The sequence below is a fragment of the Lycium ferocissimum genome, chromosome 3, assembly GCF_029784015.1.
Source record: "Lycium ferocissimum isolate CSIRO_LF1 chromosome 3, AGI_CSIRO_Lferr_CH_V1, whole genome shotgun sequence".
NCBI classification, from domain to species: Eukaryota; Viridiplantae; Streptophyta; class Magnoliopsida; order Solanales; family Solanaceae; genus Lycium; species Lycium ferocissimum.
The window spans coordinates 27,174,843-27,246,931 of NC_081344.1; the positions used below are offsets into that span (position 1 = coordinate 27,174,843).

General features: G+C 36.2%; 2 protein-coding genes across 2 annotated transcripts; both read right to left on the reverse strand.

Moving 5' to 3' along the window:
• Positions 1 to 12,305: 12,305 nt before the first annotated feature.
• On the reverse strand, positions 12,306 to 30,319 carry LOC132050131 (PH, RCC1 and FYVE domains-containing protein 1-like). Its single transcript, XM_059441195.1, has 8 exons — positions 29,846 to 30,319; positions 27,972 to 28,058; positions 27,008 to 27,109; positions 26,617 to 26,679; positions 26,306 to 26,497; positions 15,141 to 17,153; positions 13,235 to 13,488; positions 12,306 to 12,584 (listed from the first exon to the last, which is right to left on the reverse strand). Exons 1-8 carry the CDS (start codon positions 29,894 to 29,896, stop codon positions 12,464 to 12,466), a joined length of 2,883 nt encoding a protein of 960 aa, XP_059297178.1. The 5' UTR covers positions 29,897 to 30,319; the 3' UTR covers positions 12,306 to 12,463.
• Positions 30,320 to 38,940: 8,621 nt separating this feature from the next.
• LOC132050132 (autophagy protein 5) lies at positions 38,941 to 53,333 on the reverse strand. Its single transcript, XM_059441196.1, has 8 exons — positions 53,104 to 53,333; positions 50,047 to 50,171; positions 49,340 to 49,406; positions 47,165 to 47,254; positions 46,431 to 46,518; positions 41,357 to 41,500; positions 40,085 to 40,213; positions 38,941 to 39,510 (listed from the first exon to the last, which is right to left on the reverse strand). Exons 1-8 carry the CDS (start codon positions 53,206 to 53,208, stop codon positions 39,164 to 39,166), a joined length of 1,095 nt encoding a protein of 364 aa, XP_059297179.1. The 5' UTR covers positions 53,209 to 53,333; the 3' UTR covers positions 38,941 to 39,163.
• Between the last annotated feature and the right edge of the window lie 18,756 nt (positions 53,334 to 72,089).

Below are 72,089 nucleotides of genomic sequence, written 5' to 3' on the forward strand. Positions count from 1 at the left end.
GGGTTGGAAAGAATGCCTTTTTGCTAGTTATATGGAAAATTGTTCAAGAAATGTAGGCATCATGACTCTGGAGTCTTATGGCACTTGGATAGAACTAATAGTCGAGGCAATGTGCTGTTATGTTCATAATGCTCTTTCTTTTTTTTTTTTTTTTTTTTTTTTTTTTTTTTTTTGTTATTTATTGTTTTAGTTGAATTATTTGGTTATACGTATATGTTGTTGTGAACAAATGTTTTTTGTCCGTTGGTATGTCTTTTATTGGAAAAGTGTGGGTATAAGAAACTTTACTAAATGGGGCATGAGCTTTTTAAAAGGAGTTCTTGAAATATTTTCTTCATGTGTGTAGAAAGAGGGATTGTTTGTTTCAATTTTTATATAGAGGTAAGGATATGGGATTAGGAGGGCTGTTTGTCCAAAGAAATACGTCTGATATATTTTGTTAAAAAGAAAAAAAAAAAAAAACTTTCCTTGCTGGAAAATTCTCCTCATATTGTTTGAAACATAGCTAAAAAGAGCTTCAAAGGGAAACCACTAAGGACATTCATGCTAAATCTATCTGTGCTTCTTCTTTCATCTAAAAAAAGGGGTGATAATGTAGCTAAATTGCTATGTTCTGTACCTTTAAAAGGCTTAACCTTAATTCCATCACTTCCTTCTGTAATTTGAGCAAAATAATTCATTACACGTTAAGTGATTCAGTTTGATAACTATCTTTGCCTGCAAGGTCTTCTTGAAAGTGACATGGCTTTACCCTTTTGGCCGAGATGATTCGCAAATTAATCAAGTGACTGTTCTGTTCATGTGTCTCAACTAGCATATAAAAGAATGTAAAGGTTTGTTTGTCCATATGCCCTTTGGAAAGGAATCTGGATATACACATGGTTCCTGTAATTATTTTGTTATTTCTGCACACCCACAAGTTGAAGATGGTATGAGTTTGCAAACATGTTAAAGTTGTAAAAACTCCTATGCTATTGATCCAGCCCATAACAGTCTTGAGAGTCCAAAAAATGTTTATTAAACTGCTGGAAACTTGGCTAAAAATTATGTTTTTTTATTGAAAACTGTACGTTTATTTTTGCCAACATGTTGTTGTGAAAATTTCGTAGTGTTCCAGCCATATCTTGAGAATATAAAGCAGTGTCCTCCCTTGAAGTTTTGGTTAATGGTTTCACCTAACAGAAGTTATTGTATTTTGAATACAATCTCGTCTAGAGTCTTTTTTTTTTTTTAAAGTTGTAGCCTGAGTTATGAAGTCAAGATACTAATCACCATAGTTGTCCTACTGCATAGCATGTTTTATTATGACCAACTCTAACTCTTCCCATATTTAGTGAATTAGCTGAAGATGTGCTTGTTTAATATTATTGTACCTTATTTGGTGTTGTTTATCATTTTTTTTAATCAAGATATTCTAATCCTTTCCTTTCCCTTTTTTTTTTTTTTTTTCATGAACACATGGGAAATGCATTTGGAGTTGTGATATGACACCATCTCTGCCCAGAACCAAAGAAAAATAGTAGCTGCATTGAGGTGCTCATGTCTAACAGCCTTCGTTCGTGTCAAGCATCCCCGTCTTTCTTCCTCTCTTTAAATTTCGTGTCTTTGTGTTAACATGTATATACATGTTGTTTATATTATTGACTAACATTTTTTTTTGGATTATATTTGTAGCGTATTTGTTTCTTGTTTGTGTACGAACCTGCGGAGAAATAGTTAAGTATAGAAATTTAATTGCTTATTTTCCTCACCCCCAGTCAGATATTCACTTTAGTAATATTTCGATTTTAGGCGTATTTAAAATTTTCAGCTTTTTGTTTATGCATCTTTAGGCTATAAAATGTTTTCTAAATGAGGGACATGAACTGAAATTTCCATTTTGAGTTGATTCTTCCTCAAACTAACATCTCTTTGTCTTGCAAAGCTAAGGTGTGAGGTGAATTCTGGAAGTAGAAAACACAAGCTAAGAAAAGTGATAAAAAGCGCCAGTTTTTTTTTTTTTTTTTTTGAATAGTAAAAATAAGAATTTTAGTGGCCCAAAACATCTTGCTATTTTCAGAATTTGTTCTTTTTTGCACTAACGTCAAGCAAGCTTTATCTTCCAAGTTGAAAACAAGAAAAATCATATTAGGCGTATATATAGTGGCCAAGCTATTTTACAAAAACTACAAGGTACATACTTTATTTTCATACACATATATACTCTCTTATTTTCATTATGTGTGCGCTTACATATATTGCAGTACTTATAATCATATCATCAATCATTATTTTTGAAAGAATAAATTTTTATACCATTTTTACATATGATAAACATACTCGATATATATGTTATTTTCTCATAAAATATATATATATTTTCATACTCTACATTACATATACTGTCTTTATACACAATAACCATATTTATACATAATCTTCAAAAAATACATACGTACTCTTTTTGTAAACAATATACATCCCTAATACATATAATTTTACAACTCGTATTAATTTACTTTCCTCTACAATGAGTATACCTAAATACTATTATTTTTTTAAACATATACCATACATATACTACCTAATTTCCATTAATTCCCTTGGTCGTCTTTACATTATATGCATCTATATAGTACTATTATGTCATCAATAACTATTTTTTTAGTTACCCATATATACATATCACATATATACGTTACTTTCTTATTAAAAATATATATATATCTTCTTATTCTATATTATACATACTATTCTTATATAAAATAAATATCATACATATTTTTCTCACGCATACATTGGCATTAACTACTTCCTTTATAAATATAGTTATAATTACTTTAAAACCCCCTTATTATACAAATAGTCTTGAGAGAGTAATTTCTTTTTCACAATTCTTTGAATAGGTAATAATAAACAAATAAATAATCTCCTCTAGTGTTAATTAAGCTAGGTTTAAAGACTGTCTTCGGATAGGCTCTGAGAGATGCTTAACACCTTCCCCTCGGGGTAAATAAAACCGTTACCTAGAATCTCTCAGGTTTTAAAGACTAAAAAATGGAGTTTACTTTTTCTACAAATGGGTTCCTAATATTTCCTAAAATTAGGTGGCGACTCTAAAAATTTGCAAAACCAGAGGAAACATAGTCATAAGTTGTGAACTAGTTTTAATCCGTTAAAAATAGGGCATAACAGGCACCACCTTGGGGGACTCGCGGAGTCCATGCACTAACAACAATTCCGGAACTAACATCGGATATCGGCCATGCAATAACGATTTCGGAATTGATCATCGGACATTGGCCATCTCACGTCACTCAAGTAAAAAGAGTTTTATCAAGTATCAATTTCACTCAATCAACGATTCCGGGATGAACATCGGACATCGGCCATCTCACATCACTCAAGTAAAACTGAGCCTAGCTCATCAAGTGTTTCATCAAATATCATCAATATCCCACAATGTATCATGAAAATGAGAGTGCATGCAATGCATGGATCACATCAATAATCATGCTCACTATCACAAGTACCAACAAGGGGTACGCCAACAATATATTCGAATCACAAATACCAACAGTGGGCATATCAATAATATAACTGAATCACAAGTACCAACAGTGGGTATGTCAATAATATAACCGAATCACAAGTACCAACAGTGGGTATGCTAACAATATATCCGAGCACATCTACCAACAATGGGCATGCCAACTATATCATAATCAGGATGATAAAACAGAATCCCACATCTACCAATGATTCATGGAATCAAGCCGGCACAATAGAACAATCAAATCACACATAACGGGGTGGCTAGCCCTAACACACAACAGGGCCCAACCTAAGGCAATATCCAACCCGACTTCATACCCGAAGGTTCACATGATGTCTCCAACGATATAATCTAAATATATGCTTCGTTATACGAAGTCTCACCGAAGGTAAGCCATAACCTACCTGGATAGCCGAACCGTAACACCAACAACTCACTCCTTTGTCTTGCCTTTTCGCTGAACCTCAGAACCAAAGTAGTCTAAGCATAATCGAATTCTAGATTAGAAATCATGACGAATGATACTAATATTACTACTATTCAAATTAGGTCAATTCTATCCCGAGAAATTGGGGAAACGGGCCCACAAGGGCAAAACGGAAAATTCGGAAGCAAAATGCCAAATTAAGTACTAGGTGATCATAACCCAACCACTAATTGCTGATTTTAACTTAAAGATTAGAGTAATTCTGATTTTGGCATTTTCCCCCCAAATTGGGTATAAACCCTAAATCTTTGATTCTGAAATTCAACACTAGAAAGGAAAGATATATGATAAACAAGCTTAGATTCATCAAAATCTATCATAGACACCATCAATTTATCATTACTAAGCCTACAGAAAGTGTCCATCAAAACCCTCTTCCAACTTCCATTACTAAGGGATTATTAAAGGGAAAGGGGGAATCTAGGATGATTATGATTAAAGAAAGAGTAAAGGGACAAGTAAGATTTACCTCCAAGAATGTCTCCAAAATATCTCCAAGAACTGTTCCCCAAGGCTCTGATTTCGAAATGGGAAATAATGAGGGTCTAAAGACTTTTAACACTTTATTAATTTTTACAAATGCCCGTCACAGCTTTAGCGGTACTGGGACCGCCCCAGTGGCGCCGCTTCAGCCATGACATGACCGCTTCAGCTGTCAAGCCTAAAACGCTTGGGCCACTATAGCGGCAGGGTTACCGCTCCAGTGGTGCTGGTGCCTCCAAAGCAGGCACCAGACACCATAAAACTTCCCAAGTTTCACAATTTGATCCGATTTTCCGACTAGTTTTCGAGGTCATCTGCTCACATACCATACATATAGACACACATAAAAAAACTCTATGGACGCGTCTATGGCCTCGGAATTTCCAACGGAGATCTCGTTGACCTAGTCAACCCCCGATGCCTTAATTCCAATTTCCCAACCCAAGTCCCTAAATGCATCCGAGTGCATTGGGAACCGAACCAAATACACACTCGAGTTCTAAACGACCCTCCGAACCTCTCTGAATCGGCGGAATTCCGAAAAAGGTTCATTTACCCAAAGGTCAACTTTGGGTCAACCATTTTTCACTTTAAGCCTACATTCACAAAGGCTGCCGGAACCCGGTCTAGACATCTCGGGAAGCGTGCCAACGGTCCCCTCGGGTCAAAATTGAGCTAATCAATGCTCAGGAAAGGGCGAAAATGCCGAAAAGACTATAATGACTAAACAGGTCATTATAGGTAATGTTTAGTTGTCAATTTTTGAAAAATCAGACATTCATTTCTTTTCGTGATTTGTCTGGACACACTAACGTTTGTTTTTACTTTCTTTTGATACATTTGTAGCGTGATTCCAATGAGAACAAAGAGGAACCATCAAAGTCTGAAATGTTTATTGCAACTCATAGCAAAAAAGGGAAGGAAGTACAAACAGATACTCAAGTTGCAATAGTAAGTAATCGCTATTTGCTTAGGAACTGAGCTGTTTATGAGACACTTTTTTTTTTTCCTTATAGAAAAATCTATCTGAATGCACATTATTCATATTCATCTTGAATTAAGGTCTTTGAGTTGTAAAAGAATATTATAAGTCACCTGAGTAAGGTTTTAAGGCTCACGACTCGATAAAAGGGATTACTACACCAGAAACAACAAAAAAAAAATGCATTATTTTTTCTCCTGATTGTGCCTATATGGTTTGCAATTATGTGGTCCATGTAAAGCATATAGAAGATTCGTGAAGGCCAGGAGAGTACTGATGACCTGCCTCATATCCATTTCAGTTGCCTTTTTTTTTTTTTTTTTTTTTTGAAGATCAATGAGCTATGGAATTAGTAAAGAGCTCTATACCCACCTGCTCAAGTGGTGCGAAGGCTTGTCCAGAAAGTTGTGTTTCGAGGAACTGTCAAGCCACAATTAGCTAAGATTCTAGCCAGAATTAATTTTTATCCTAGATGTAGTTTCAGTTGAGAGTTATAATGTGGTTGTCATTATCGTAAATTTGGTGGAATTGGGTGAATTATTGGATAGTTGCCTATGTTTTGTGTTTGTGACTCTTGAATATTTTATTTACTTGCTATTGCATCTTATTTTGGTGATAAGTTTGAACTGATATAGCTGATAGGTTTTATTTTAAATAACATGTTAGCCTTTCAAAATAGCATGACAAGTGGGAATTAATTGACTTAAATGATTTTACAGAGTAGCCATTTGAGGATACACACATAAATGTAGCTGATAGGTTTTATTTTAAATAACATGTTCTTTGAAAAATTTAGATTTGTACAACTAATATCTGTGTATCTGCAGAGAAGAAGAAGATCAGATACACATATATTATTCTCACACATATTTCTTTATGATAGTCTGAACTTCAAAATCGTTAAAACTCTAGGGAAACAGCGGATGAAGCATTTAGGGCAGTATTTGGAAAGGAGCAACTTGGTCGAATAAGATGCTATGGTAGATCAGTGACAACAAGTTCTCTGAAAAAAGACGAGGAAATCAACAAGCTCCAACAAAAGCATAACAATTAAGTCTCTAGTATGAAAGAAGAAATGAAAGAAATAAGAGAAGAAATGCAAGAATTGAGGCAATTGCAACATTGCTTTAGTCTATTGGTGCAAAACAATCCTGGACTAAATGTTCAAGATATACCCGAGTTTGTCGGATCTAACAAACCTTCTCCAGTTGATGCTACTAGTTCACAGGCTGTAAGGGACCATAATCTTCCACATTCTTTTGCATCAACTCATGATCCAATTCTTGAAAAGGTATTTATACTCCACATCCCACCAAACTTAAATGATTTTCACTATGAATCTAGTGATGCAGATTTTATAGTTCTTGTTTTAGCAACAGAGATACAAATTTAACGTAATGATTAGTTGAGCTAACAGCATCTTGATCACTGTTTGATAGTAGCCATTTTTCTTATCTTTGTTTATAGTTGTCTACTTTGTTTTATTATCAGGAAGAATGAATTCCAGAAAAAATAGTCATTCTTTCTGCTAGTGGCAGTGATAGTCTTAGATCCACTTAGGGAAAATAGTGGGTGTTTTAGTGAATTACAAAGATAATTTAGTCAAGCTGAAATTTTTGTACTCTTTTATGCATCCATGTCCGACAACTTGAGACTGCACTGAGCAAAGGTCCATGGAATCAGGTCTCAGTTCCAGCTTATTTGATCTTTTCAACCAAACTAATTATATTGGATAGGAAAAATAGAGATAGGCCTTTTTATTTAAGTCCATATAGGATGGAATTAGACATAAGTTGTGTTTGACATGAATGGATATGTGAATTGTTCTTTCTGAAAGAAGACACATAAGACATCTACGATACCGTGTACTATTTAAGGGTTGTGCTATTGTATCTAAAATTCGATAAGCAAATTTTAACTGTAAGAATATTTTACTGTCGTTCGGAGTGATGACTATCTGATATTCATGTTCTGCATTTCCTCTTTTAATTTGAACCAACTTCTAAAAACACTATGTTTCACCCTTCACCCCCAAAATAGACATGTGATTATTGGAAGTATCTATTGATGATAGATAATATAGTTGTCCGAAGGCAATTGCCGCATTGATTTTTGGTAGGAAAGTAATGTACAAATATTGCAATGAACTCAAAGGATAACATTTCTTTTGAGTGCTAAGTTTTCTTTAGAATATTAGTTTTAAGGTTCTATCTATAGTTGGAACTTTAGAAGCATTTATATTAGTATGTGTACATCTCTTTAGTTAATTTTCTTTCTTTAGTTATGTATCAATTTAAGATTTTCTTTTTTATGTGTAGGAAAATGGGGGTGATGCAATTGGCAATGGTGGCGATGCAATTGGCAATGGTGGCAGAAAGTCAATTTGATCTATTCATGCGAATGGCGAAGACTTTTGGATAATTAGGATGTCTATTATTCATGATGCTATATGAATACGGTCAGTTTAATTTGTAAAGTTTATTGGTAGGGCATTTTGATACATCGTTTTATTAGCATGTGTATTACATGACTAAGTCGAAGTCCATTGCAAGTTTATATATATGAACTTGAATTAGTTTTTGGTATTTATTAGCTAATTTTGTTCATTATATCAAGAATTATATGAAAATAATGCATATCTTGAAATAACAATGATTACATGATATATCCAAAATGTAATCTTTTAACTAGAAAATTTTTGCTTGTAAAATATTTAAAAATATATTTTATAATCTAGCCAAATGATCATCCTTTAAAAGTGTGGCCATATGGGTTGTACGTGTGGCATGTCTATAGGCAAAGGCTACATTTTATAAGTGTTCCTTTAGAAGCCACGTTTATAAAGTGTGGCCTATAAAACAACAAAGGCCACACTTTCGCAGTGTAGGCGTAAGGTGTGAAAGCGTTGCGAGATGGGGTTGTAACAAGCGTGGCCTTTGTTACTTAATAGGCCACGCTTTTAAGCGTGATTGGTAAGGCAACATTCGAAAAGCGTGACTATAGGTCAAAGGTTATGTTTATTTTGGCCACCCCCTAAAAATCATTGCCTAAAGTTGAGAAGTGTGGCTTTTGATCAAACGCCACACTTTTTGACAGTTTAGGCCACCCTTTTATGGGGTGGTCGTAGACCTAAAATGTTGTAGTGTATATACATTTTCTATACAAGAAAGATACAGTTTATATACACTTGCTATACAAAAATGATGCATTTTATATACCGAATATGTATGATATATTGTCTAGACGTATGATACACTTTCTATACAAGAATGATATAGTTTATACATAAATTATATAACAGCTATACATTTTCTGTACTTATGTATGGAATATGTATAATATGTGAATCATTAGTGTAGAATCAATGTATAATGTACATAGTAATGTATAATATATGTATGATTAGTGAGTATACGTTGATGATGCATTTATTATACACAAATTATACAACAATGATACAAACCTATGATACATTTTCTATATATATACGGTAGGGATACATATTCTATACACCAATAATACATTTTTTATACGCATGATATATTTTCGATACATATTTGATCTTTAGTGGCAACTAAAGTTGCCATAATAAGTCCTTTTTTTGCAACGAACAACGACTAAAGTCGCCACAAAAGGTCCTTTTGATGATGCATTTATTATACACAAATTATACAACAATGATACAAACCTATGATACATTTTTATATATATACGGTAGGGATACATATTCTATACACCAATAATACATTTTTTATACGCATGATATATTTTCGATACATATTTGATCTTTAGTGGCAACTAAAGTTGCCATAATAAGTCCTTTTTTTGCAACGAACAACGACTAAAGTCGCCACAAAAGGTCCTTTTTTTTGGTAGTAAATGGACTGGGTGGGCTACAAATTAGGTTTATGGAAACTTGGGCCATCGGGTGGGATTAGTTTCACCCGGTCGGCCATTTCTATCCTTTTTCCTAAATAGTAATGATGTCATCTAATAAAAATAACTATGCCCAAAGATAATCTAAAATGGATATGATAATAAGTTTGAAGAACTCATTTGGTATTGGAAGAGTACTCTGTCGATCAAATTTTCCTTAGTAATTCTTAAATTACCATTAAATTTCTCTTGATCTTATTTTTTGTAAAAAAAAAAAAAAAAAAAAAAGTTATTCTGAAATGAAGTTAAATTTAATGATTTAACACCACTATACAATAGAAAATAAAATTTAAAACTATTTAACAGTTAATAGATTAACATCTTGGAAAATAAAAGAAAAAGAACCTTTAAATTTTATTCAATTTGCTTATTAAGTGGGATAGAAAAGAGGAAAAGATGCTTACCAAGTGATCAACTCCTCAATCCCACCCATAATTATTAAATATTGATAATCATATCCTTCTTTTCTTGCAAACAAATTAATTTGTCAGAAATCATGTAATCCTTAATTACTTAAGTAAGGGAATTTTCATTTAAGATTAATGCATGAATGCGTTCATGACAAACTAAATCAATTCTTAAACTTTGTTTCAATGAATTCAATTTATTTTGAATTTCATGTAAATCTCGACTTTAATCGCATATTTGTTTTAGCATAAACCGTTGTCACATGAAATTATAAGTAGTTAATCAATGAATAGCAAAACATGCTATTCCAACCTGTAACTAGAAATTATATGCTCACAAATTCATAAAATATTAAAATATCCTTTTCAATTTTTAATTATACTCAGTTTGAAATCATTTTGCATACTTTAAATTATGTTACTAAACATCAAGTTATCTCTGTCTCTTTGATATTTGTTTATCCCTAGCAAACTTGCTTTCTTATAACTATTCTTTAGTAAATTATCTAACTATGTGATCAAAAAACTTAGCTAATGAATAATACATGATTTAAAAGTGATCATTTTAAAAGAGTTGTGCCTAAGAAACGTACACAAATTATTATTTTTCCAATTGAAACCATCATGAAGTGCATTATTATCTTGATCTTGGGCCCGGGCTCAGCATGGGCTTCACTAGACTAGTATATATATATATATATAGACACACACACACACATGCATATACGTACATAATATACTTAATCCATGTAATACTAAAATTTTGTGATAAATTTATAAAAGGATTATTCTACTTATAATATGAATTTAAATAGAAATCTATACATACCTAGGTTAAAAAAAATTATATAATATAAAAAGATATTACATAGATGGAGGATTGAAAATGTCAAGGGTAAAATAGATAATGCATAGGATAAAGGGGGGGGGGGGGGGGGAGAATGTCTATTATTCATAGTTGAGGGGGAGTTTAATTTTTAAAGCAAAGTTGGGAGGTGAAAATCATATAGATTCTTACAATTTTCTATAAAGTTCTTTTGCCTTAAAAAGAAGTTTCTCTCATCAAGCACTTTCGCTTGGAAGTATGAAAGCGCCACCAAATATCATTGAAGGCGAAGCTACATTCATTTTTTTTTTAATCTACGTATTTGTAATTTGTTTTGATTGGATAACATTGAGTTTTGTTGAAAGCACATGTAAAGAGATTGAACATCAATTTTGGAGGCATATGGAAATAACTTGAGGTGGATTTTGGCTGAATTTTAGATTAAAATTTTGCATGTGATATACACAATATACATTGTGATATACATATTTTGAAGTGGCATTTTCTAGGTCTGGTTTTATACTTGAAATAAGTCAAAACGATTTTATACTTGAAATAAGTCAAAACGATTTTATACTTGAAATAAGTCAAAATAACTTCTAATCTTCCTCAAATTTGTATATAGTCTCGTCTAGGTGTTTCCAACCAATTCTAACCACCTGCACTCACACCCGTTCCATCCAACTAAGAAAAAGATGAAAAAGAAAGTTGAAATCTGTTTTTTTTGTTCTCTGATCTAAGATAAAAATGACTATGTTACTTTTTGGAAGGGAATACATATTTCAACTGTAAAACTTGGATGATAATCTTCAAAATATCCTAGTATCTCATCTGTTTTCACTAGATATCTCTATAGAATGTCATTTTTTTTAGCATCAGTTCTTAAACATTCTTGGAAAAGAATATGCCAATAGTTGTTGGGTATTGTATATGGGTGTCAATATCACATTGATTACCTAGCGATATGAACTTATTTGACCGCAAAGAGTTTAAGAAGAAAAAAAAAGACTTAAAATTTATTGTCCTAAATATGTCATGTCATTTATATGATCATAAAAGCTTCTCATTAAAGTTAAAGGAGAAGTTTAAGTCAAATTAGTTTCAAACATAGAGAGAACTCAATTCTTTTTTGAACGACCTAAAGAGGAAATGGAGTAAACCGAGAGGTATTAATCAATAGTTATTCATGTCAAGGATTTCTTTTTATTCTATTCGGGCAATTTGCACGATTTCCCTTCATACAAACTGGTCTTTAATTTTTGGCCCTCAATTCGCTGGTCTTGAATTTTTGCCCTCGCTTAAAAAGGTGACCGAAATATCCCGAGATTCTGGGTTCGAAACCCAGTAGAGTCAAAAATAATAATATTTTCGCAAAGCATAGGTTTCTACGAACCTATGCCGGAGATGACAGACTTTGCCTTGTAAGGCAAACTTTTAGCTATGCCTTAAGGCAAACTCTACTGCATGAGGCAGACTTTTTGTAAAAGTCTTGCCTTGCGAATTATTTTTTTTTTTTTTTTTTTTTGACAGAGCGGGAGTTCAAACCCAAAAACTCAGGATATTTTCGGCCACCTTTTTAAGTGAAGGGCAAAATTTAAAGACCAGCAATTTGAGGGACAAAAATTAAAGACCACCCCAAACGAAGGGTAAGCCACGCAAAAATATGATTCGATTATATGGACAAAGGTAAAATTGGTTCGTTCGTACACATCTAAATCTTTGTCTGATGGACTAATGACTTAATGAACGTGAACCACTCATCAAACTGGTATAACTTACATTTAAATTTAGAAGAAAAGAGTAACTCCTAAATCTTGGTTATATCTTGGCTCATATTCGTATATCCTTCAACATCATATTTTCGATACACCCAAAGCTGGTTCTCTTCCCACCATTTGTTTGCTTCCTTCTTAGTGAACTCTTGCCAACTGCATAATGCAACACAAATAAGCAGTAATAATCAAAATTGTAAAACTAAAGGTGTCAAATTTAGCCCATAAAAAATATAACCTAATAAGTGCAACAAACCATGACTTCCGGAAGGGATGCATTTATTATATAAAAGGTCAACGCGGGCTTGTTCGTTGAGCTCGAATATTGGGAAGCCTACGTAGTTCAAAATTGAGCTAGGCTAATAGAGTTTGTTCTAAAAACTTAGCCTCTAAAAACTTGGGGCACTTTTGGGAAGCCTATGCTGTTCAAAATTTACCCATTAGAGAACATTATCAAAATACAAGATATATTTTACAGGTTAGGTTGGTTAGGTACAGTCATATCATGACAAACGAAAGTAAAGCTTTGGTCAGTTTGATTTGGTAATTAAATTCTTTTGGAAAAGAACAAATTAACAAATAAAAAAAGGACTTTGAGTTGGACGTTATAACACATTGTTTTATCCAAATTAACGCGCTTATCTTGAGCCAAACAAACTTCAGCCAGGTTATGTTCCAACCTGTTTTAACCCGCTAAAATTTAGCCCAATTGACACCCTTAAATTAGCACATTGCTAAGTACTTTATTTCATATGCATGAGATCTATGAATTAGGCTAATGCAAAAGAGTTTGTTGTGAAATTTACCTGAACTTGACTCGCTTGATTTTCTTATTCCCAGTAGGCGATATTGTGAAAGTGATTAAGACACCAGGCTGGCACTCTTCCACCCATTCAACTTCCAAATCATCAGCATAGTTTTGTTTTTTGTTATATAAGGATCTTTTGTTTTTGGAAAATACAATTGGAGAAGCCAATAGGCTATCAACTTTTCTATCTTCCACAGCCTCATTCTTAGTTTCTCTTCTAGCAAAATAAAGACTCTCTGACATTGTCTGAAGCTGCAATAACCAAAACAAGATAGTAATAGACTAAAGGCTTTGCATTCTGAGCTACTAAAAGCTGATTTATCAATCCTAAAATGACAATATAAAGTTGGCGTTGAACCTGTACTTATCAAAAAGACCATCTTATTTATGTATAAAACTATATGCAAGTGTGATCTCCAGTTAGTATCATGCAGTATAGGATGCAGGAGGTACCCTACTGTAAACTATTCCAATAAAACAACAACATACCCAGTGAAATCTCACAAAGTGGGGTCTGTGAAGGTAGAGTGGACGCAGAACTTACCCCTATCTTGGGTCGTAGAGAGGCCGTTTCCAGTAGACCCTCGGTGTAGATTGCTTCCAACAAGTAAAAGAAACTTTTTTTGGTATTTTTCCCTATCCCAGTGAGCACATCAAATCTTCACTTATTTTTAGAGACAAATTATTCAACCCAGTGCATGGTTCGAAACTAAATAATGGATCCACCCCTCTACCCTTCTCCACTTAAATATCAGGCTTTAGTCAATGGCAAAGTTAGAACCCGTGACGTGCACATAATCCACACATTACAAGTTGTGCTCTTACCACTAGACCCCAGGGCTCAAGCTCATTCTTTTCTTTTCCCCTTTTGATCAGTAACTCCATGTAATCAGATTGTTTTCTCTCCTGATCCAGGATGAACCACCAAAGAAGGTGATCAAAGTATATGTAGTATGATTCTTGAGTTATCATAAGTGGATCTTCACAAATAAGAGTTATATGAGAAGGAAAAAAGTTAAACAGCCAATTTTCAAGGATACGATGAATCTGGAGTTTGAAGGGAATGTAATTCTTTTTCCTGTTTCTTTTTAGTGGAGATGAGTACAGACATGGAGATTTTGGCCAACTGTCACAAATTAATGATTAAGGAAATCAGCAGGCATAGCCTTCATTACGACAACTTTTCGGCAGAATAATTAAACTAAAAACATCTAGTCTTTACTGAAAGAGTTTCATAAAAACCTTTCACAAATTAGGATTAGGAAAAGGTTTTTAAGTTTTCCAAAGATGCTTAATCTAAGAGATAGAAGATGTACAATATTTTTATTCAAATGGAAATTGGTAAGTTAAACATTGGATGTTTGTTTACCTCACAAATTACACCGAATAGATGTGTTTACCATAGTTACCCAAAAAAAGGTTTTTGCTATAGTATCACCTTTCAAGACGGATCATTTCAGCATCTAAAAATCAAATAAATTCCACGTCTACATGGTGTCACACCGTATTGAATTGCCAACGGTTTACGCTGACCCTGAGCAATGGTCACACTTTATTTGCTTCCAAGAAAAAACAGAGGATTGAAAATCATTACTAGCTATGTATGTTTGGTTATGTGAATACAGAAGCATACTGAGCAAGTAAAGAGAAAGCCACTGAAACCACTTCGGAAGCACATTCTTTTTCCAAACTGCCTAACCTTCAGCTTTTTCTCAAATTTATACATAGTTAATAAAGTTCAAGCTAAAAGTAATTTTCACATAAAGAATAAGCTTTGTGTTGACTTGTTTCCACACAAGGAGACAACTTGCACAGGCATGCTCATAAACATGACACAGAACTGCATCAACAATTAAGGTCGCCTTAGGCAAGTATTTAAGAAAACCAGCTATTGGGAAATGTACCTGAGTTCTTAGCCTGGAAACTTCTTCAAGGAGGAACTTATTTGATTCTGACAACTTTTCCTGCATAATTAGCGCAGATGAAGACACAACTTTTGGTTCTGGAGGAACCTTCAAATGAGTTGGGTAAGCTAAAGCCTTTGAATTTTGAGTTCTCGTGTGGTGTCCTCTTCCTCTTCTGAGAAATTCAGGACAAGGAACTTGTCCCCATCTTGGAAAACCATCCAACAAAGATTCAATCAGATCTAACCAATGCTTACTTTCCTCTACATTGTAACATTGACTGTTGTCACTAGAATATCTTCTTGTTGACATCATTCGACTTGATATACTATTTGACTCTTCCCCCTCTTCCTTCTGAGTTATCAATAACGGTCTAGGGCTATGCTTTTCCTGTCTGCTCGATTGAGCAAGCCTTTGCAATTGGCAGAAACAGGGATCACATACCCAAAAAGCTTTAGTTTTGTCCAGGCCCAAGGATGCATTTGTGGTTTTCTTGTTGCAGCATGCACGGCAAAATAAAAGACCACAATTGTAACAATTCTGCTTCTTCCTTCTAATCCCAAAAGCCATGCCACATCCTCTGCAAACTGATTGATCAGTACTTGATATGGATTTATGCAAACATATTGCAGCAGTGGAATTTGATCCGCACACAATTTGTTCCACTTGCCTGTCTCTTAGAGCCTCAACCAAGGTTGGGCAATCTCTTTCTTCTGTATCACCTAATCCTAACTGTCCATTTGAACCTTTACCCCACGTGTAGACATTTCCCTTAGATGTAAGCACAGCGACATGATATGATCCTGAAGAGATCCATGTAACAAACTCGTCTTTAAGTTTCCCTTGCACCGCGACTACTGATTCACCTTTGGCTTGTGGATTACCCAGCTGCCCGTGCTTCGAGCTTCCCATTGTATAAACCTCTCCTGTTCTAGACAGGGCAATGGTTAAGGTGTTTGCACAGGCAACTTGAATGAAATCATGATCCACAAGTTTAGCTACACATGTTGGTAAAAGCTTTCTCTCATTATCGGAGCTGCCAAGCTTTCCATAATCCCCATCACCCCATATAAAAAGCTTCACACCGAGATTGTTGAATTTAAGGTGATGAGTAGATATTTCGACTAATGCAGCCATATGCCACGGTCCACATGCAACAGATTTCACCCGCAAACCTCTAAGGGACTCAACTTCTTTGGGGTGAGCCACACTTTGAAGATTTCCGTGACCAAGAACACCAAAAGTTCCATTTCCATAAGTAAACAATTGTCCAGATGTTGAAACAATTCCTGTGTGCCATTCCCCACAAGCAACGTAAGATATTTTCACACCATCCAAAGAACCGCAAACTCTATTTGGCAGCCAATTATAACTTCTCATCTTTGTTTCAGCACCAAAATTGTCACCCCATGTATACAGTTCACCAGAAGTTGTCAAGGCACATGTATGGTATTCACCACAACTGACAGATTTTACATGAACCCTGTTAAGGGAGTCGACGATTTTTGGGCGTGGAGTGTCCATAACAAGTTTATGTCCAAGCCTTCCGTTCTTTCCTTCACCCCAGCAAAACACTTCACCTTGTTTGGTGACTAAGGCAGCATGACTCCTTCCTATTGATATCGTTTGTACATCAAGCATCGTAGTTGACTCCAGAAGTTTCGGTAATAATGCATCCACCTTAACTTCCCCATACCCCAAATATCCTCCTTCTCCACCTTCTCCCCAAATAAAAACATCCCTTAAAACATATTTTCCTAGTAGTCTTGACTTGTGAGTGGACGATAACGATGGAGTAAACATATCATTTTGGATAATGCCATCACACAATGCTCTTTTCTGGCTTAGATATTTTGGTTCCAAAGATGAAGAATTTGTGATAACATTATCCATTCCGTCGTGCACACTTGATAGGCTTGATTGCGGAAGAAAGATGTCATAGGGACGTGATAAGCCATCACAAGACCACTTCTCTGAAAATGATTGAGCGGGACTCCCTGATAAGCTGCGAACCTTAAAAAAATAAATTTATATCATTTTTAGAGTTATGGAAAAGCACCTATACATTTTGTCATTTCTGTTAGACAGCAAATACAGTTCAGATCACATTATAACAAGATACAGCCAGCCAAAAAGGAAAATGACAATTGTAGAGAAACAAAGAAGGAAAGGCATGTTGCTTTTACAGATACTTGAACTATAAAGTCAAAAAAGAAAAAGAGATAAGCATCCAGTTTCAAGGTATAAGTATCTGTAAATCAACAGAAACATTTTGAGAAAAAATAGAATACCAGTTTCAAGGTACATGTCTCCTACTCAACAAAAACATTTGGACAAAATAGAAAATACAAGACACAAACCCGTTATGCAGAAAAGGCCCTTAATAAAAATGTTATAACCATGAGTTTATGGTTTTAGCTTTACACATTACTTTCTATAATTCTCACGCCGGAAGAGAATACAAGTTGAAAATTGTCAACTGGCAGCTACTTAGTGGAATTAATAGACAACAGACATCCTTAATATATGACTTTTTCTTAGTCATGAATTAGGAGATTAATATAAGGATGTATGTGGTTTTGTTCGCACACTTGCGGAAATGGAAAAAAGAAAATTTACTCCCTCTGTTTCAATTTATGTGAACCTATTTCCTTTTTAGTCAGTGCCAAAATGAATGACCTCTTTCCTAATTTGGAAACAAATTCACTTTATGAAATGATTTACAGCCACACAAATATTCAAGACTTATTTTGAACCACAAGTTTCAAAAGTCTTCACTCTTTCTTAAATGTCATGCCCAGTCAAATGGGTTCACATAAATTGAAACGGAGGGAGTATAAGATACATGTAATAGACTAAGTATATGTTAGAAGACTACTGAAGCTGAAACAAGAGTGGATCGAACAAACCTTGGAAGCAAAGGTTTTCTCATAAAATAAAAATGAAAAATGTGCCACACATCAAAAAGGTCGTGAAGGTTAACGAGGTAGAGGATGATTGATGAGTTATGTTATGTTGTCGTTTTGATGATTTGACAAACATGTTAAGGACCAGGTCCTTGATCAAGTCCCTGGGCACTGTACGAAACACGACAACTAGAAAAGCTGTGTGCACTGTTCTGACTAGCACAACTGCAGTGGCAAGCTGGAGGTCAAACCTGTAGCTAAAGGTCTCTATCCATGGTCACATGCTTCTCACATGTTCCTCACTTGGCCCCCTATACATACAACATGTTGGTATGGTTTAACCTAACACTTGAAAATCTAAAAAGGCTATTTTTCTCTCAAGTGCAGCCGCCACTCCTCTCAAGGTGCTCTCAAGAACAAAGCCTCAACAAGCCAAAGGACCAGATCCCTGAATTGAAGATGCTTTATGTCCTTAGGCTGTTAAGTCTTTGTTCCTTTGTTCTATAAATTGTAAACCTACTCTTCTCTTTTAAGAAGCTGTTTGTAGGTGCTTGAATTCTCAAGGGCTGCTTGCAAGAAGTTTATCTTCACAAGCTTTTGAGTGATACACTAGGCTAGAGTTAGTCTAGGTGTATTGTTTTGAATTCTCAGAAGTTGTTTGTGGGCTGTTTGCCTACTTAACCTTTGAGTGGTAGACTTGTCCAGGGATAGGCAAGGTGTATTAGTTTGCTTGGCTAGAGGTAGTCAAGAGAGAGTTGCTTACAATAGGGTCATTGTCAAGGAGAGGATTAAGAGTTCAATTCCTAGGTTGCGATAGGTTGTAATCTAAACATTGCTCGGTTAGTGAAGTTGGAAATCGTCTTTTGGGGTATGTCGTGATTTTTAATCCCTTGAGCAAGGAGTTTTCCACGTAAAATATCACACACTTATTTACTTTCCAGCATTATCGTGAAAGTCCCTTGATTCGGACTAAGTCCGGACCGTTTTGGTGAACTTCGGATCGTGAACTCAGAAAGTGTGAACTCATAGGTTCTATCAATTGGTATCAGAGCGGGTTCTTTCTAAAAGGGTAATACCTAGAAAGGATCCTCATCATGGCTAGTTCACCAAACATGAAGAAAGGAGAATCTTTCACAAGACCACCAAGGTTCAATGGAGAATTCTATGAATGGTGGAAGGCAATAATGCGGGATTTTATTTTGATCGAGGACCCTGAGTTGTGGTATATTATTTGTGACGGCACTCATGCTTCTGCCGAAGATTGTGAGGTTAAAGAAAAGGCAGATCCAAAAGAAAATGAAGAAAACAAGAAGCAAAGAAGGAAGAAGAAGAAGAAGAAATGTGTCAGATCACAAAAGAAAAGTGACTCAAGTGGAGATGAGTTTGAAATGATGCAGATCCTTTGAAGGCTTGTCAAAGTTAAGAAGCAGCAGCAGAAATGTCAAAGAAGAAAAAGAGAAGTACCAGGTACCTGGGGACAAGCTCAACTCAAAAACGAAAGCTGACACCTTGGTTGAGGAAGCTTTAGCTGTCTAGGAAGACTCCTCAGATGAATCTGAAGATGGTAGGGATGCAAGGAGAAACAGAGAAGATGTTGAAAGCAAACCAAGATGACCGAGACTTGGTCCTCGAACAAAGAAGAGCCTGTTACCTGCCTGGGCGAGGAGACATCTAGTTCATCCATTCTATCATTACTTGGGACCCAAGCTAGTTTGGGTTCCTAAGTTCTTGTAAGTAATTGGATGAGAGGGCTGGAGTGAGAAAGGAGCAGTCAACAAGGTGTTGGTGAATGTGACTGCTCTGAGCGCAAAATTGAAGAAATGGTTAATCTTATCTCACTCAAGGCCTTGAAAGGTGGGAGGATGTCGAGTGACAACATGAAGAGATAATGCACTCTTCATGTGAGCAAAAGTTGGCAAGACACTCTCTCATGGATTTGAATGTGCGTACCATCTTTGAAGGGTTGAACTGCAAGTGTACTAAGTTGGGGTCAGCTACGAGGAGGTCAATATAGCCAATCTTGTCCTGTCAACAGATGGATACTTGGTCCCTATCAATGATGTGAATGAGAAGGATGCAAGTTCTGGAGGATCGGGTCCATATGATATCAACAACAAATGACAACAAGTGGTGTGCTAAAGATAAGACAAGGGTAATTTGTGCGTGCTCTGTCTCTAGAACTCCTCACTTTCTTTTTGGGAAAAGAAAGACAAGACCCATGAAGATCTGTCAAGACAATGCTGATGATAGGTGGTATTTTCATTAGGCTTGTGCTTAATGATTGTGTGTTTGAGATCTTGTTCCTGAGGATTCACTGTGAGTTGGTTAGTGCAAAAAGGTGTTGAATTGTCTAAAGAGATCTGAGTGCAAATCCTTCTGTCTCAATGATCGTGAGAAAGACTTAAAAAGAGCTCAACTCTAAGGGTATGAAAAACTCCTCCTTGGACTTTTTAATAAAGTCCTCTGAAAAGGAACGAAGATCACAAAAGCAGAGGAGGACAGAGCGTAAGGCTGAGATAATAATTCAAGCAGAGGATAGCAAAGGAAGAAGGTACAGCCAAGTGTCCAAAGAATGCAAAAGAACCTGGTCCCTTCAGTATATAGGACCTAAGGTTCCTAAGCTATCACTTCAGCTTGATAAGGTTGCTCACTTCTCAAGGCAAGCACGTTGAACATCAAAAGTTCCTCTTAAAGATGACTTGAGAGGAGAGAAGAGAGGGATGTCCAGCTCATGGACAAAAGTTCTGAACAAGGGATGATAAATAAGGAAAATCGTCTTCTGTGTTTGCAAACTTGTAAACCATCAAAAGGCACCCTACTTCAGTGCAATCAAGGATTTGCACAAAGGTTTAGGAGGGACGATGTTAAAATCCTTGAAGTGTCAAGCAAATTTTTGTTGTATCCAAAGGATAGAAACCACTTCTTGTCAGGAGACAACACAAGCCTGTTGGATATGCTGAAGTCCCTTGAACTAAGTTCTTTATGAATTTAAAGAGCACTCATGGAGTGGAGTTGAATATGCAATTAGCGATGTCATCTAAACACTTGAAACGATGCTTGAGCTACATAGATTGAGTCAGTTGAAGCTGTGGGTGTTCAAAATCATCTCATGGCTCCTCTATGAATGGCTATGTTGAGAAAAGAGGACAACCTAACATTGGAGACATTACACTCTTCAGAGTTTTTGTCTAAGCTGTCTTCATAAAGGTCAAGGGATCAGGTCCCTATGACTCAGGTTAGTAGTCCTTTCAAGCATTTACATACTTTTTAATTTTGCCTAAGTGCCATGTCATCATTAGTTCCCGCTTCTTTTTAAGCCAAACGTCTCTTTTCTCTGAACCGACCCGGTTGTAAAAGCCTTTTTGATCAAACCAATAGAAATTGGTTCCTTCCTCCCATATAAGCCATTTTACACTCTTCTTTCCTTTCTCTCACATAATCCCTCAAACCCTTACACTCCATCAAATCCTACTCTCCTCTCCATCTCTTCGCTCAAAATAGACCATGTCTAACCTTGAGTCCTCATTTTCTGTTGGAACAGAAATCAACCCCACTCTCTCACCTCCCAAAGAACCCACTCCAACAGACCCACTATCATCCTTCCTTTCTCAAAAAGGTCACATTTCTACCATCCAAAAACCCAATGTACTTTCACCTAAACCAGTTGTTCCTGGTCCCTCTAAAACTCAAGAGAAACACAAATCAAAAGTTTTTATCTCTGAATCTACAAAACCCTCTTTGCCTGACAACCCCGACGACTCTGACATCAGTGCCAAAACCGCTACTACCTCCCAACTCTTTGGTCTTACGGAAGAAACGTTTGATAATGATGATAGGATAGAGGTGTCAAGTCAAAACAAAGGTGCTGAAATCTATAGGTTAGTAGAGGTGATGCATGAGAATGAGGAAAGGGTTTTAGAAGAACAACCTCAAAAATCAGGAAATTCCAACCCCTTAACTAGTACAGAAGAAGTAGAAAGTACCATAAAGGTCGATACTGTGATTGGTAGTTGTGAAAAAGAGGTGAAGTTGTCTGTAAGGGATGTTATCTTGGATACCGAGTTTGAAATAGGAAGGGTTGTGTCAGGTGATGCAACAAATGAAAGTGAGATAGTGAAAAAATCTAGTAAAAGTGCAGAAGATGTTGCAGTCAATGAGGATAGTGATATTGCTAAAGTGAGAAGTGAAAATGTGGATGTCTGTTTAGATAATGCTGGTGATAACCTTGATGACATCTTACGAAATATCGTAAGTGATATTGCTGAGAAAGAAGTGGTTGAAAGGGAATCTGAAAAAGTAAGTATGGAAGCACAAGAGAAACCTGGAGAGATTGAGAAAAAGTTGGTAGAAAATGAAGTGGAACAGAGGAACAGTGGTGAAACAGAGTATGTGGATAAGGGACCTGGTCCCGAGGAAGACTGCTTGGATCTTGTACCCCTGTCTTCCATTGTTGTACCTCTGGAAGGATGCCCAGGAAGAGAACCTGGTGCCTCAAAACTATCTGGGAAGGGAAATACTACCAAGAGTAAACATATTGCCAAAAAGAAAATTTTCTCACAGTCTAGCAAGAAACCTTTCACTATCAAACTCAGAACTCAAGCACAACCTGAGTTGACCCTTCAGACTGATAAAGAGAAGAGTCCAAAGAATAGAAGAAGATTGGTGAAAATGGCTGAATTAAGTAGGTCAAGAGACAAAGAAGAAGTGGTGAATGCGGTTGAGACTCAGGGAAAGGAAGAAGAGGAGTCTCCCCCGGAAAGAAAAAGCTCCAAAAAGAAGGTGAAGTTGCGGATTGAGAAAGATACTGCTGAATTGCACAAGTCTCAGAAAATCTCTAAATCTCCAAAGAAAAGGCAGGGCATTGAAATTGAGGAAACAGGTCCATCCAAAAGGAGAAAGGTGGAAGTCAAGAAGGGACCTGGTCCTTCACGACAGGGAGCACTTAAGAAAAATGAACGAGATTTTGAGAATTAAGAATCTGAAAGGACAAAAGGTGCTACTTGGAAGAGTGCTTGATCCTAAAGTAGTTGGGCATCAGGGATTGAATGAATTGATGGAAATCTTAAAAGCTCAACAATGGGACCATCTATTTAAAGGACCTGCTCTTGCCTATGAGAAAGAGATAGTAGATTTCTTCGTAAATCTGTCGTACACTGACAACCATACCTTGGTGTGCAGAGTTGGAAAGGTCGATTTCACTTGGATGAAACTCAGCTGGGAGAGATTCTAGGTGTCCCAACTGAGGGAATGAAAATGCTGGGAAATGACAAAAATATCAAAGCCTCAGATGATTTCAAAAGTTTCATAGTCAAGATTGGAGAGCAAGTGACCACCGATACTCTGTACAAGAAGCAAATGAAACCACAATATCAGCTTCTCTTTGAGTTGGTTAACAAGGTGGTACTGCCCAGAGCTGAGAAAAAGTGCATTGCATCTAAGAGAGATCTGTTCTTGATGGAGGTTTTGGATGAAGGACACTTAGTCAGTCTACCCTCCATCATGATTGAGCATATGATGAAAGTCGTAAATACAAAAGACGGCAAGCATGGTCTACCTTATGGTTTCCTCCTGACAAAAGTTTTTGATCACTTCAAAGTTGCTACTGGGAAAGCTACTAAAGGGATAAGGAAACAGATGTTCTCTTTGAGCACACTAGAGGAATGTGGCATTGTGCAAAAGAAAGGGAGAATAGGAAGCACCTCTACTATCTCAAGTCTCATTGAAGCAAATGAGAAAATGTTAGCTGTAATAGAGAGGCTAAAGGTTGAAAATGCCTTGTTAAGAGTAGAAAATATTGAGTTGAAGGCTGGAGGACCTGGTCCTAGAGAGACTCAGACAGCAGAGGTTGCTAAGTTAAGAGGTGAAAATGAAAATCTGCAGCAGAAAGTTGGACAACTTCAGGAGCAGATATTGGAAAATCACAGAGCTGCAGATGCCAGGCTAGACATGATGCTCAAAGCTCTCAACCCAATCAAACCTGCAAACACACGATCCGTCTCCCTCTATCCTTTTGGACCCCTCTTTTGTGTTTCTTTTTCTTTTCTCTCTCTTGCTTAACCCTAGTCCTACTTTTGTAAAATCTTTTTGTGGCCTGTAACAATGACTATGGCACTATGGCAACTTTATTTTGTATATTTATGCTTCAACTGACTGCTAAATCTCAATGACAATTGCTCTGTTTTGTGCATATGTTTTCTCCTTCATATTGTTCTGGTTGTTTCTGTTACTGATCATTCTGAGTTGCCCAAGTGGCCTGAGTTAATGTCTTTGAACTTCTTCAGGCTTGTGCTAATCTTATAACTCCTTTCGTTGATGCCAAAAGGGGGAAAATGGGGACATAAACAAATTGATGTTATAAACAAATTGATATTGCAAAGCTGTGAAAGGTTTAAACATGAAGAATGAGAGTCTATTCTGCAGGGGTACCTGGTCTCACAGGTACAACTAAGCGTTCTATGAAGAGGAACCTGTTTCTCAGGGGGAATATCAATTACAAGTTTGTCATCATCAAAAAGAGGGAAATTGATGAGTTATGTTATGTTGTCGTTTTGATGATTTGACAAACATGCCAAGGACCAGGTCCTTGATCAGGTCCCCTGGGCACTGTACGAAACACGACAGCTAGAAAAGTTGTGTGCACTGTTCTGACTGGCAGAACTGCAGTAGCAAGCTGGAGGTCAAACCTGTAGCTAAAGGTCAATATGAAAAGATGAAAGGTCTCTATACATGGTCACATGCTTCTCACATGTTCCTCACCACATGCTTCTCACATGTTCCTCACCACATGCTTCTCACATGTTCCTCACTTGGCCCCCTATATATACAACATGTTGGCATTGTTTACCCTAACACTTGAAAATCTAAAAAGGCTATTTTTCTCTCAAGTGCAGCCGCCACTCCTCTCAAGGTGCTCTCAAGAACAAAGCCTCAACAAGCCAAAGGATCAGACCCCTGAATTGAAGATGCTTTATGTCCTTAGGTTGTTGAGTCTTTGTTCCTTTGTTCTATAAATTGTAAACCTACTCTTCTCTTTTAAGAAGTTGTTTGTAGGTGCTTGAATTCTCAAGGGCTGCTTGCAAGAATTTTATCTTCACAAGCTTTTGAGTGGTACACTAGGCTAGAGTTAGTCTAGGTGTATTGTTTTGAATTCTCAGAAGTTGTTTGTGGGCTGTTTGCCTACTTAACCTTTGAGTGGTAGACTTGTCCAGGGATAGGCAAGGTGTATTAGTTTGCTTGGCTAGAGGTAGTCAAGAGTTGCTTACAATAGGGTTATTGTCAAGGAGAGGGATTAAGAGTTCAATTCCTAGGTTGCAATAGGTTGTAATCTAAACATTGCTCAGTTTAGTGAAGTTGGAAATCCTACCGGAGTAGGTCGTGATTTTTAATCCCTTGAGCAAGGAGTTTTCCACGTAAAATATCTTGCCTTATTTACTTTCCAGCATTATCTGTGAAAACAGTTCAGGGACCAGGTACCTTAGACTATTTTGGTGAACTTCTAGATCGTGCACTCAGAAAGGGTGAACTCATAGGTTCTGTCTATGATTCAAAAAAGGAGTTGAGCTCCCAAGACCAATAGATATCTACACTGAGCCGTTAAAGATTGATGTCTTCCAGAACGACTTTTGGAATGACAAATCTAGTTTGAAGGGGGTGTTGGATTATTGTACTAGATTCATCCATAGTACATCAATTTTTCTTAGTTTATCAATTAGGAGATTAATATAAGATGCAGGTATAATTTTATTCATGCAATTGGGAAAATGGAAAGAATTGAATTAACTTAAGATATATGTACTAGACTAGGTACATGTTAGAAGAATACCTACAAGTACCTAGGTGCTATAGGCATTTTATTAAAGAAAAGTGAGTGAAGTAATAGAATCATATTGTTGTGCACTCATCTTCAAGATAATATAATTGATTGAGAGTGCTCGTCCTTCCAAATTTCTAAATTTTTTTTTTTTTTTTTCATTCCTTATTTATATTTATAAATCCTTTTCAATCCTTAGTTCTCTGTTACAAATTCAGTGCCATAGCCACCAGTCCGTTCAAGGATGAGAAGTATAACCTTTGGGAGTACATTCATATTTGACAAGGCCTTGAAAAGATTGAGTTTATTCACAAAATTTCACTGATGTACTACTAAAGAACAATCTCAAATTAGTTTCTGAATAAATCAAAATCACAGGACAATATCAAAATAGCAGAAGATTGCACAGGGCAAAGCGTCCCTTAATAACAAGGTGAAGCATCAAGAACCTGAGAAATTCTGCTTTTCTTCACTGAAAGTCCAAGATTATGTTTTCTCCGCATATAACCTACTGGACTACTGATGCAACTTTGCACTCCTCTTTTGCTTTTCATATTTTCCACCAGTCCATGACGACTCCGAGATATTACAGCTCTCAAGCCTAGAAACCACGTCGCAGCCTGCATTCTGTCCTTGCATATCTGTTATAGATATGGAGAAACCAAAGCCACAAATCCTGGTCAGATAAATAAGAGAACTAAAGACTATATATCCATGTATAGTAGCCTTCAGTTAATTTTGAGACTAATGAATAAGTTACCAGATCAAGAGTGTGGTTGCTGTTTCCATATATTAGAGAAATGCATTGACTATCCATCTCTGTCTGAAGTTGTTTCTGTTGATTTACCTTATTAACAAAATATAACACTCTTATCAACCGAAAGGAAATCATATAATGTTAACTATAGATCTCGATTAGAACCATCAGCTTATAAGTAAGACAAACTTCACTACTTAGAGCCCGTTTGGATTGGCTTATAAGTTGGCTTATAAGCTGTTTTCAGCTTTTTTGAGTGTTTGGCTGGCCAGCTTAAAGTCATTTTGTGCTTAAAAAATAAGCTCAAAAAATAATTGGGCCCATTTGATTTACAAACTGAAAACAGCTTATAAGTAAAAAAAATAAGTTGGACTACCCCAACTTATTTTTTTACAGTGCTTATTAAGCCAATGGCTCCACGGATGATATCTGTGACTGCGCTTAAGCTCAGTTGGTTTTCCTTCTCCCCAGAGTACCAAATCAAAAACTTTTCATCCTGTCAACAAAGTAAAACAAAAGATTATTTAGCTGATATCTTAGCAAAAGCAGCAAAAAAACACATTTGTCTTTGGACATATTAAACATTATTCAGTAATCAGGATCAAGGAAGCACGTATAGAATTTCCACTATCACCGTTTCCTTTCAAAAGCAGACTTTTGTGAAATAGTTTCTTTAATTAAACAAAAAAGGAAAGATCAGAATGATTGGAAAAAATTCTTCTGAAAAGGAGCTTGATATTGTATTAATGTGTTAACTTCAAAATCCACATAATGAGTGAAAACTGAATAAGTTTAAAATTTCCACACTAACTTTATCATGAACTTCGCGTTTTCAGGAAGTTCCACAGTTATTCAGACTCCTAAACAATGGAGATAAAGAAGAGTAAGGAGAAGTTACATCTCATTAAATGAGGGAAATTTTGTAAAACAGCATATAGAACAGAGATAGGAATACATGAGAAAGGATGTGCCAGCTTCCATGTTAGAGAACTCATTTGGCTCTAGAAATATCAGTTTAAATGAAACAATTCCCCTTTAGGAGTAAGTTTCACGTACAGATATGAAAGTACACTTCTAGCAAAATGGAATCTTAGAACTGATAGAAGGAAAAATAAGGATAAGTAGAGCTACAAGTTGTAATGGCTAATGTAAGAGGTTTATAAAGATTCGTCAAGCAAATATGACTTTCAATTGGACTGCACACTGGTGAACGCCAAAGAACATTGATTGTATCTTCTTTCCCAATGGCAAGGTTTTCAGTTATCTTTATGGATATATATTCCAAATACGACACAACTTATTTTGAGAATTTCCTTAAGGGTTGAAAAGCATGAGATATGTTCCATAAAATGCTTTACCGTGGATAACCTCAGAGGGCAGAATCTGGGCTTCCCTCTTCTACCATACTTCAATAGATGCGCGCCCTTCTTCAGTGCAATTATTGCCTGTACAATGTTTGAAGGTCAAGTAAAACAGGAAAAGAATAATATGAGCATAATGATACTTCTGCTTTCTGAAAGATCCTAAGAGCAGCAGCACAACCCCAGAAAACACGACACAAGAAAAACGTACATAAGTTCTTAATGTACAGAACATGTATATTTTGCAAATTATTATTTTCAAAAACTTCGCTAGAATCTAAGAGAGCTTCTAGCTGTTTGAACAAGTAGATAGATGGAAAACTGATGAAGAAATCAGCAAGCACACTAAAAAGCTGAGCTAATTTAAGCTAGGAACAGTTCTAACCATATTGGAATAGAAAAGATAAAGATATGATTCTCAACTACTCTCAAGTTACAACCAGGACCATAAAAGATTCTAAAAACAAAAATGAGATCGAAGAGAGCACAAAAAGTATTTTTTTTTTTTTTAGGTGAAAAGGGAACTAAGGGCCTGTATACAGCTACAAGTAAAAACTTTACTACATTTCTGAATTTGGATACTGCAATCCTGTTAACCAAGATGTTTTAATTTTAACATGAAGTTTGTGATTTTTCCTTAAAGGGCACAAGAATTCGAACATAAATATTGGAACCCTTCACCATAACTCTCCAAAAGGATTTTTCGTTACAGTATGGTGAATCAACCCTCTAAACCAGTATCTGTGTGCTGTAAGATTGCTCAAAATAGTCTAAGGTAATCAATAGAAGGCATAATGTATGTATTGCTAATCTCAAATTTGAAAATAAGCATACTTGCTGAAAGAGATTGAGGATGAAACGGGCGTGTTAGACACACACAAAAATAAATAAATAAACAAATAACAAACCAGAAAACAAAGCAATACAAAATTAAACCACCAAGGCTTATTGTCTAATGGTACTAGTGTAAGTCTTGTGTCAGTTCTCACCGCCCCTTTTTCCCTTCCCCTTCCCTTATCGCCCAATGCAATAGAAAAAGTTCCAAGAAAAAACAACAACAACGACAACAACATACCCAGCGTAATCCCACAAGTGGGTCTGAGGAGGGTAGGATGTATGAAGACCTTACCCTACCTTTGTTGGGTAGAGAGGTTGTTTTCAATAGACCCTCCACTCAAAAGAAGTGAAATCAAAGCAAGATTGATAGGAAAATAGTGACAGCAAAATAGCAAGCTACACAAAGTAAATGAAGCAACAGGTAATAGTACAAATTGGAGAATAGATTCCAAGAAAAAAGTAGTAGTATAAATTTTAAAAAATCCACAAACACATTAGCTATTACAAGTGGGCTATGAGTTTTTCTTTTTTCCTGCTTAGTTTACATTCAAATCTAAAGTTCCCATGTGGACATGTGGTCCAATGAAAAAGGTATCAGCGTTTTTCTTCCATTCTTCAAGCCATGAAACAGGAAAAAAAAAACACACACACACACACACACACAACAACAACAACATAACAGACCATCCACACCACTAGAAACACAGATTTTTTCCACCTACATTCAATGGAAAATTTGTGTTATAAAACATTATTTTCTCACCTCATTACCACCAAACCAGTTCACTCAGAAAACACACGGTGGGAAACATCTTCCTATTGAAATGATGGGAACTTCGTAATTTGTTCGTGTGAAAACACTATTATTCTTTCTTTTCTCACTGATTCAATCAAAATAAACACTAAATATTTTTCAGTGGAAAAATAGTGATTTTTTCGTAGTGCCAGAATTGCAGAAATGGAAGTAAGAAAGAGTGTAGAATCCAAAACTGAGGGGACAAAAACTCATATGAGTAAAGAGAAAAAGTAGAAACCTGTTCAACAGCTCTATCAGAAGTGACAATGAACAAATGCTCGTCACCCATTTTTTCACAAAATCACATGTAAGTTAAAGAACAGACCAAGAATAAAAGAGGAATTTCCAGTTGAACAGGAATTAGTATTTGTCAGAGAGATTATTATAAAATGAAAAACGCTTTACTTTTCTTGGTTAAAATTCTACTCTTATATGATCACTCTTCTTGTCTTGGGGAGAGAGAATTGTGGTAGTGCACGTGTGCAGAGTACAGAAATAAATTTTCCATAAATACATGCAATCTTTATAATTTCTTAATTAAGAAATAGTGTAATCACAACAATAACATGATATGGCCTTTTCCTTTTCCTTTTTTTGGTTATTTTTATGAGTATTTTCTTCCCTATTTTCTAAGTTTTGTTTTTTCCTCAAATCATGCAAAGTCTTGCTCTTTTTAACTCCAGCACTACCTAGATTATCTTTCCTTTTACCTTTTCGTGAAAGAAAAGATTCAAGATCTTCTTATATTCCCTCCATTTTAAGTGTCTTAATTTGACTAGACACAAAATTTAAGAAATAAAGAGAGGCTTTTATAGAACAGACTAAAGAGACCGGTAAAACACTTAAAATGGGACGGAGGGAGTAGTATTTTTCGAAGTAAGTAATTTGCCCTTTTTTGGGTTATCTGTCAATTATGTGAAAACTATTAATAGGGGGCAAGTGAATTAAGTATAGATTAGACTTCAGTATATAGAAAAGTGTATTTAAATGTTAAAGAAATTGAGCTGCAATATTCGTGACTGGATATTCTTTCTGTGTGCTGATTCAGATTTCCTTCCTTCCTTGCCAGAAATGGCTAAATAATGTAAATAACATCTATTTTTTAAGCAAGTGAGCATAATATTGGAATAAGATAAAATACAAAATTTATGAAAATTTAATTTTAGAATAGGTAGAAATCGTGTTATCTCCGTGCACACATTCATTGAGCCTCTAACCATAGGAGTAATTTTTAAACCATTGTTTATCTGTCTGTTTCCAACATCGAATTCACAAAATACATTTCCTCTTGTTCCTCACTTCACGATGTGTACTTGCAGAGTTGCACTTAATTGTCAACCTTTTATGGCCATTCATTAATATTAAACCACAAGAATTTAACCGTTGACAGTGCAAAAAATTTATGTACTATAAATGTATTTAACTTATAGAAGTACACTAGTCGCTTTATTTTGTGTTTTTAATTTTAATTTGCAGTAGTAGATTAGTCCCCTTTACTTTGCAGGATACCCTGTACTTGTTAGGCGGCTGTAATGTAAAAGTGTATTATGTGTTGAAGTTAAGCTCTTACCACAATGATATGTCGCTCTTTTGTCTTATCAATTTAACCTCTAGAATAAACCCGCATTTTAATATTATTAATATGCTAATTACAATGGCACAAAACTTCAGTTCAAACGGTATTGTATCGTTGAAGCTAGCTACCCAAGTATAGATTAGGGCTTACATGCAAATGACTGCTTTTAGTACTATCCTATTATCATAGGTAGAGAACTACTTTAATTTATTAGGGGGGAAAATTCCAGTGGATATTAATCAATTGTCGGCAAGTTTTGCACATGCACACCAATATCCTCATCTGCTAATAATCTCATACTTAGTAGGGTTTGATTTGAACATGCATGGAGCAATAGTATTTGAAGTTAAGTTGAATAAATAAAAATTGTATTTGGACATGCATTTTACTTGAAAAATGTTGAAGTTTTGTTAGGGAAAAAACTTTTTACTTGAGAAAAATGTTCAAGTTTGGAGTGAAAATTGACACAATTTATATGACCTCGCAGGTTTTTGGAAAAAAAAATTAGTTTTAAAAGAAAACCAAGTGACAGTTGAGAGCAGAGCAATCTTAAAGGCATCTATCCAATCTGAAACATTATTACTCTTTAATTGCAAATAATTCTTTCCACCAACTTCCGAGAATTAATGTCATCTAATTCATCTACAATAATAACTCAATTGCTATTAGTAAGGCCTTCCGAGAAATTGTATGAAATCATTTTGAATATCAACTACTACTATTAGTGCATATCAGTGATATCAAAACCATAAAATAATTATAGGACGTAGAGAACTATGGTCTATGGATTCACAAGCTGGCCATCTCATAATTATACCGCAAAAATTCGCAACAACTGGGAGTAAAGTGTATTTATGGTATACAGAAATGGACACCTAGTGTTAATGCATCGCACAGTTTTATTTCAGACCTCGTACTTTCGTAAAGAATTAGAGGGTAGTGATGAGTTACTATTTAATATAATGAGTACTAATTAAGGCCCTGTTTGGAAAACCATCCAGGTAATTGGAATTGCAATGTACACAATGATTTAGCGCTTTGTCATTCGCAGTTAATTACAGTTAGTTGCGTTAGATTGGGTGTAATTACACTCTCCAATTCTCAAGGGGGGTTGAGAATTGAGTGTAATTACACCCTGTAATTACAGGGTTACTTTTTAGTTTGTTTCTTTTTTGTTTATTTTAATTTCTTTTGATTTTTAAATTATTTTTTATTTCTATTATTTTAATTTCTTTTTTATTTTTACTTTTTAATTATTTTTATTTTTTAAAATGTATTTTTCTTTTTATATTATTTATTTTTCATTTCCTTTCTTCTCATTCCCAACCTTTACTTCTTGTGGTTCCATGTAATTGTTCGTATTTTTTTTAATTTTTTGATTTTATTCATTTAGCATAACCGTGTTATTATTCTAATTTTTGAAACTAAACTTCTTAATATTGGAAAGAATGAGTAATTAACAAACTTGGCATATAACGAGTGACGTTATTAAGGTAGAATTTCGTTGTGAATGAGGTTATAGACTTATATTTTCCCTTTCTTTGAATTATTTACTTAAGTTACGTTGAAATTTACTTATGTAATGTTGGAATTTGACATAAGAGTATTATGTTAAACTTTTTCTTTTGGATTTTGAATTTAGGTTGTATTTTTAATTTTAAGTTATTTGCTTTCACATTGCATGTTGTTTATTTTTCACTTACATTTGATGAATTTTTTTTGTCAAACATTTGAATAATGTTATGACATTTTATTTATAAATATAATTTTTTTGTCAAACATTCAATCCGTGACGTTCTCACAAAAAAAAGTCTTCTTTTAAGTTTTATAATTAATTAAATTAAATATTATTAATTTGAAAAATATATATATCAATTATTTTTTTACAATATTAGTTACAAATATATGATTATTAATTAATATATTTTCAGAAACAATGTGTTATTAAATAACTAATTTAATATCATTTATAAAGGCAAATATTTTTTAAATATTAATTTTAAATTTTTTATAATTAAATTTTATTTTAAAATTAAACTAACTATATAATTACACTTGTGCAACCAAACAGCATGCTTGTAGCTACACTGTAATTACATTATGACAAACAAATATGTCGTTGTAATTACACTACTGTGTAATTACTACCCTAGTAATTACACCTATTCCAATTACCAAGTGGCTTTCCAAACAGGCCCTAAATTCTTAAAAGGACATATTAACCTACTGGGGTCAACTTGACTTCTAGGAGGTTTCATTTGGGACAAAACACTGTATATTTGGAAGAATTAGAATTCTAAGAATCCAATTAGCACAGGGGCCCACGTGATCTTCCCTTTTAAGGAACATTTTTTTGCTTGAGTGCCCTTCTTTTTTGCTATTTTTAAATTTTGCCCTCATATTCAAATGTTTAATTTTCGTCTTCGCTAACACCCATATGTCCAGTGTTCGAACCACGCGCGCTTACAAATAAATTTTAAAAAAATTCGCAAGGCGTTTAAATTTCGCTATGCTATCTTAAACAAAGATACACTTGTTAAGGAATTACACATTTTATGCCGGACGATTTATACTCATGCCTTATGGGCGATTTGGCATAAGTATGCCGGTCCGCATAACTTTGATAATTCTCTTCACAAAGTTATCTATGGGGGCATACTTTTAATGGGCAACTTTTATGCCGGGACCAAGATAACTTTGGAAGGAATTATCAAAGTTATGGCCGACCCAAGATACTTACGCCAAGTTCCATGCAAAGAATAAGATATCCGGTCCGCATAACTTTCGTAATTCCTTCACAAAGTTATCTGGGGGCATACTTTTAATGGGCAAACTTTTATGCCGGATCCGGCATAAACTTTTGAATGAATTATCAAAGTTATGCCGGACCCGATACTTATGCCAAGTCCCTCTATAAGGCATAAGTGTATGCCGGTCCCGCATAACTTTGGTAATTCCTTCACAAGTGTATGCCGTCAGTATAGCGAAATTTAAACTTGCCTTGCGATTTTTTTTTAAAATTTTGATCGCGCGCGGGTTCGAACCCGGAACCTATGGGTTTATGCGGGCGCAAGAAAATTTAAAGATTTCAAATATGAGGGGCAAAATTTAAAGACCACCCCAAACGAAGGGCAATTCTGCGAATTGCCCTTTAAGGAATGCTTAATTTTGCTAGTATGACTAACCACAACTTTATCCGTTTCAATTATGTGACGAAGACTTGGAAAGTATAATTAAAGACAAACCCATCTTTCCAGAGGGATATGAGGTTAGAAATGACTTTTCACCTTGCTCCAAATACTGTGATCAATTAAGGAAAATGACCACTGTACACAATTTGGGTCACCAAGATAAATCTGATGGCACACATGGTATAAAGTTGACAACTATCAACATCTTTTTCTATAATCATTGGTGCCTCAAAATCTACGATCTTACTAATTCATATCCGCATTGTTTATGATCCGAGAAAGGGAAAATTGCTCCCTATCAAGGGTTTTTCTATTTTCTAAAGTTCAAACTCGTGGTCTCTAATTAAGGGTAAAGGTATCCATCCAATCAGCCCTTAATGGTAACAATTAACAACATCACGTTGGCTCAATGGTATAAATAGAAACTCGAGACATGAGTCTTTGGTCACCTTTATGGAGATGGATAGAGTATGGTCTATCAATTGCATGATGAAATTATGTGTTTGGATTGAAAAAGGAGATGAAAGGGTATGGCACTTTTAGTTTGTTCTACTAAAACAAGCAGTAATTAATCAGTAAGAAGTTTAATTTTATTCACTTAATTAACGGTATGGGAAACATTTATATAATCAAGCCATTAAAACCGACTTTATGCAAGCGTACTAAATCTATTTTGATAATCTTCAAAATACTATAAACAATACGTTGAAGTCAATTAAGTTACTCAGTCAGCATAAAAATTTAATTCACTCAACTAAAACATAAAACTTAGATTAATAACGAAAGGACAGTAATAATAACTCTCTTATTATGAGAAAATAGTGAATTTTTCAGCTCTTTCTATTTAGATGAGAATATCTAACTCATTTGTCATCTCAACAGTGAGTCTTTTTTTATCTCTATTTCTATGTATAAAGACATTTGAAAGGTTATTTTCTTCTTAATTAGAGGGTCATATTCATCTATTTCCTCTAATTGAAGTTTGGAATACCTTATGTGAGAAATAGTTAACCATCATCCACATTTTATGAACCCCCCCCCCCCCACTCCACCCCACCCCACCCCATAATCTAAACATTTTATTTTTCCTGCTTAATATGGCTTTGGAATTAAAGAGGAAATTTTTGTAAATTTCATATTGTATCATATTGAAATAATATGGCTTTGGAAATTTTTGCTTAATATGGCTTTGGAATTTTTGTAAATTTTTCAATAAAATTAAAAAACATATTGAAATAAAAAAGAAATAGAAATGCAAGCACAAAGTGATGCACAAACACACTCTAATCGTGCATCACAGAGAAAGAGGAGTGACTATTTCACTTAACATTTTAAAATTGAAAATTCTGGAAGGTATCAGCTCAAAGATCATCCATTTCCATCAAAATAATTGATCCGATGTTTGAAGTGGAAGAGAGAAAAAAATCTGAAAGTATTTGGAGAAGGAGGATTGTTGTTAAATTACTTAAAGAGCCTTTATTTACTAAAGTTATCAAAGAAGAAGTAGGGATATTTTGGACAAATAAAAAGTGGGTACATTGCTAACCTAACATATGTCTTCCTTTTGTTTAAAATAGTAAAGCGCATGCGACAATCTATTTCACAACCTATGTAGGAGGACTAATTTAGCATCTAGGCCTAATTATGGAAAGAAATGATTGCGAGACTATTTGTGTTATTTATATACCTAACATCTTGACAACTCGGGACAAATTCACATGAAGAGTTTTGTCAAGATATATATAGGAATACCCTATTGATTGATTTTATGGGCATCTAACGAAGCTCTGCAATTAAAAGCTTAAACGTCCACATGCTCTTGGAACATGTTAATAAGATATTGGGTTTCCCTTATTGAATATTGACAATGGCTAGGAGACATGCCCCAAATCAACCATTTCAAAAGCCATATGCATCTGATAAAAACTACGTACAAGTTCTAATAAAAGGTCATGTCCCTTTCTCCATTACATATTCAATCCCCAAAGGATTTAAAAAAAAAAAAAAAAAAAAAAAAAACAACTCAACCCCCAAAAGCAATTCCCTTAACCTTTCAACAAAATTCAACAGATATTAGGGAGCTCTTCATTCTCAACTTTTTCCTCCAACTTTTTTGATAATCAGAAGGGTACTTGTAGATGTTGTGATACAAGCAAGTCTTAATAGCCCCTTAGAAGAAAAAGTTAGAAGGGTACTTATAGCGACAAAACCAAGTCTTAGGGGCGCCAAAGGACCAAAAAAAATAAATTAGAAGGGTACTTATCGTCAAACCAAGTAATAGTGCCGCCAAAAGAAAAGGAAAGAAAAGAAAGAAGAGGAGGTTAAATTCATAGAATATAAAGTGAAATATGAATGAACTACATTTTGCGTTAGTTGCTGTTTATTATTTTAACTCTGTAACTTTCATCTGGACATCTCATTTGTAATTTTTTTTTTTTTTGGCCTCTTGTTTGCTATCCACTTCTACAGTTTGTAGCTACTTCGACATTGAAGTAACATGCAAGCCAATTGACCCACTGAAGTATTTTTTTTCAATTGTATAATCTTTATAAAGTCAAATGACAAAAGAGATAAATGCCTGTATGAACTTCCCATTGTATGTTGTAACAAAAGCCAGTGGCCGGTCACCAAATTAATCAAGCAATAGGGTATAAGGGATCTTTTTCATTATTTTCCAAAATTTGATGTTATTTTGGAGATACTAAGCATGGGTTGATTCGTTAACCAATCCAATCTTATATGTAGACTATAGTTCTTGCAGACCATGTCAACAAATCCTTAAAGAATGGGTTGATTGAAGTTGATCCAATCTCGTAAGTTGTAACCCGACTCAAACTTTTCATTTGGCACCTCTAGTAGTGAGGATAACATTTGGGGCCTATTTGGAAAGCCACCCAGGTAATTGGAAGTGGGTATAATTAGGTGTAATTACACAATTTGGCCTGTTTATTTGATCAAGTAATTACACAGTTAGGTGGGAATTGAGTGTAATTGACAGGGTGTAATTACACCCAATTCTCAACTCCCCTTGAGAATTGAATAGTGTAATTACACCTTGTCAATTACACCCAATGTAATTACAGGGTTACTTTTTAGTTTGTTTATTTTTTTACTTTAATTTCTTTTTATTTTTAATTTCTATTATTTTAATTTTTTTGATTTTTAATATTTTTTTTATTTCTATTATTTTTATTTCTTTTTTATTTTTTACTTTTGAATTATTTTTATTTTTTAAAATGTATTTTTCTTTTTATATTATTTATTTTTCATTTTCTTTCTTCTCATTGCCAACCTTTACTTCTTGTGGTTCCATGTAATTGCTCGTATTTTTTTACTTTTTATTTTATTCATTTAGCATAACCGTGTTATTATTCTAATATTTGAAACTACACCTCTTAATATTGGAAAGAATGAGTCATTAACAAACTTAACATATAACGAGTGGCCTTATTAAAGTAAAATTTCATTGTGAATAAGGTTAGACTTATATTTTTCCTTTTTTTTGAATTATTTACTTAAGTTACGTTGGAACTTATTTATGTAATGTTGAAATTTGACATAAGAGTATTATGTTGAACTTTTTCTTTTAGATTTTGAATTTAGGTTATATTTTCAATTTTAAGTTATTTGCTTTCACATTGCATTTTGTTTATTTTTCACTTGCATTTGATGAATTTTTTGTGTCAAACATTTGAATAATGTTATGACATTATATTTATTAATATTATTTTTTTATCAAACATCCAATCCATGACGTTCTCACAAAAAAAGTCATCTTTTAAGTTTTATAATTAATTAAAATTAAATATTAGTTTGAAAAATATATATCAATTATTTTTGTTACAATATTAGTTACAAATATATGATTATTAATTAATATATTTTCAAGAAACAATGTGTTATTAAATAAATAATTTAATATCATTTATAAAGGCAATATTTTTTAAATATTAATTTTAAATTTTTATAATTAAATTTTATTTTTAAATTAAACTGACTATGTAATTACACTTGTGCAACTAAACAGCACGCTTGTAATTACACTGTAATTACGTTATGACAAACAAACAGATCGTTGTAATTACACTACTGTGTAATTACTAGGGTAGAGCTGTGTAATTACTACCCTAGTAATTACACCAATTCCAATTACCAGGTGGCTTTCCAAACAGGCCTTAGGGAAGAAAGTGAAATCAATTTACCATTAAACATATCGCCCCAATTTACTCCACCGGTCATGAATATCTTGTAAAAATAGAATTATGCATAAATTTTGTAAAAGAAAATTGACAGAAAAGTAGGAACATTTGGAGAAGCACGTTTCCTTTGGGCTGAAATTTTACTTTTCAATAGTCATTAAAGTGTCCCGCAGAGACAATTCAGCGGTTACAAGACCATTACAACTCAAACCATAGTATCACTTGTTCACCGCAATTTTTTGCTACTATGTGGAAAAAAGTCCAGGCGTAGATCATTTATGAACTAAAAGATATGAGAAAAAAGATCTTAGTTCGATACATGCCAATGGTGTTCCTCCATCTTCTGAGATACTCTGCACAAAGTATATCTTAGAATCTGTTTTTCCATATTATGGCAATAGACTTTGCAACCATGAGGAGTTTGAGATGCAGATGTTTGGCTCTCTTGCCAATAGCATTGACAAGAGCTAGAGGAAAAAACTCTCGTTTCGAATATCCTATGCACTTCTTTACAGTTACTGACATATATACACTTATCAGAACTAAAGAATTCCCAAATCTCCTAAAATACTAATCCAGTAAACAATTTGCTATATGGTAATGGGTTCTTGAATTTTGACATATACACAGATATGAAGAAAGTATTCAGGGTTCATCAAATTGTTTACCACCCATGCAAAAGGAATCTCCATCTTTGGTTCAATTCCCTGAATGCGTATGAGCTTGATCTCAGCACCATCTGAAACAGAGCAAGAGACGATGTGCTCATTCAACATCTCCCCACTTTGTTCCATGCTGCTCTTGTTTGTTTCTTCAGGAGATAATCTCTGTCCAGCCTCAAATTCTTCTCTAGAAACGTCATCTTTTGGTGGAAGTTTTTCCCCGAAAAGCTCGGGCAGAAGTTTTGTTACTGCATTATACAAGGTGAAGCATTTGCCTGCAATCAAAGGCATCAAGAAGAGGGTATGAGGCATTAATAATCACAACAATTTCCAGAGCATAAACGCATAAAGAGACGCCCACCTTTGCTTTGGGTCTTCTTTGCCCCTATCAAATACAACCTACCTTCAACTCAACTACCTAATCTACACAAACTTTGTTAGCACCACTAGTTACACATTCACACAAGAGCCTCCTTGACTTTTTCTTCCCATATGACATTGGTGATCTTCATAGCAAGGGACTTTTTCTTCATAAGTTCTTTTTTCCAAGGTTGCTCACTATCCATCCTCATCCTAAACTTGTCTAAATTCCGCCTATAATTGTGGTAGAAGGGCCAAATGATGTAGGTTAATCACATTACCTTAGTCTACCTAAGCAAACTGCTAGCCTCCCACCAGTCAACATTTACCTCATAGGAAAAGGTAGACTAAAGTCAACCCTGACATGCCGAATATAATCACCAATCCTCTAAGTATGGCTTTGATGTTCATGAAGTTACCAGAGGTTAGTCACTGTGTGTGCACAAATACAAAATGAAACTAAAAATTATAGGGGGCACAATCTCTTACCATCTCCATGGATCTCAACAGGTCTGTTTATGTAAGAGATTTTGTCCCAACTTCCAACCACCGGTGCTTCTTCTAATTCATCAAAATCCTCATTGATAGTTCTAACATACAGTCGAACCGGAATTCTACCTGAATACAGCACAAAACAGAAGACAATTTATATAATAGTAGTTAGTGTAAGAATTTAGGGAGTAGACCGCTCTGTTGACACCCAAAAAGATCCAAGCAGCAAGAATGCATCATTAAGGTAGAACGATCTTTTCAGGGATGAACATACGGTGTTATATTCACTGCTAAACGGACAAGGGTGGGTTTCAATCTTTAAGATAGTTTCCCAAAGGGAGACTTGACAACCGATTTCAGTGACCAGTCCTTTTGGTCCCACCAATAAACTACTGAAGAAGAAGAAGAAGAAGAAGATTTATTTTTGTTTTTGCAATTTCCGGGTCAGCTTGCACCCACCTCGACTATTCCACGGGGGTAACAGGTAACTCTGCCATCAAGACTTAGGCAGATGGAAGAAATCACCTAGTGTCTTTTATCCCTATTGAGATTCGAACCTATGCTAATATCTTGCAAGTATATTCCTCGAAAAACAAATGCTTTCAGTTCTCACAAGATAGCTTAAAGTAAATCCCCTATGCTACAATAGCACATGTCAAGTTGCTTCAATGAGCTCAAGTCACAAGTGCCACACAAAGAAACGTCCACCACTTTAACCCGAAATCACAACGAATTATCTCTAGAGAACAGTCCACCAAATCTATAAGAAAAATCTGGAAAGGATGATCAAGTTACAATCCCAACAGTTAGGTTTAAACTATCAATTCCATGGTTTTAACTGGGATTAGAAAATCAAGATAATCGTGAATCAACACAGGTGACAAAGATTTGAAGAATAGCCTTACCATATCATATGAGGCGATTTAGACAGCTGAAATCTTATCATGAAGGGACAAGGAGACACTAAACAAGAATATAGCTTCACTCAATTACTTGCTACGGCGAGTTCCTCTAAGATAAGAAAGTAAGAATATCAACTTAATCTCTCCTAGTAGCTAGAGCCGTCAAATCCAAATTTCATAATTCACAAACTATAGAGCATTTTTTTCCATATTTATCTAATCAAACGAAAAGAGAAGTTTTTGACTTTAATTTATTCAAAAGGGTAGAGGGAGAGAATGGGACACAGGGAAGAGAGAGTGCTAATTGAACATCCACAGTTTTACCTTATTCTGTAAGCTCGACTGACTATATATAAGTGTAACTCACCTGGCTTAGCTGATGCTGTGCCATCAGCATTTTGAGTGCTTTCCGGTGATTTAGGAGAGGAAATGTTCAATTTTATTGAAAAATCGTCCACATCTATGCCAAGTTTAAGCTTAGACGAAATGCGAAGATAAGAGTCTAAATTACCTGTTACATCAAGAACACAAGTTCAGTGAGTGATATAGCCATGGATATGATAAGATCGCCTAGAAAGATGAAATAGTCCCTAGCACTGTATGTGCATGGCATTGGTAAAGATGACGGCAAGTAATACATGGAGAATTGAACCATCCTTTTGTCAAGGAAATTCATCAGAATGCAGTTAACTTTGTGTTGGCAAAGGATAACAGAAACTTCCAGGTAATCAATAGGTGTTTTATGCGCCAAGTAGCCAACCTAATTCAAAAAGGGTCAACCACCTATTCCTTCACTTTGCGGTAGCAACTGACCTTTGAAGCATGTTTCTTACTATTTTTGGATTGAAGAGGGCTATGCCATTCATTGTTAGAGAAGCCTATGTGAACTGGAATTCACAGAAAGTTGATCAAGCGATTAAAAAGATCTAGATTATGGTATCTGCTGGCATTTTGTGTATTGGACAGAGAAATCGCAGATATTTTGATGGTATCTCAACTTCAAGCAGTTCCCTGAAGGTTAGATGTTTGGTTCTCTTTAGCTGCGTTAACCTTTCTCCTGTAAATAGTACCGATCATTTTTTGGAGTTTGTTAGCTCCTTAGACTTATAATAGCCTCTCTTTTGTAATTGAGCAGATATACTCTCTCTTTTGTAACCTTTGCATGTGCTCGATGCCTTCTACTGATATTAACTTCATCCCAAAAAAAGAAAAAGGGGGAGCACAGGGAAGGATTCTTCACATTCCACATATAGAATAAATACTTTATAGAAACAGATAAAACAAGTCATACACACTAACGATCTAAATGAGTATATTCCAGAAAATTTGCACCCAGAAAAGAGCTAATAAAGAGACCCACAATTCCCTAGAAAGACATCATGATTCTTTCTGGAGAAAAATGATTTGCTAAGTTGCATCTCGAAATATTTTATCTCAAGGACCTCTGCATATTCTGGGGAACAATCATTGTAGAAGGTCAAGAACATGAAAAGTCTGAACTTGCATCTAATTTACCACTTGCATATGAGAAAATAAAACGTACTCCAAGGCTAAGGTGAAAAAAGATTTGGCAGAGCCACAAATGTGATCAATTAGGAAATCTAGATTTATGGAGAAGAGTTTGACCCCAACTCTAAAACAGCAAACCTGTCTGGATGGGTACAAGCTCGGAAAAGAATTTAATTTTTCTCATGGAAACTTCACTGTGCAATAAAAGCAGAAACCCCAATACACCAACATTTGCCCTGGAAAATATAGCAGTGCATTGATGTTCTTCTTTACTTTTATTTTTTGTCATATGTGAAAACTGAGAGACTCGACAGAAAAGCTCCACCATTCCCACAGATTGAACTACAGACTTCAATTATGGCGTCAATAAGGCATGTTGCTAGAGCTCTTCACTCTCATTACAGAACCCTAGCCCTTTCTCCATCTCCTACCCTTCCGCTCCATGGTATGTATGCTCTATCAATTCTGCTACTGCATTTTGTTCATATATATAGGCGCTGTTTATGTACTTTGGCTTAATTTTCTAGTACTAGTTTTAACTGAGCCATTTACGCGACATTGCTGCAATTTTGCGTAATTAGGGTGAGTATACATGTGATCATGGAGTTGATTTCTTAGATGATTATTTTATTCCCTCCGTCCCAATTTATGTGGCACCGTTTTACTTGGCACAAAGTTGAAAGACATACTTTTAAAATGTGTGGTCTAAAACAAACCTTAGACATTTGTGTGGCTATAATGCATTTCAAAAGGGGAATTTTGAAGTTAAATTGTTTCTAATTATAGTAAGTTGACATTCCTTAGAGATTTGTGTGGCTATAATTCATTTCATTAAGGGTAAAAGGGGAATTTTGAAGTTAAATTGTTTCTAATTATAGTAAGGTGACATTCTTTTTGGACAAACTAAAAAGGAAAGGGTGTCACACAAATTGGGATAGAGGGAGTATCTTTTTTATTCCAATTTTGTTAAACAAAGGAAGTGATTTGCTGAGATAATAACTGTTAGTTGAGTGACCATCTGCGAAATCAACCATGCGATCATGCATTTGGGACTTTGTAGAACTATACCCATTGGCTTAACTGGGTTAGTGTACAAAGACTTGCCCATTTACTTATGTAGGTAAATTATGATGAGCTACGACTCTGTAAATTAAGTATTAGTACTATTTAATTAGAGTTTGGTACATACAAGACTGTTGTTGAATTAATCCTAAACACTAGACCCTAGACTTAAGGTTGTTAGACATGGGGTATTCGAAATATGATTCTAGTGATCATCTTTTTTCCTATTTTTATGTGGAAGTTATCTCTCATTGTTCTTCATGCCAAAAGCAAAGAACATGGGCATGTAAAGATGATTGGTTAGTGGTTATAAATATGGGTGTAAGAATACACATGTGAAGCTAAGCTGGTTACGTGGATAAGTGTGAAATTCGATAGGTTATCGAAATTGAATCTGAAGGAGGGAGGAAAAAAAAAATCCTACGGACCTAATGATGCAAAAGATGCTTTAAACTATTTGGCATGGTCATACCACAAATCTTATGGATATGAGATATGACTAGCATGTCCAGTGACAATTCACAAATGAGACTTAACTGAGATATCCACTTTCGAGTTGGGCTCATCATATTTTCTGTACTTTCTTTCTGAGGAACTTTAGCTTGTAATTCTCAATTATGATTTGCATCATCTTGTACTATGCTGAACGCGAGAAACTAGAGATTATGATAGACCTTAAATAAAGTGTCAAGAATGGAGAACACTATAGCTAAATTATTAGAAGATGTTTAACATGTTCCTAGTTCGATCAGAGATCCAAGAAGCTCTAGTGTTCTACCATTAGTCTCAGCAGATTCTGGATTGTGGAGTGTTGCTGTTTCTGCTTCACTTGACATATCTAGTGACCAGAAATTTTGCAGCTTTTTTCATTTTCTTTTGTAAAAGCTGCATCATTGATGGCATGTTGAATTAAAAGGATACTAATGCTAACACAGTTGACATTTTGGACACATAATCTTATTCATCACTAGGTACCTGTCAAAATCATAGCCTCAAGTTTATTACTGAATGCATTTCCCTGAAGGGTAGATTCATGCTTAAACTACAAAGCTAGTAAAGGTGAGGATGCAGAGCCTAACTCCATCCAAGATGCAGTTTTGTCTAAGGTGACAAACATAAGTACAGCGAAGCTCTAGCCTGCATTGAACCTTTTCTACTTCCTTTTTTATCCTTTTACTAGATTGACTGAGGGAAACGGCATACTTTTGGCTATAAATAGAAAGTGTCTGGGAGCTGGCTGTTTCTGTAATACTAGATGACATCTACAACTTACGTTAATGATTGGGAGATTGATGAGTTGTGTGACAAGAAGGTGCCACCAAAACTTAGAGACAAGTTCTACTGAGTGGTGGTTAGACCATGTTGCATGGAGCGGAGTGTTGGCCGGTCAAGAAGTCTCACGTTTAGAAGATGAAAGTTGTGGAAATGCAGATGTTGCGATAGATGTGTGGGCATACTAGGAGATATAGGATTAGGAATGAAGATATCCAGTACAAGGTGAGAGTGGCCTCGGTGGAGGATAAGATGCGGGAAGCGAGGCTGAGATGGTTCGGACATGTGCAGAGGAGATGCATGGATGCCCCAATGTGGAGGTGTGAGTAGTTGGCTATGGATGGTTCAAGGCGAGGTAGAGGCAGGCCGGAAAAGTATTGGGGAGAGGTGATTAGACAGGACATGGCGCAAGTCCAGCTTACCGAGGATATGACTTTAAATAGGAGGTTATGAAGGATACGGATTAGGGTAGAAGGTTAGTAGGTAGTTGAGCGTAGTCCTGCTTATCTGTTCAAACTGGTTGTCGTAGTATTACTCTTGTAGTTTCTTGTCCTTCGATTTCTGCTACTATCTATTGTTTCTTGTACTTCGATTATTGTATTAATTTGTGGTAGTACTGCTCCTCTTTTCCATACTATTTTGCTATGCCTTTATAGTATTTTTCCATGACTGTTTATACTGCTTTGAATTGCTTGTCCTTGTGTCGAGGGTCTACCGGAAACAGCCTCTCTACCTCCCGGGGTAAGATCTACATACCGGTGTTGTCAAAGGCGCGCTTTAAGCCCTGAAGCGAGGCTCAAAACATGTTGAGCGCTTCGCCTCGCTTTATGTGCGCTTCAGTGTCGTCATCAAGGCTCCAAGACATACTTTTCCTTGCCATTGAGCCTCTCTTGAAGAGGTGACACAAGATGATTGATATTTCACTTTATCGTGATGTTTTTACAATTTCTTTATCCATATATTTGTTATTCATGCTTACTATTATAAGTATTGGACTAAACATACATATATTTGTAATTTTGCACCATTGCGCTTTTTTTCACTAAAGCCCACACTTTATTTGCGCTTTGCGCTTAAAGCCCCAGCTAACCTTAGAGCTTTTTTGCACTTTTCTCTTTTGATAACACTGCTACATACACTTTACCCTCCCCAGACCCCAATTTGTGGGATTTCACTGGGTATGTTGTTTTTATATGAAAACTGAAAGTCATAACATCACATGATTTTTACCACTTAAAACCGCTTGAGCTATAACCAATTTCTTTTCCTTTTTTTGTGTTCTGATAGGTGATTAATACCCAGTTATGACAGGTTTATATTTACTCAACAAAAAAGATCCTAATTCACAGTTCTTAAGACCAGATTTAGATTACCCTTATTTGGAAAGCATTTGTAGAGTAATCAAAGAGGTTTCATTATCATCTTGTTAAATATTCAAACACCTAATTCATCTCACAATATTCAAAAGCCTAACTACTTGGTTACAAGTTATACTAGTAAGTTGCACTTTACCTTGCTGGTAATAAATCCAAGAAAATAAGTCACTTGAGAAATCAAAGAAGCCACAGTATTATAAGCCCCGCAATTAAGATGCATACCATCCATAATGGAGTGCCAGAGTTCTAATTGATCGAATTGAGACATATTCATTACATTTTTGCAGTTCCCATTGATTATATATGCTGCCTGCAGATCAAGCAATGGAAGTGTCAGAATGTACACCATAAGTTCAACATCATCAAACCTCAGTTCTATAGCCAAACCCCATGATTCATAGCTCTTACAACCACCATTGTCCTTTGTTAGTGGGGCATTCAAAATTAAAATACAGTGGATAGAATTGAAATGAATTGATTGTCAACCCCAAGCATACACTCCTACATTCACATCTCTGACAACCACCATAGTCCCGCTGTTCTGGAGCATTGCATATTAACTACCAGAAGGCACATTTTAAGATAAACTTAATAACTATTCTATTAGAACAAAAAACTTGATACAAAATTTAGTACTTCAACATGATAGAAAAATATAATTATTTGTATGTGAAATAGCCTACCCAAATCTCACTTGCAACTAGATATGTCCAACACCCAAATGATCCAGCACCAGTAGGACACAAAAGAATAAGGTGTGATCAAACTTCGACTACAATGTGTGATCAAGCTACAATGTATCTTGTAATTACAAGAAAATAACTGAAACAACTTTACTTGCTCAGTACCAATTTGGTACTGAGATCTGTTAATAAAACTTACTTTACCTATCAAAAATAAAGAGGAAGAAGAAGAAGTTAAAAGTGCAGAAGCTAACAAAAGAAACTATACCTAACCTCTTTAAGTGAATTAATAAAGCACCATTTTACACTATCTTCGCCTTCACAGGGTGTTAAAATATTTCCAGGATATCCTCTAAAATGTACCTGCAGAGAGATTGCATGAAGGTGTTGCCATTAAACTGAGATGCATCCCTGATATCATAATAACCTGTTTCATTAAGTAAAACATGCTACATAACCATAAAAGTTAAGTCCAAAGTAAGCTACGTAGTTAGACCTTTATTCTCAATAACAATATTCTTTCTTAGAATGTTATTGATAACAATATTGATAATATATTGTCCACATTATCCTTTGATACAGTCACAGAAACGCTTAAGCATTTTCATTTCTAGTATTAAAGTAATCATGTAATAATCTTTCTTTCATAGATGAAATTATTTAGCAGCAGCACATCCAGTTTTCGTTATTAAATTGTTTTTTTTTTTTTGGTGGGGGGGAGGTGGTAATGAAGTAAAGTCTGCAATCTATTTTTACGATCTATCATAATAATGAAATGAAATATCATGGATTTCAAATTCGATTAGAATATTTGTAACCCCTAAGAATTAGTAATACTTTTTAAACTGAAATCCTATAATTAACTATCTAACAGAAAGCTAGATATAATTTTCATATGTAGATAATATCTTTCAGCTATAGTATGTAATATACTTCAAATTCATTGTGATTTTAGATTGTTTACCTGTCCAGAATGTTTCACAGGTGGTTAGTTTCCTCTTTTATGTCAGATTTTGTTTTAGAAAGGTCAAAACATATGAAAACCAGTAGATAATTTGTAATAGAATGTGTAGTTAAGTTACCAGTTTCAAAAAAATAGAATGTGTAGTAATGATCTTATTGATTTATGCTAGTATATTAGGAAATACTAGAATATAATAATTCTAATAATTAACTGCCCCAAAACTGATCAAGTATTACAGAGTCAACTCAATCGATCGGCCAACTGCACAATTGGGTTGGCTATACGAATTTTTTTATATCCATTCTGTTGAACCCCGGCTTATTTTATTCTAATGCTGGTAAACAAAATTAAGGCAAGTTAGGGATTTTCTAAAGATAGGATTTCAAGATCTCATACTTATCCTTACACTGACATATAACCAGGTTTATAACCAGATTAAAAGACACCTGACAAATACTGGACCTAATGTAAGTGTAATAACAACTAAGTTTTAACTCCAACTATTTGGTATCATCTATATGAATCCTTCGCTTTTATTGTGAATATTCTTAAGTAAATCTGCACTGGTTCCACGAGACTGATATTTTGAAACAAACCTCTGCACAATTTTTAACAAGGACAACTGACACTGGTTGTACAACACTTTCCAGAGCGTGTAAAATATACAAGTACACAACCTTACCTCCACAATATTAATGAATTAAACAAACTAAATAAATAACCAAATGTATCAACTAAAAGGGACAATTATGGAAAGTAATAGAAGATATTTAATTTAATGTAACTTAAAATGCACCATCTTTTTACTACCTCTTTTCTTTCCTCCTATTCTTCTCTGATCAAATCCTAAAGTGCCATAACACAAATAATTGTTGTATAGGGATAATAAGCGTATATGCTCTACCAATAAAATTTAAGGGGCCATTAATCTAATTGGATTCGGAATCTTTGAGAATATCATCTGCACAACAGATGATTCATGCCCAGAAACCTCACATTCAGTAATCATACAATATATTTCCATCCTAGCCATTCATTTCTCGAAGCTTAGCATTATTTAACGATTAGAGTTTTTTGCAAAAAGAACATGGGAGAGGATGAGGAAGGGCAAGAGAGAGAGAGAGAGAGAGAAGGTTTAGCTTTCTTCAACTGACGAAGCAAATAGCTTTAACCCCTGTTTTCTCAAAGCAGGAAGCGGAAGTAAAAGAAAGCAGCTTACTGATTTAGTTCATTAAGACATTAAATAAGCTTCATATGTTGGTATCAATAGCATCCTCAATTTAGTTGAGAAGTGGAGGCTTTGAGAAAGATGCTGTGATGAATTTCAAGCCTACACTTCCATTTCTTATTTGCTTGCTAATTCCTATAAAATCAGGTTACCACTTTTTATTACCCTTCCTCAGACAAATCCAACAAAGATGGTGTTACTTTCAGCTAATAGTTCCACGTAGCTTAATAGCTTAAAGCAAAATACATTGACATACCGTCAGATTCCAAGGCCGTTCAGGTTCTGCACAAAGAAGATCAAAGAGTACCCCAGTAGGTACATACCTGAAAGAAGAATGCAAATATCCATCAAAAGAAAATGTTAATTGCATTACATAACAAACTAAGGGCGGCCAACACTCTTAAATGAGGAAAACAAGAAAAGCTAAGAAAAGACTTCAACGTGATATCATCCTCTTCAGATTTTTCAAATTATTCAAGGAAGATTTTCCACAATGAATAAGTCAATTCATGATCATCAACTGTCATACCATTTGAGCTGTGGGTGCCAGATAAGTGTCCTAATTGACTTAGTTGGCCACTGTCAACAGATATTTTCATATCGACAGATAAAGAGAACGTGCTACAAGATTGCATCACATTGTTACAAAAAAAAAAAATAATAATAATAATAATAATTGGATTGTCTGATATGAGACCAAGAAAGCTGTAATGACAAGAACTAGATACACTGAAAAAGAACTGTAGCATATTTCTGGAGAATATGATACTTGAACAAGAAAAACATCAGCCATTGCATACGTTAAATCTAGAAAAAAAATACCACATACGTCGAGTGAACTCATTCATGTGATCAACGTAAAACAATTGTTATATAATTTAACAACCCAACAATTCAACCACTGAGAAATAAACTTATGTCTAAGATACAGTGATTGGCAATTTGGCATGAGAGTATGCATACCATTTGAGAGGCAAGCCATTGTACTCAAACCATATGGTATCTACACCTGGAGGAAGTGAATCACTGAAGAAAGGTTTTATTTTTTGTGCTAAAAGAGGCAGGTACCCAATTCGAGGAGCTAAAATCTGCAATATGAAACACCATCAAACATAAAACAAAAATTAGTTCTTTTAGATTTATATATATGGGGGTGTATATATCTATATATGCTCAAGCTTCTGCATACACCTAATATGCATTCATTAATGTGTCTGGTAATAACCAAGACACAGCAGTAAAGTAGCTGCATAGGACAGATGATTTCAGTCTCCTAGGATTAGCTTTGACATGGATGATAAGATTTGAATCATGATAGGAACCACAGGAAAACATTGGTTTCTCTTACGCAATGGTTGGTCTTTTTTGACCAGAAAGAAATTTTGAGTAAGGTCTACTGGAAGTAAGAGTGCAAATGCTATCCGAACCTAGCTGTACTCAGTTCCCCAAAGCAGCTATATTTTTGTTTGGGATTTTAGCAGACATTCCTACTTTAATGTAGCATGGCATTGGCATTTTAAGCAAATAACTCAAAACACTTAGTGCTGAATTCGTATGTTTTATATCTAACACATTCTGAATGCCTCTCTTTTCTTTTTTTTGATAAAGCAAATAAATTTCGTAAATGTTTGGGCTAAAACAAAAGCGCCCATATAAACGTAGTATACCAAAAAAGAAGAAAACTAAAGAAAATTTTAATTTTCTACGAAATATACCCAATCTTATGTACAACAAGGAACTTCATGGGTGCACCAAAAGGAAATAAGGGATATGCGGGCTACTCCTCACATTCCCAAAATTCATCTCTACTCCTTCAAAAGCTCTCATGTTTGTTGTTACCATTATCTCTCATGTTTTACTCTTCAAATAACCTACATGAGTGCTAGCGGAGCAACAATCCAAGCCCTGTGCCTCCTCCTCCTACCACAATTCCAGCTGGACTTTAACTCTTTGACAGATCTTGACATCAACCGTGATATGCCGAACCTTGAGGCAAAACGACAATGTAGAAGGAGATGATCAACTTCTCCACTTGCTTACTTGCACATGAAACAGCTACTGACACAAATGACCTTCCACTTCCTAAGATTCTTGGTTGTTAAGAACATCAATGTAGCTGCTAACCAAGTGAAAAAACACACCTTCCTCGGAACCTTCGGAATCCAAATCGAACTATAAGGAACGACAACCTCCTCCCTACTCAATAGCTTTTCAGACAAAGACTTAACAGACAAAACTTATTCCCCAAATCCCACCTTTTTTCTTTTGATAAGGATTCCACAAATCCCACCTCAATCATGACTATAAAATGTTGTACTTTGTTTGTGAAGAAAATCTAACAATCTTGGGAAATCAATCACCTCCCAATCATGAAAATTTCTCCTGAACCTCAAGTCTCAAAAAATCTCACCATCCTGTATTTTCCGGATTTGTTGGATTGTGAATTCCTCTTGGAATGATACTGTAAAAATGTTCGGGAAATCCTCTTTCAAAGTGTTGTCCCACACCACGTTGGCCCCCCAAAACTAACTCTCCTCCAGTCTCTTCCCTGAATGATACATTACCACTAAATCCTAATCATCCTTCCATAATGTTCCTCCCTAAACCGCACCCACGAGGCATATTCACATCTTTAGTTCTCCACCGCCTTCCATAGCCTCATATTTGTCTACTATTACCCCTTTCCAAAAAGCTTGTTCCTCTGCCACAAATCTCCATAACCATTCACCCAACAATGCCTCATTGAAGGCCCTTAAATCTTTAACTACAAGCCCTCCTCAACAATTAGGAGATGTCACAATCTCCCAGCAAACCAAATAAAACTTCCCCCATTTGACAAAACCTGTAAGAAATTTCTTTGGAACCTTTTTAACTTTTTTATAACACTAGATGGAGCATGACACAAGGACATAAAATATGTATGGATACTCGATAAAGTGTTCTTAATAAAGCACTGCCTTCTCACCTTTGGTATGCCTTTCTTATAAACATATTAGACATGTACATCATGAGTAGCAAATAAATTAAATCCGCTTTGCTTCTTAGAAACTAGGTTTCACTAATGCAAACCAAATCTCAGAACCTCACATTAGAAACCCATCAACAATATTCCACATTGCCACAATCCACTAACTAATTCCGTGTCATACTTTCTTCATTCAAACTATCAACATTGATTTTCCGTGCGACTCCAACCCCTAATATATAGTTTGGAGGTGGGAACAAGCAGTTTATCACTAAACCATCATTAATTTCCCTTTTCTAATGGTTCAACAGCCCAACTAACCCTTGATCCGACGCAAGATGGAGGCACCGGACCACAAAACAAATCTTTGCCGGTCAATTCAGAGTTAAACATTCTCACCCATTCCCAATGAATTGTCAGGTCCACAGTCAGGGGCGTATTTACCATGGAAAATGTGATTTACGTGAAACCACGGTCTTTCCGCCAAACTAGATATTTTTTGTACATATTTCTAGAATTGATGTAATATTATTTGCTTGCACCCATGCTCCAAAAAGGTTGAATGGTGCAATTGGTTGAATGTTAGAGTTATTTACTTAAATAGAGATCAACTCCCAACTAATCCTTCTTCTTCTTCTTTTTTTTTTTTTAAGGTGGTGCATCCATGTTCTAGTAATCGTAGATCCGCCTCTATCTACACTTATCCAGAACCCCGACCCCCAGGTTTGGGGTATACCACCATCCTCACTTATCAATTTTGCTTTAAACTTGAGCAAAGAATCTTAACATTCGCATATTCAGAAACTCATACTCCCGCTATCCCAATTTATGTGGCACAGTTTATAAAAAAGAATTGCAGTCAAAGAAAGACTTGTTTGAAACTTGAAATTCGAAAAGCGCCACATAAATTGGGACTGGGACGGAGGGAGTAGTATAAATTCCGATTATAGAATCAAAGAATTGATTCAAAACCTAAGAAAAAAATTAAAAAACCGTGCACATTCGTGAAACCAAAGTAATAATAATAAGAAGAAGGAATTGAGAAAAGAGTTTACGAGAGCAGGTTGGGGAGGAGGGAGAGTAGTGACTTCGGATTGATGAAGATGAATTTGTAGAGGAATTGCTCCTTCCCATATGTATTTCTTTGCTTCACTTTCCATTTTTATTATCCTTCACCCTTTCTTCTTTGACTTGCAGCAAATGATCACCCGTACCGTCAAGTCATGGTGAAGCTCACATTTAATATGACTGGAATTCGTGCCACTAATAATTTCTAATGTATACCAAGAAATTACATTTTTTTGCACGGATTGCCCTTCGTTTGGGGTGGTCTTTAAATTTTGCCACTCAAATTTGTGGTCTTTAAATTTTGCTTCATATTTGTAGTCTTTAAATTTTGCCTTTCTTTGGAAAGATGAGCGAATACATGAAATTAAGGTTCGAACCCCCGCTCAAGCATAAAATAAAAAAATAATTTCGCAAGCGCAGACTAGGGGAGTATGTCTTGGGATCCAAAGATACAATCTTTAAGAAAAAGTTAAAGTTATCTTGGGATCCGCATAACTAAAAAGTCTGCCCCTCAAGGCAAAAGTCTGCCCCCCTCGTTGTACTTTTAGTTAAACATAACTAAAAGTCTGCGAGGGGGCATATAAAATTTAAACTTTGCCTTATAAGGCAAACTTTTTTTTTGGTTGAAAGTCTATTTTATTCCATCCAAAAAACTTGACACAAAGTTGAAAGCGACCTTCAACCGTACATGGTAAAATTCCTACTCACTAACTTGTATAAGTCAAACTAGGAGCAACTATTACATTAAAAAAACAACGACCGTTTTTAATCAACTACACTTAGCTAGGGATAGCAATTCATAGCAGCGAGCTCTCTGCCATTTGAAATTGTTCACCTTGGATGTGAATATGTTGTGCAATCTCTCTGCGAGTCTATCGAGGAAGAAAGCGAGTATTTTGAAATGCGAGTAGGTTCCTTTCTCTCCCAAACCAATGCCACTAGCATACCAAAAATGCGGCAAGTAATGGAGCGTGCTTTGATTTGTGTCTAGCAATGTGTGAGATCCATGTGATTTCATCTTGCATTTTTTTATTCTTCTAGTGTACCCCGACCATACCAACAATCTGTACCACAATCCTTTTGTGATGGAGCATTCAAAATAAAGATGGGAAAATATTTCTTGGGTCCGCCGAGAAGATGGGAAAATATTTCAAGTCTATCAACGTTGCTAATCTACCTTGTATTGCCCCAAAGTGTGAATTTGTATACGGGATGGACATTTGGTTGTAGCATAATACTTTTCCATGTAACTTTGGTATATATGCTTGAAAAAATACATATATATGCTTCAAGGCAAAGTTTGCCCATAAGGCATAAGTATGCCCCCATCGCATAAGTTTGGTAAATCCTTAACAAGTTTATGCCGATGGGGGCATACTTTTAATGGGCAAACTTTTATGCCGGATCCGGCATAAACTTATGAAGAATTATCAAAGTTATCACGGAGCAAGCATACTTATGTCAAGTACGCCCATAAGGCATAAGTATGCGGTCCGCATAACTTTGCCAATTCCTTCACAACCGTATGCCGATGGGGGCATAGCGAAATTTAAACTTTGCCTTGCGAATTTTTTTTTTTAAAATTTTGTTGTGTGGGGGTTCGAACCCGAAACCTATGGGATTTAGCGAAGGGCAAAATTTAAAGATTTTAAAGGGCAAAATTTAAAGACCACCCCAAAAGAAGGGCAATTCTGCGAATTGCCCAAGAAATTACACCATTTGTTCTTCAAATGGGCTGGTCTTTAAATTTTGTATCCCCTAAATGGGTTGATCTTTTAACTTTTAGCCTTTACCAATGGAACGAACTTATGTCTTAACGGCCAACGTAAACATCATACGAAACATAACTTGTGAGTTACTATAAATATAAATTTCTGTCCCGCAAAAAATTTAGGGAAAAGGACTAGCTATTTGGGTGACACTATTGACACTCGGTGGGCCAAGAATCTTAAAAGTCAGTTTTCAGCCTTTTCAAAATAATTTCATTTTCTAGTCATTTTTTAACTAATTCCAGCACATATATATAAATTGTATCATTGTTGTATATGTATCACTACTGTATATGTATAGAAAATATATCATACGTATAAAAATTGTATCATTGTCGTATAGAATGCGTATAACTACTGTATATGTATAGAAAAATGTATCATTATCGTATAGAATATATATCTCTACCGTATATGTGTTAGAAAAGATATCATTGTTATATAATTTATGTATAATCAACATATAATTAGTGTAATAATGTATACACACTAATGATACACATATTATGCACAGATTTACACCGGCAAGAATTATTGGAGAAACCGGAAAAGTTTTTCCAGCCAAATTTGTATCTAATGACCATAGATTGACGTGAACCAGTACAAACAAGGTTGCCGGAGGGAGAACAAAGTACCATGGCATTGCTTCCATGGCAAAAAAGGCTGGAGCAACACCGAAAAACATAAACACAGTCAAATTTGTGTGATTTGAGGATACGACGTCATCTTAATAGTCAATGGCGTTAGCGAATAACAGAGATGCTTCGGCAACCACGGCGGAGTTGTCCGCCACCTCGGAACTTGCGAGGAGGCTGCGTTCTGTCACAGCTTCATCATCGGCCAAAGAAACATAGAGGAAAAAGTGAGAGGCGGATGAAACAGGGAAGAGTGTTGACTAGGGCTTGTCTTTATTTTGGGCTTAGGGGTTATTTCGGGTCATTTACTTAAAATGGGTCCTTTTGTTTTTGTTGGTGGCCTCTCAATGTCCTTTTCCCAAAAAGTTATTCGTTACGAGAGACAAAAGTTAAAAGACCATCACAATATAGTAGCATACTTGCCAATGACCCAATGTATACGGGTCATTGGCACGAATGCTCTTATCTTGGTTTTGCCCCTCAAATTACTATTCTTTTATTTTTTTTCCCTTCGGCACTTTAAGTAACAAAAAAGTGGTTGAAAATATTCTTGACACTGAAAAAACAAAAAAAAAGAAATTCGACCTACCCTTATCTATGACTTAATTTCGCAAGGAAAATTTTCATAAGTTATCCGGCATAACTTTATTTCTACCGAATTTATGCAGGACAAGGAAAAGTTTCTATAATCTTATGCCGAGCGAATTAGTTACTACACAACTTATCTTTGGATTTCCGACTCTGCTAGAGATCGAACCCAGAATCTCTGGTTTCGTAGACCAGCGGATAAGAGTACTTTGGTCCATAAGTTTTCATTAAATGAGAAGTAGGGCAAAAAATTAAAGACCATCGATTTGAGGGATATAAATTAAAGACTAGTCCGTATGAAGGGAAATCCGCGACAAAAAGTAGAATGTATACATTTTTTTGCGCGAATTGGCCTTCATTTGGGGTGGCCTTTAATTTTTGTTCTTCAAATTGGTGGTCTTTAAGGACAATCCTGCAAATTGCCCGAATGTATACATATATTGAGCCCATTTAAGCGCGGTTTCGAGGAATTGAAAATGAGATTGACTTCTGCGCCAGTTTTGACTCTACCAGAGAGAACCGAAGAGTTCGTGGTTTATTGTGAAGCTTCGGGAGTTGGTCTCGGATGTGTCTTAATGCAGCATGGTAAGGTTGTAGCTTATGCATCTCGTCAGCTCAAGGTTCACGAAAAGAATTATCCGACTCATGACCTAGAGTTGGCAGCTGTAGTTTTTGCACTTAAGATATGGCGTCATTATTTGTATGGAATGCATGTTGATATTTTCACAGATCATAAAAGCTTGCAGTATATCTTCAAGCAAAGGAGATGACTCGAATTGCTTAAGGATTACGATGTGGATATTCTTTACCATCCGGGGAAAGCAAATGTTGTAGCTGATGCTCTTAGTCGGTGTTCCATGGGAAGTTTAGCCCACGTGGATGTAGATAGAGAGTTATGACAAAGGAAGTTCACCGTTTGGCCAATCTTGGAGTTCGACTTTTTGGACTCGAGGATGGTGGTGTGGTTGTTCGAATAGGGCTCTTTCCTCTTTAGTCGTTGAAGTTAAGGAGAGAGACGGTTTAATGATCCCTACTTGTTGCGGTACCGAAAGAGGGATTCACAAGCATAAGACGACGGCTTTCGAAAAAGGGTGAGATGATGGTACCTTGAGGTACCGAGATAGATTGTGTGTTCCAGATGTAGATGGGCTCAGAGAGCGAATCATGTCAGAAGCTCACAATTCCAGGTATTCCATTCACCCAGGTTCCACTAAGATGTATCATGATCTTAAGGAGATTTATTGGTGGAACGATATGAAGAAGAATGTGGCGAATTTTGTAGCTAAGTGTCCGAATTGTCAGCAAGTGAAAGCCGAACACCAGAGGCCTGGTGGCTTGGCTCAGAATATTGATATTCCTGTCTGGAAATGGGAAATGATCAATATGGACTTTGTATCAGGTCTACCTCGTTCAACCAGAAGACATGACTCTATTTGGGTGATCGTTGACAGGCTTACTAAGTCGGCGCACTTTTTGCCAGTCAAGACCACAGATTCAGCAGAAGATTATTGTAACACCTCGTATCTTAGAACTCATGTTAGACTCGTAACGTTAGAGTTTTAGCGGAAAAATTGAAGGTTTGAACGTTTTGCGAAAATGGTTGATAGGCCTACTTCGGGCAGTGATAACTCTTTGATTAGTTGGGAATTTGGGAAAGTACCCTCAATGAAAGTTGTAGTACATAAAAATAGCTTTCTAACGATATAAGGACCAGGCCAATCAGAGATCGGAGCAAGGAGATATGATCGTCTCAATATGGCTAATAGTAAGGCGTTTAAAAGTCTATAGAATCGGCTAAGTTTTGATACGTCTGCCTTCCAATCGGATTTCGTGAAAATCCGTTGGGAATTTGAGGAAACTTAAAACATGAAAGTTGTAGCCCTTTGAAATAGCTTTCCAACGGTATATTATGGTCCTTGAACAGAGCTATCTACAAAAAGTTATGCCCGTTTTACTAAAACAAGTGTTACCATAGATATACGGTGGAATATACGGGCCGTGAAAATTATACGGGCCGTATATTCAGACCGTAAAATTGGCCCAGAAAGCCCAAATCACTGGAACGAATTTAAGGTAAGACATATGATCCGTAAAACTTTTACTGGATGTAAAATAGGGCGTAAAATGGGTCCGACAGCAGTTATAAAACTTCGTTTTAAGGCTTTTTCACTTCATTCTTCACACCCCCAAGCCCTAGAACGACCTTCTATTCTCTCCCATCATCAAGAACACTAAGGTAAGCCTACTCTAATCATTCCAAGTCAATTCTAATATATATCCTTGTAATCTAAATAAGAAATCATCATTCCTAACCTAGGATTTTCAAGAAAACCCATCTCAAGGTTCAAGAATTCAAGATTTTGGAAATCCTCTTCAAAGCTCAAGTCTTTAATTCAAGTTTTAGAGCGACTAAGGTATGTAGAGTTACTATCTACGTGTGGGAATATCATTGTTCTTCCCCACGCCTCATAATCTATAAATTATGATTCTTTACGAAAACTAGGGTTTCTACACCATGCTCATGATAACCCTAGGTCCATGTCCATGATTATACTATGTATGAATTGTTATAATTTCATCATTGAGTTCTTAATATTTCTTTATGATTATTGAGAATCCGTCCGTAATCCATGAAAACCCATATATCTCATTCCATGGGTTCATGCATGCTAGTTTATGATATATTATGCTATTTTCAAGAAAATACTATACATGTTTTACAAGTTCATGAAAGCAAGCTATAATTTAGGATATCCATGTACAAGCAAGTTATGATTCATGAAAACCATGTATAAGCAAGTTATGATTCATGAAAACCATGTATAAGCAAGCTATGATTCATGAAAACCATGTACAAGTAAGTTATGTTTCATGAAAATCATGGGCAGCAAGTGCCACTTATTTTACATGTTCATGATCTTGGGAGTTGCTTTAATTACCGAGGAAGGCTTTAGATAGCCTGAAACTACGTAGCCACCGTAGGATGAGGATCGCTCCACCCATGTCCCGGACGATCTCTCATAATAACTGGATCCTTTCATATTATTAAATCTCATGTTCCCTAGCAAGGGACCGAGTGTTCGCCGGGGGACGCAAGCACCGGACCATGGATCGGTTACAAGTTATTGCACTCCCCACGTATAATAATTTTTCTTATATTATACTCATATGTATTATATATGCTCATGCTCATGTACGGAGTTTCGAGTTTCTCGTATATCATGTTATATCATGTCCCATGTTGTTTCTTCGGTTGCTTTACATACCGGTACATTCAATGTGCGACGTCCCCTTTATTTGCCCGGGGGCCTGCATTTCACAATGCAGGTACTGATTTACAAGACGACACATCTACTCAGTAGGACAGCATTCGTATCAGCTTATTGGTGAGCCCCATCTCATTCGGAGTTTAGTCAACTTTTGTTTTATGATTAGTTATGCATCTAAGGTATCTTTGGGGCCTTGTCGTAAGTATGGTTTCCGGTCGGACTCATGATAGAGGTTTCATAGACTAGACAAGTCAATTATGTCATGTCACACTTTCGAGTCGTATAGCCATTTTGGCTCATTCATGTTATTTCCTTTCATGTTTAAACAAGTACTTTTATTAAGTATTATGACTTACTACGTTTTATAAAGGCGCATCATGCATTTACGTTATATTCCGCTCATGTTATGCCTTATGATGATTCAGCAAGCCATGTGGTTCGCTCGGTCATATGCAGTAAGGCACCGAGTGCCGTGTTTCGCCAGGCCATGGTTCGGGGCGTGACAAAGCTTGGTATCAGAGCCTAGGTTCAAGTGTCTTAGGGAGTCTATAAAACCATGTCCAGTGAGGTCACTTTTATATGTGTGTGCGCGCCACACATATAAATAATTGACCACCAAGACATCTAGGATTGTCTCACTTATTTCAACTCTAGATCGTGCAATAGAGCTATGTTATCATAAATCAATGGAACTCGTGCATTGTTTCCCATTCTACCGAATATGCCTTGTCTCAACGGATGAGAGAGATGTAAATCTAATCATTATCGATGTGTTGCTTTCAGATGGAGTCATCAGGAATTATTCTAACTCGTGCCATGAAGCTTAGAGCAGTAAGTGACATTCTTTTTCTATCGAATTCTGGACGTATCGAATGCGTAAGCGATGAGAAGGAAATTTAAGACCGAGACTCGCCAAATGGGCCTGGTGTGTTTAACAGACGGTAATACCATTTTTTTTGACAAGTTTCGGTATGGTAGTACATGTAGGCTATTTACCTTACATAGTAAGTTTATTTGGTTCTTTGACCATAGAGCTATAGTATAAGGATGATAGTTCAGATTTAAGACCCTACAAGGTAACATGTTATGAAGTTAACCACGAGCAGATGATATTAAATTTCTAGGGATAGTTTTAGATTATTTAAGCTTATTCAAATCAGACCTAGAGAGTATGACGTTAGTAAGTTACTACAAGAAGCAAATATTTCTATGAGATAAAAAGATATGACAGTTCCCTCTTAGGGTTATATTATTAAGTATTTTATCCCTGATGTGTATAGTATGGTATAATTTTGAAAGTGGGGGTCAGTTGTTCTAATTTCTCGTTTGAGACAGATGAAATTTCCCTGAGTGTGATCTATGTCTATAGTTCAGAAAGATAGTATACAATCCAAGAATAAAGTCAGATGAGGAGGAGAAGTTAGAAATAACCTTATGTTTCACTTTAGTACTCAGAGAAGAATTAGAGAATATGATACTAGCAAGTGGTAACAGAAGCTTAGTAAGTAAGTTTGAGTAGATACGGTGAAGTAGAAATTTTCGGCGAGTTAGTAGAAGTATGATTTGAGTTACTTAGTCAAGTTAATACTAGTGAGTGGGCAACCGTCTAAATACACCGAAGGCGCGTTAGAACCCAAAGGGTTTAAGTTAAATTCGAGGTATAGACATGGGTGAAAGAAGAAAACCATCTAAGCAAGAAAAGAGAAAAGCTACGAGAAGAAGAGCCTTTAAGAATTATCGAAAAGAGTTTTCCCCAAGACTCGATAAAGCCGAGTTATGCAGGTTATGTACATTAGAAACCCATTCATTTAAGTAATCCAATTTTCCCTACTAAGTAAGACTTGCTTGAAGTAAGCTAAATAAATGAGTCGTCGGTATTTTAGAGGAAATTAGCGGAACCACTAGATGACCACTTATCGCTAACTTAAGGGATCCACGAGCTTTAGACGTCGCTTTTGAACTAAGGGGGAGACAATATGATAAGGTGTCGATATAGATGTTGTGTTTCGTAAGTTGATAGGCGTCAGAGGATAATGTCAGAGGATCACAGTTTCATGTAGCTAAGATAAAGTGTGTGGAATTCGTCTTTTATCATGTAGCTGAGATCACGTTTTAGGGCGAATAAAAGGTTTAAGAGTGTAACATTTCCAATTTCAGAATAATTCATGCACTATGTAGTACCAATGCCCAACGTACTCTACACATGCCTAGCATACCTATCTTATGCCCTTGTTAAAGCTTTACACTCCATGTTTAAGATACAAGAATTAAGACTCCATACGATAGTAAGCTATGCAAAGGAATGCTCTTTCATGTTTCTCACATCAGGTTGTACTCATATCCAAGGTTAAAGACCGCATTCATGTCTCACGTATCTATCGTGCTTTTATACCCATGACCACGTTCTAGCTTCTAAGTGCTTTCCGAATATGATGTTGATTTTGATAATGATTGAGGAGAAGGTAACACAATGGTTTAAAGACTAAGAATCCTATGGAATGCCCCTGGTCCTTGAACAAGGGAAAAATGCCTTAGGTAAATGATTTATTTCAACTCCAAAGATATGCTACCTACGTTCTCACGTACTTGTGCCCACGACCGACTTCTTTGAGCATCCACATATAGAAATAGCATAACGATGGGGTTGGTAGGTAATGATAAGAGTAAGTCAAGATGGATGTCCTACCCACGATTCTACGTAACTTGTGCTTATGTTCCTCAAAGCTCTTGTTTTAAAGCGGCTCGTAGCTTGGCACAAAGAATGCCATTTTCTTTTCCGAAGTACCTATGCCCTGTTTAAGTTCAAGGTGACTTTCTACTTATGCCTTAGGTGCTTGACGAACGAAGCATTCATTCCTATGATCCTTTCCTTCATGAGCCTTATTTTATAATGAGGGTGTCGACTTACAGTAATAAGAGTAAACTATGTTGAACCATGTCCCATTCTGTAAGTATAGCTAAGTTCCAAAAGTGATATCTTATCCATTCCTATGTCTCTAAGTACTCGAGAGTGAAGTCTACAACTTATACTCCATTTAAGTCACACTTATGTCTTATTTACACTTCAATATTCATGACCTAATGTCCAAATGTTAGGGTATGTAGCTTCGAAGTACTTATGTAAATGCCATGTCTCTCATGCCCCATGCCATGCTACTCATGTATTCATGTCTTATGCCATATTAGTCCCATTTCCATGTATACATGTTCCATGTTATGTTCTTTAGTCTGATGTACCCATGCCACGTCTATCTTCGAAGATAAAGTGTCTCATTCGTATGAATGATCCCTTTCTCTCACTCCTTAATGATCCGCTTACAATAATAAGCAAGGTAAGCTAAGATATTCATATCTATGTTTCAGAGCGAACAAGGTAAGGTTCGAAGTAAGGTATGTTCCAAGTTCATAGTGAGATCCCTTCAGGTATTCTATGGTACTTATCTCAAAAGTATTCTACTCAGATTTGATGTATCATGTCATGCCTACGCTAGAGCTTTATGAATACCTATGTTAGAATCATATTCCTAGTATATGACTCAACTCTATCTCATTCGCACGGAGTTGCACTTACATTCAGAGGCTAAGTCGTACTCTTATCTCGTATGTTTATCGTGGTAACACATGAACATCTATGATCAAGTCCCTAAGTGTTCAGATCCTACCTGCACTCAGTATTCAACCCTCATGTTGTAACAATCATGTTTTCGACATTCAGATCTCATGTTGATGTCCATGTTTACACGTGTTTGTATCTTATAAAAGTTTAGCACTCATGTTTTCATGCCAGCCCGGTCTTCATGTATTTATGTCCCACGTCATGCTCCTCACGTCCGAGTAATCATGTCATGTTCGTGCCTATTTTCCGCATACTCATGTCATTCATGCCTACAAATTCTTTTCCAAACCCCATGTATAGTAATCATGTAATCATTCAGCCAATAATCATGTGTTCAGGCCAGCTCAGTATTCATGTTAGCCACATTCAAGATTCAGTAATTAAGATTATGCCGTATCATACGTATTAAGATACCCTGTGAGGTTTATGTGATACTTTAGTTGGCTGACAGGCGTTTGAGAAATGTCATGAGAGTCCGAATTACGAAGGAAGTCCTACCATAATTTTCGTAAATTCTAGAGTTAGTAGTAACTCTTAATCATTATTATGAATCGAGGACAATGGTTTCATGATTCTAGTTCATGTAGGTGCTAATCAGTTTCATGTTCCCATGTACATGTTTATATGTAATCACGTATTCAGTTCTGATGATCCATGACCATGTTTTCATGTAATCATGTCAAGCTCTTATGTTTCATGTCATTTTCATCACGTTCATGTATTCATGCCATGTCCAGTCCCATACCTAACCAAGACCCATCATTCGAGGACGAATGATCTCAAGGGGGAGATATTGTAACACCTCGTATCTTAGAACTCATGTTAGACTCGTAACGTTAGAGTTTTAGCGAAAAAATTGAAGGTTTGAACGTTTTGCGAAAATGGGTGATCGGCCTACTTCGGGCAGTGATAACTCTTTGATTAGTTGGGAATTTGGGAAAGTACCCTCAATGAAAGTTGTAGTACATAAAAATAGCTTTCTAACGATATAAGGACCAGGCCAATCAGAGATCGGAGCAAGGAGATATGATCGTCTCAATATGGCTAATAGTAAGGCGTTTAAAAGTCTATAGAATCGGCTAAGTTTTGATACGTCTGCCTTCCAGTCGAATTTCGTGAAAATCCGTTGGGAATTTGAGGAAACTTAAAACATGAAAGTTGTAGCCCTTTGAAATAGCTTTCCAACGGTATATTATGGGCCTTGAACAGAGCTATGTACAAAAAGTTATGCCCATTTTACTAAAACAGTATTCTGCCGATATACGGTGGAATATACGGGCCGTGAAAATTATACGGGCCGTATATTCAGACCGTAAAATTGGCCCAGAAAGCCCAAATCACTGGAACGAATTTACGGTAAGACATATGATCCGTAAAACTTTTTTGGACGTAAAATAGGGCGTAAAATGGGTCGCATGATTTATAAAACTTCGTTTTAAGGCTTTTTCACTTCATTCTTCACACCCCCAAGCCCTAGAACGACCTTCTATTCTCTCCCATCATCAAGAACAATAAGGTAAGCCTACTCTAATCATTCCAAGTCAATTCTAATATATATCCTTGTAATCTAAATAAGAAATCATCATTCCTAACCTAGGATTTTCAAGAAAACCCATCTCAAGGTTCAAGAATTCAAGATTTTGGAAATCCTCTTCAAAGCTCAAGTATTTAATTCAAGTTTTGGAGCGACTAAGGTATGTAGAGTTACTATCTACGTGTGGGAATATCATTGTTCTTCCCCACGCCTCATAATCTATAAATTATGATTCTTTACGAAAACTAGGGTTTCTACCATGCTCATGATAACCCTAGGTCCATGTCCATGATTATACTATGTATGAATTGTTATAATTTCATCATTGAGTTCTTAATATTTCTTTATGATTATTGAGAATCCGTCCGTAATCCATGAAAACCCATATATCTCATTCCATGGGTTCATGCATGCTAGTTTATGATATATTATGCTATTTTCAAGAAAATACTATACATGTTTTACAAGTTCATGAAAGCAAGCTATAATTTAGGATATCCATGTACAAGCAAGTTATGATTCATGAAAACCATGTATAAGCAAGTTATGATTCATGAAAACCATGTATAAGCAAGTTATGATTCATGAAAACCATGTACAAGCAAGTTATGTTTCATGAAAACCATGGGCAGGTGCCACTTATTTTACATGTTCATGATCTTGGGAGTTGCTTTAATTACCGAGAAGGCTTCGGATAGCACGAAACTACGTAGCCACCGTAGGATGAGGGATCGCTCCACCCGTCCGGACGATCTCTAATAACCGGATCCTTTCATATTATTAAATCTTATGTTCCCGGCAAGGATGTTTTTGGAGTGTTCTAGCACTGGCGCGGGATTTATATAACCGGACCATGGATCGGTTACAAGTTATTGCACTCCCCACGTATAATAATTTTTCTTATATTATATATATATATGTATTCATGCTCGTACTCGTATACGGGTTTCGGTTCTCGTATATCATGTTATATCATGTCCCATGTATTGTTTCTTCGGTTGCTTTACATACCGGTACATTCAATGTCTTTGACGTCCCCTTTATTTGCCGGGGCTGCATTTCACGATGCGGTGCGATTACGGGACGACACATCCGCTCGGTGGGACATCATTCGTATCGGCTTATTGGTGAGCCCCATCTCATTCGGGGTTTAGTCAACTTTTGTTTTATGATTAATTATGCATCTAAGGTATCTTCGGGGGCCTTGTCCCGGTAAGTATGGTTTCCGGTCGGACTCATGATAGAGGTTTCATAGACTAGACAAGTCGGTTATGTCGTCAGACTTTCGGAGTCGTATAGCCATTTTGGCTCATTCATGTTATTTTCGCACTCATGTTTAAACAAGTATTTTTATTAAGTATTATGACTTACTACGTTTTATAAAGGCTCATCATGCATTCACGTTATATTCCGCTCATGTTATGCCTCATGATGATTCAGCAAGCCATGTGGTTCACTCGGTCATATGCAGTAAGGCACCGAGTGCCGTGTTTCGCCCAGGCCATGGTTCGGGGCGTGACAATATGTGACACCCCAGCTTAGAAGGAAAGTCCCACATCGGCATAACACAGGAGAGGTGCTGGGTATATAAGTAATCATGCCTTACGTCCTAGTAACGCGTTTTAAAGCCGTGCGGGCCTGGGCCCAGCGGACAATATACGCGGGTGGCCGGCCGGGTTACGGTTGGTATCGAGCGGCGGGCGGTGGTGGGGCAAACCCGGTGGTGGGGCAAACCTCAGCGAGGACGCTGAGTCCCAAGGGGGGGTGAGTGTAAGGCTTGCCTTAGGCGAATCTCACATCGGTTTAGGCGAATCCCATATCGGTTGGGGAGGCGAACGAAGAGTGCTTTATAAGTGCTTGGATACCTCTCCCTTGGAGACGCGTTTTAAAACCGTGAGGGGAAAAGGCTCCAAAGCGGATAATTTCTACAAGCGGTGGCCTGGGCTGTTACAGTTGATACCAGTGTAAGGCTTGCCTTAGGCGAATCTCACATCGGTTTAGGCGAATCCCATATCGGTTGGGGAGGCGAACGAAGAGTGCTTTATAAGTGCTTGGATACCTCTCCCTTGGAGACGCGTTTTAAAACCGTGAGGGGCAAAGGCTCCAAAGCGGATAATTCTCTGGCGGTGGCACGGGGCTGTTACGGTTGGTATCGAGCCACTCTGTGTCGGCCTTGTCGATGGGGGGCTGAGTTCGGCGAGTTTGGCAAATCCCGGGGGGGGGGGGGGGGGGGGGGGGCAAACCTCGGCGAGGATGCGAGTCCATAAGAGGGGTATATGTGACACCCCGACTTAGAAGGAAAGTCCCACGTCGGCATAACATAGGGAGGTGCGGTATATAAGTAATCATGCCTTACCTCTAGTGACGCGTTTTAAAGCGTGCGGGCCTAGGCCCCAAGCGGACAATATCACTAGTGGCCGGGTTACAATTATGCCAAGGCTGTATGTTAATGAAATTGTCGGTGCATGGGACCGAGTATCCATTATTTCAGATCGTGGTGCTCAGTTCACAGCGAACTTCTGGAAATCCTTTCAGAAAGGATTGGGTACCAAGGGGAACTTCAGCACGGCTTTTCATCCGCAGACAGATGGCCGGGCGAGAGGCGCGGCTATTCGGAACCTTGAGGACATGTTGAGAGCATGTGTCCTAGATTTTAAGGGTAATTAGGATGACCATTTACCTTTCATCGAGTTTTCTATAATAACGGTTATCATGCTAGCATTGGGATGGCACCGTTTGAAGCTGTATGGGTGAAGGTGTAGATCACCAATTGGTTGGTTCGAAGTTGGTGAAGCGAGTTGTTAGGACGATTTGGTTTATCAAGCTATGGAGAAAGTCCAGTTAATACGGGAGCGTTTGAAAACGGCTCGGAAGTCGCAAGTCTTACACGGATATGAGGCGAAGGACTTAGAATTTTCAATTGACGATTGGGTGTTCCTTAAAGTCTCACTTGTGAAAGGTGTTATGAGATTTGGCAAGAAAGGGGAAGCTCGGTCCCGGATATATTGGACCTTACGAGTGCGAAAGGTCGGTCTAGTAGCCTATAAACTTGAGTTGCCACAAGATTTGGCTGTTGTACATCCCGTGTTTCATGTGTCGATGTTGAGGAAGTGTGTAGGGGACTCGTCGTTGGTTGTTCCTATTAATACTATAACAGTTAAGGATGGTTTGACTTATGAGGAGATCCCCGTAGCCATTCTTGACCGTCAGGTTCGCAAGTTGAGAACTAAGGAAATAGCCTCAGTGAAAGTCCTGTGGAGGAGTCAAAAAGTTGAGGAAGCTACATGGGAAGCTGAGGAGGATATGAAGTCCAAGTACCCATTTTTGTTTGAAGAGCAAGCAGAGAACTCTCAAGGTAACTTTCCATAGCCCATGTCATGTTATGTCTCATGTTCCACGCTTATGTCATGTATCCAGTGCCCATGTTCATGTCTCAGTATTCACGTTTCCATGTAACCATGTCATGTTAGTTCAGTCTCCATGTTTCATGTCATGTTTCCTTCACGTTCATGTAGTCAAGCCATGTCCAACCGTATTCTTAACCATGACCCATCATTCGAGGACGAATGATCCCAAGGGGGAGATATTGTAACACCTCGTAGCTTCGGGCGAAGGTTTGAATCATAAGATGATAATATAATGGAACCAATATGAGGGTTATAGGAAGTATTTTGAAAACTAATCAAGTCATAAGAAATGTCTTTGGGCAAAGCAAAGTTGGAAGCCCTTTTACGGGGCATGTTTGCAAGTGAGTTTATAGAAGGTCTTACTTCCAACGACCATAACCCCTTTATTAATTATGAATTTGGGAAAACTTCCTGAATGAAAGTTGTAGCCCTTTGAAATACCTTTCCAACGGTATATTATGGGGTCAAGGGGACCTCTGTACAAAAAGTTAGGGCCATTTCATGAAGGATTACGGTGCAGTACGTTCACCGATCATGTTATACGAGCGGTTATATGACCCATATAATTTTATACGGACCGTATAACTCGTCCATACTTCAGGACTCTCCAAATCGACGTTCTGTTCAGCCATGATAAAATATGATCATATTATACGGACCGCATAACTTTATACGGACCGTATAATATGTCCATATAACCTCCGCCCCACTTTTGTATAAATCCAAGCCTTGAGTTCTTCTATTCCATTATTCACAATTCCAAGCCCTAGCAACAATCCAAAACATCAAGGTAAGTCAATCCAAACCCTTCCAACTCAATTCTAACATATATTCTAATAATCTAAGCAAGAAATCATTGTTCCTAATCTAGGGTTTTTAAGAAAACCCCAAGGTTCAAGAATCAAGATTTAGGAAATCTTCTCCAAAATTCAAGTCTTTAATTCAAGATTTTGGAGCAATTAAGGTATGTAGAACTTCCATCCACATGTGGGAATCTCTACGTTCTTCCCATGCTGCGTTTCTTGATATCCATGAAGTTCAAACCCTAGGGCATTAAACCCAACATATTGGTAGCCCATAGTTATGTATTTATGTATATGAATTTTGTATCTATATTCGTTATCGTATTCCTACTTCCATTACGGTTATTAGGAACCCTAGCTTAATCCATGAATCATGAATTCTTCCTCATGTGTTCTCATTATGTTTATATGAAATTTTATGATTTTAGTAGCAAGTTACAAGCATGTTTTCAAGTCAATTATATATATAATTATGAACTATTGTTATTACTCATGAATCAAGAACATGTTTGCAAGACTACGACAAGTTATCTTATGAAACCATATTACAAGATATTTCATGAAACCATGTTACAAGTTATTTCGTGAAATCACGATTACAAGTTATTTCACGAAAATCATGGGCTTCTTAGCCAACTATATCATGTTCATGTTTTTGGGATTGCTTAGTTAGCAAGAAGGCTCGGATAGCCCGAAACTACGTAGCCACCGTAGGATAAGGGTTGTCGGCAAGGAGAGGCAACACCTTCATTATGCGTTTGGATCCTTACATGCTTATTATTACTTAAATCTCATATCCACGGCAAGGTGTGAGTGTTCTTTGGTAGTAGGACGCAAGTACCGAGATCATGTTGTCGGTTATACTATAGCATTCCCCATGTTACAAGCGAGTTTTATATACATGTATTTCCATTGATTCTTGTTTTCGGACTTTACTCATGTTTCATACTCATGTTCAAGTTACATTCGGGATTTCGGTTCATGTCCTATACCTATGTTGTGCCGTATTCTTCATTTCACAAGTTTTACATACTAGTACTATTCACCATGTACTAACGTCTCTTTTTCCGGGGCACTGCACTTCACGGTGCGGTCTACCGATTTTCAGAGCACACTTTGCGCGGTAGGATCACCTCGATTATCGAACTTATTGGTGAGCCCCCTTTCCTCTCGGGGTTGACATGGGTCCGTATTAGTATTCGGTTTATGGTAGTCCGGGGCCGTATCCGGTAGTTAGTATTCACACGTGTTTTAGAGGTTTCATAGCACGATATTAGTTCACGAGTCGATTATGCTTTCATGTTTGCAAACTATTACGTTTTCATGAATTTTCATGCTATGAGATAATTTCAAGACTTTATTCGCAAATTATATTTTCATGATTCATTTAAATTGCATCATATAGATTATAGTGTCTTGATGCCCATGTTGACAAGCAATCCATGAGGTTCGCTCGGACACATGCAAGCAAGGCCCGAGTGCCGTGTTACGCCCAGGCCATGGCTCGAGGTGTGACAGAATTTATGCAGGACAAGGAAAAATTTCTATAATCTTATACCGAGCGAATTAGTTACTACACAACTTATCTTTGGATTTTCGACTCTGCTAGAGATCGAACCCAGAATCTCTGGTTTCGTAGACCAGCGGATAAGAGTACTTTGGTCCACGAGTTTTCATTAAATGAGAAGTAGGGCAAAAAATTAAAGACCATCGATTTGAGGGATATAAATTAAAGACCGATCGTATGAAGGGAAATTCGCGACAAAAAGTTGAATGTATACATTTTTTTGCGCGAATTGGCCTTCATTTGGGGTGGCCTTTAATTTTTGTTCTTCAAATTGGTGGTCTTTAAGGACAATCCTGCAAATTGCCCGAATGTATACATATATCGAGCCCATTTAAGCCCGGGCTGGACTTAGATAGCAACTGAAGCATTCCTAATAAATTACTAGGATCTACCAACTTCTATCTACAAAAATTTGAGATTTTTTATGGGCACGTTACATGTTCGACCAGGTTGGTCAAAATAATTACATTCGCTGACTAAATATACAATAAATGTATATTATTATGTATAAAATGTATATTTGATGTATATGATACATTAATATACAGAAAATATACATTTGCTGGCTATTATTTTGGTGGGCGGCTATTCATGTCAATTTCTCTTTTAAATTGAGAAAGTTATACATTTGACGGCTCGCCAAAAATAATTACAGTTTCTAGCTAAATATACAAATATACACTAGTTAAGTATAAAATATGTATATTATATGCATATATACATTAATATGCAAAAAATATACAATTTTTGGCTATTACATTAAGGGAAAAGAGCATGGTGTGGCTACCAACAAAAAGAAATGACTCAACTTTAAGCTATTGACCCGAAATATACATTAGACCCAAAATAAAAACAAGTTATAACCCATGTATCGAATAGGGCATCAGATTTCTTAATGGTTCATCCCCTTTTATCTATGTCATTCTCTCTAAAGATTCAAAGGCTCCTTTCATCCCTTTAAGGCAGTCCTTAAGATGCCCCTTCTCCGACGAAGCCGCGGAAATCCAGCGAGCCCCAGAAAATGATCCAGCCACTGGCCCCATCCCATTTGCTTTTCTCCCTCGTCATCGCGTTACCACTAGCGCTAGCGACGTAGCTCGTTTCCGGACCTGACCGGATCTTTGTTTTTCGGTAAACATCCATTAAAACCGGCAAGCTTCACTTCTCGATGAAACCTTGTTTTGTGTTTTTTTATATTTTCAAATGTGTTTTATTGGATCTGCTTATTTTAATGTCTTTGGAACGATGATCGTTTGAAAAACTACAAAACTTTGCTTCTGGATCTAACCGGGTTTGTATTTTTTGGCAAGCATTCATTTTTTTCAGTAAGCAAGATGTCCCCCAAAACATGTATAATATTTGTATAGTGTGTGTACAATTAGTGTCCGTATATATATACATTTATTATACAGAAAAATGTATATTATGTGTATATAAATTGTAAGGAACTGTATATATGAAGTGTATATAACTGTATAATCAACGTATATATAGTGTATAATATACATTTTGGCTACAATATGTCTTTTGATTTTATGTGGCCATCCGGTTGTCAATATTTTCACCGGATGGCTACTTATGGCCTTGCCCCTTATTTTAGTGAGCGCCTATACAAAATCATCCCTTTTAAATTAGCAGTGCAATTGAACATGTTATAGAAAAATACTTTTTAGTTTCCAAATTACTAATACCTCTTCTTATTGATAATAGTTTGTAATAACTTCTTTATGTCAACTGATAGTAACAAACTTCTACACTATATTTACAGAAGTTAAATTTAAGAAA

What these genes read in the sequence shown, in the direction of transcription:
- LOC132050131 (XM_059441195.1), bottom strand. Translation starts at nt 29,896, where the DNA reads ATGGGTGACGAGCATTTGTTCATTGTCACTTCTGATAGAGCTGTTGAA. An exon ending in CCATTGGCTTAATAAGCACT is followed by an intron (nt 26,680 to 27,007) that starts GTAAAAAAATAA and finishes AAACAACTTCAG; the next exon opens with ACAGAGATGGATAGTCAATG. An exon ending in ATCAAGCGAGTCAAGTTCAG is followed by an intron (nt 12,585 to 13,234) that starts GTAAATTTCACA and finishes TGCATTATGCAG; the next exon opens with TTGGCAAGAGTTCACTAAGA.
- LOC132050132 (XM_059441196.1), bottom strand. Translation starts at nt 53,208, where the DNA reads ATGGAAAGTGAAGCAAAGAAATACATATGGGAAGGAGCAATTCCTCTA. An exon ending in CTCCTCCCCAACCTGCTCTC is followed by an intron (nt 50,172 to 53,103) that starts GTAAACTCTTTT and finishes TTCATATTGCAG; the next exon opens with ATTTTAGCTCCTCGAATTGG. An exon ending in AATGGCTTGCCTCTCAAATG is followed by an intron (nt 49,407 to 50,046) that starts GTATGCATACTC and finishes TTCTTCTTTCAG; the next exon opens with GTATGTACCTACTGGGGTAC.